Raw genomic sequence first — 72089 nt, forward strand, 5'->3', positions numbered from 1 at the left:
TTTCATGTTTTAGAGATATAAATGGAGAACAACTGGATGCATATCTACCCATACAATTGCATGTAGGATCTAAATGTTTCACTTTATAGTTTCCCCATAAAATTGGACTCTTGGCCCACATTTACCCTTTAAAATTAGGCGAGCTTCGTTCACAAAATAATTAAACATGGCCCAGGCAAGGAAACACAACATTTCCATTTCCAGTCTTTCCACTGTTGGTTTAGAACAGCCGTGGGCAAACTACGGCCTGTGGGCCGGATCCGGCCCGTTTGAAATGAATAAAACTAAAAAAAAAAAGACCATACCCTTTTATGTAATGATGTTTACTTTGAATTTATATTAGTTCACACAAACACTCCATCCATGCTTTTGTTCCGGCCCTCCGGTCCAGTTTAAGAACCCATTGTGGCCCTCGAGTCAAAAAGTTTGCCCACCTCTGGTTTAGAACCACAGAAGCTTACTGGGTGAAATCTGCAAATGGCCCCCATATACAGGGGACCAGGAGAGATTGAATAAAGTGGTAGGCCACTCCAGATTGGTAGGTGACAGTTTTAATAAGCAAGGGGAATTTCAAGATTTGTCTTGGGCAACCACAAGATGAATAGACCTCCACACCTATGTACCAGAATCTTAAAACTTTCTATAGAGGCATTAATGGGGTTCAATCACGTGTACAGTCCAGATGGTCTCAACAACATCTTTCTTAAAGCTGAACTCTTGAGATGACTCCTAGTATGGAAATAGTGGGTAAAATGTACATTCCAAGGACAGGGGAGGGGGTGAGAAACTTTTGATTGCCCGGGTCCTACTCTTAGATCATGTTCTCTCAATGACTCTGACATCCACAAGTGAGAAAATTTACCAAAACACATACAAAAAAGAATAAAGTAAATGGTTGAGAGAACAATAAGAAAAAAAGACAGGTGAGAGAATAAGGAATAAGATTAGCATCCCATCTAATGCATTAATAGCCTATAATAGACACTAAGCTTCCTAGATGCCAAAGCAAAGCAGAAAAAGTCACAGGTTAAACCAATCAATCAAATTAGATGATCAGCCAGGCAGATCTTCCTGATTTTCAGATCTAAACTAATTTCTCCCGTAATCTTCACACACAGGATGCCATGTGCACACTATATTTCAATAGCATCCAAATAGAAAACACAATGGTAAGTTTCATAAGATTGAGAATTACCATTTAAGTCAAGGAGAGAGATCCATGTTTTTATAAAACGGAACACACAATAAATATAACATTAACTGTGCTGATCGCAGTGGTCTCTCTCTTGGATGATTCAGAAGGCATTCCAATAATTCTGGGAACTCAAGGACCCTCATTTGAGGCACTAATTTTATTTTACTATAAATGGGAAAAATCGCTACTTAATCGAGAGCTCAAGCTGATAGAGTGCCAGATTAACTAATTTTCACCTTAATAAATATGTAGTTATTTATTATAATGTTGAATCCCACTGCTGACACCCATATACATTACTTCTTTCCCTGGGCATTTTCTCTCAGAACTCAGATGATCCCATTGTTCAGACCCAAAGACGTGTGGTTCTGAATTGTGGAGTAAAGATGTCCACAGCGTGGACCCCAAAGCACTACAATCCATTCATTTCTCTCTTCTGGTCCAACAGCATCTGAGGCTCTTGCCTGCAGGAGTGCAGCCGCAGCACCATCTGTTTACTCTGGCCTCGTTTGCCTGGATCAAGTAGGAAATTGAAGGCACTAAGCTGAATTTTTCAGAAACTTTGCAGTAATTGAAGAGAGAGGGTGATAAAGAAAGAGGAAAAGCTGTGGCAACTTAATTATACTGGTCATTTCGCGGGCTGCATAATAAAGCTAAGGAGTATTTTTGAAATAGTACCAAGCTTAGAACCAACCATAATTTCAAGCACTTTGTGGAGGAGCCCGACTACTCAAGTAGTCGTCTATAATTAGGATGTGAAACTCAGCCCTGCAGTCATTTATTATTGAAATTGCCTTAAGGTGATCTCCAAAACAACTTCATCTCTTGATTTACCTCCTCCGCCCCTTTCTAAAAGTGGCAAATGGAATTCATGGGATTAGCCTCGCAGGAGCAAACAGGCAGAGATGAAATGCAGCCAGGAGCTGGTGCTTGGAAGCACCCGGGAGGGAGGTGCCAGGAGGGCCTGGGAGGATCATCAGAGAACTGACTGGAAAGAGTCTCTGTTCCCAGAAGAGAGCAGGCTTCAATGGCTTCGCTCACGTTTTATTACACATTAGCACAGCCATATGCTCCGCTCGTGTGGGCAGCACCTGCGGGGCGTGCGTCAGCCTCCGACGCCAGTGGAGAGCTGGGACGGTTCTTCTTAGGAAATGAGACCTAGTGTGGCTGCAGGAGCCGCACCTGTCCTCGGCTTCCACATAACATATTTCTTCATGCGGAGTCCATTCGGGTTGGGGTTTTTTTTCCATTCTATGTCCACCAAGAGAAGGGGGAAAAATACAATTTTCTGTTACTCTGAAACACACGGGAGGAAAGAATCTAGCTTTTTAAGCGGCTAGTAGCTAGTTGGAGGGAGGAAAAAGAGAAGAAAATGTTCTTTCCCAGACTTGAAATCAATATACCTTATCCAACCCAAATCAAATTGTGCATGCCCAAGCCATCAGACCCGAGCTTCCTCGTTAAGAATACATATTCTGCCCTCAGATTAAATCCCATTATGTCGCAGAGGCTGCGTTTCTCCAGCCAACCCGAAAAGCCTTGACAGGCAAAGCGTGATAGCATCTAGAGAGGGGGAACCGCCGGAGCCTCCGAATCTGCAAGTTTAAATGAGGAACCTGGCAGCTGGCTATGCCCCCGCTCAGAAGTATGCCAGTGAAAGCAGCCCCGGGTTATAAAACCTCCATTTGGGATGAGCCGTCTTTGCCCCTGGTCCCTGCCTGGGCTCAGCGTGTCCCCAGGCTGCCCGCAGCCCGCCTATTTTGACGTCCACCTTCTCAAACTGCTCTGCCCGGCATTAGCCCACACTCCAGTCGCTCCTGCTCCTTTCTCCCATCAAACTTGGCTGTTTCACTTGCTACTTTCTCAGGACTTGATGACAAATGAGTTTTATTAAATACTGCATTAAAATGTTAATGTGTCACACCCTCCAGAAAGCAGATTTATAGTTAATAGAGGCCTCGATTTTTTAACTCACAGAAGAGTCTATTGGTAGAATTTCAGGAAATATGATAGTATGGAAGGAAAATTCTTTAAAGTAGCGTCTCTGAGCCTACTCCAGCAAATCACACTTTGTTAGGATGGACTTGGCTGCAATGAAATCTCAGATTTGAACGGCCAAAATAATAGGGACATTTATTATTGCACATAAGGAGCCCCAAGCATGAAACAGATGCGAGGCTGTCCATGTCTCTGCTCTAGCCAAGTCGGCATGTCATGTCCCTCAGCTTGTCCCAAGATGCCCATCCTAGTTTCAGGCATCTGACAAAGATACAGCCACCTCCAGAGGAAAAGCAAATATCTTGTCCTATATATGACTACCAGAGAGAAAACATCTTATACTTGCTCACCAGCAACCTTCTCACATATCACTGGCCAGGGGAAGTTGTCACAGGCAAGGTTGTGAATCCAGCATGTCAAACTCGTGGCCTGCGGAGCAGCCCGCAACAAGTATTTTTGCAGCCCAGCCAATATAACCGTATGTAAGAAAACATTAATTTTACCATTGCTCTTGTTTTATTTTATACTATACGAAATAAACCTACGTTTCTATGAAAACTGAAGCTTGTGTTTTTTTGTGGCCCACATAAATTTAAACCTTGTTTATTTGGCCCGTGTTAGCCTTTGAGTTTGACATGCTTGTTGTAAATTATGCCTGGCTTAGACCACCCACACTACCTTCCAGTCACTTAGGAGAGGGCAGTACTTCAGAACAAAACTGAGAATGTTTACATATTGAATCCAATGGAACTTCAATGCCAATTGGGTCTTGTACTTTGGTTTAAATTCAGTAATTCTATTCTTCCGTCCACTAAAGCAATGGTCGACAAACTCATTAGTCAACAGAGCCAAATATCAACAGTACAACGATTGAGATTTCTTTTGAGAGCCAAATTTTTTAAACTTAAACTATATAGGTAGGTGCATTGATATTAACTCAATTAGGGTACTCCTAAGGCTTAGGAAGAGCCACACTCAAGGGGCCAAAAAGCCACATGTGGCTCGCTAGCCGCAGTTTGCCGACCACAGTACTAAAGGCTTTGTCACATTTTGAGCTGCAGCAATTTCAGTACAGTGGGGCCTTGACTTACGAGTTTAATTCGTTCTGAGACCAAGCTCATGCAAAAAATCGGCCGAGAGACAGCTGGTATCTCAAAAAACTCGTTAGTCAGGACACTCGTAAGTCAAGGCCCCACTGTATAATGAAAAGAAGAGAAGAAAAAGAGGAATTAAGTAGAAGGCAAGACAAATAGTAGAGTCCAAAGGGTTGTATTACATGATTGCCACTTTCCCATATCCACCACCCTTTCACCATAACTCAAAACTCAGAGCAGGTGGGTGTCTTTGACCACAAAAATCAAATGAGGAGGAGGTAAGTACAGACTTGCAGGAGGTTGCCCATGTCCTGTGCTGGTCATGCAGGAACTGGAAGTGATGCATTATAGTGCTCAAAAGTCAAAAACGCGCATCACAAGGAAGAGGATAATTTGCTGGAAGTTGAGGAAGCCAGAAACATATCCCTTAAGCCTTTGTTTCATTGATCCAGAGTAGAGAAAGTCAGCCATGTCCACTGTTCAAAATGTCAAACCCACCTTTAAGTGGATTCCAGTGATTAGAGAGTGAACTGAAACCTGAAGCTTTTTCTGAAGAGGAAGTTCCACCGGCCCAGTGACTGGAGGCAGGACCTCTGCATGTCTTCACCTGGTAACGATCCTCAAGGCACTGTGACCTCTATTACATGGCTTCTCACAGACGGACTTGAATGATGAAAAATATTCCCTAAACTTATCTTAAATAGGGACAGACCTTCTTCATCTTCTGCTTCCAAGTACTTGAAATAATGCTAATTAATAGCTAGTCATCTACATTTATTGAAAACATACTGTTTGAAAAATTATGTAGAAAAAAATGGAGTTGCTGACAGTGTGCTCTGTGTAACAATACAGGGAAGGGGTTATAGCTAGAAAGTTTCTTTGAAATATATTAAAACAGAAAGTTCAAATGCTTAATGTTTAATCTTTTACTAATAAAACAAACAAACAAACAAACCAAGACTGCCTGGATGGGTTGTGAAATATTGTAGTGAAAAATCAAGACACATTCACATATTAGAAATTCTGGGTGGAAGTGTCACTTCCAGAAATCCAGTTTCGCACACGGATATGTCTCAATGCACTAGTATTGTGGGGTAGGTATTGCCAAGGCTGGACAGTTCATCATGACAGCCAAGAGCCAAAGAGCAACCCCAAACTCCTGTGCTAGTCTCCTGCCTGCCCAGGTAACACCGAGCGCTGTAAAGACAAATCTGGGCCCAGAATGCAACATTTTACTCAAGAGATTTCTGAACAAAGACATCCTACTGGTTGGGTAAGTTATCATTCTTTCCTACTTATTTTGACAAGCAATTTGTCACCTACGAAACCAGGTATAAAACTGAATTTTAAGGATAGTGCTATGAGTGTAACCAGACCAGTCAAACCCTGACTTGCGCTTTCCTTGAGGAACTGCCTTCTTTCACCCATGTTTGCCCTTCCTGAAAGCCCTGCTTGGCAGCAGCCATCATTAACTAACACGCGAGGCAAAAAATACCTCCTTTTGCTTCAGCCTTCTAGTGCCTAACATTGCAACCAACCATTATTGTCACTCAAATTATTTAATTAAACAACCATTGAGCACTCACTATATGAGGGAAATACACTGACTAATTGTGAGAAAGTGAAAAAATCAATTCGCCACAATCTCCATTTTATAGAGTATATAACCCACCGAGAAAAAGGATGAGTAGGCAAATAACTCTGTATAATACAGTACATGCCAAAAGGAGAGGGCCAACAATATACTAGGGAGAATCAAAGCTGGAAGAGATGCAATCCAATCGGGAAAATCTTTGTGGGAAAGAAAGTATGTGCGAACAATCTTAAGCTAGATTTTTAACAGAAGAGACAGAGATAGCATACAGTTAGAACAGGGCCATGAGCAAGCGCAGAGGCCTCTTTTTTTGCTTGTATGTTTCTTTCAAATGGGCAATCCAAAATGGGAAAAACATTAACCCAAGGACACTGCAGAGAACAGTGGATATAGGATAGGATTCAGATGAAATAAGATCATCGACAGGTAGGTTTCAATGGTCAAGAGAAGCCTTTTGAAAAGTCCAGAATATTTGGCACATTAGGGGAATCTGGAAGCTTCTCGGGGCAGCATGAGATCACTGGTCAAGGAGATGGAGATGTCAAAATGAGTTTTGCCTTCTTCCCCATTTATTCTTGGGCGGCCTCTAACCTCAATGATTGTCAAGAGGCTTGTAAAGCTAATTTTTGGGGGGTCAAATGCCCAGTGAGCTCAGCTTCAGCCAATACTTGGAGCCGATGGATACAACTGTCTCATTTTCATTCCTTTACTCAAGAACTCACTTTCTTTTAGATAAACCACCAACTATTTCCAAACATTTCTCTTATCAGACATCCACTAATTTGAGATTCGTGAAGTGTTTTGCTATTTTGCTGCCTGGGTTGTTTTGTTTGGCTCTGCTTGCTTCCCTTTCTTTTCAGTCAAGAATTCTCAAGGACAAGATTACTGTAGCCCTGGAACAGGGTGTCCCACATGAATATGTACTCACAGGCCTGTAATAGGTAAAATATGATCAACCCTGTGGAAGGTAGAACATACCAGTTTAACAGCCTTTAAGCAGAGAGGAGGTTAACTCTCAATTCCGAAAACATGTACTGCGTTCTGACTTTCTGCTCAGTATTATAAGAAATGGAGATAAAATAAAAAAGTTTTTGCCCTCAAAAAACGTACAGTCTGTGAAAAGGTCATGAACAAGTGCTATGGACAAAGGAAACACGTGGAATTTGGGGAGCTCATAGGAGGGCACATCTGGACTATATTTCTAGAATTGGGGGGAGATTGTTCTGGGAAGCTCTCCCAGGTAAAGTGTCATTTAATGTGAGAAATTATAAGCAAATTGTTACAAGTCTATCAGCTCACTCAAGAAAAAGAAAAAGTTGGCTGGGTTCAAATCCTAGCTTGAAGGTTGAGCAAATTAATTAACCTTTCCACGCCTCCCTTTACATATCAGCATAATAGAAAAAAAACCCACCTTTGTATGTACAGCATAAATTAATTGTAAGAATGAAATAAAAATGTATCTCTAGCTGGTGCTTAACAGACACTGTTTTCCTTCTTTCCTTTTGCACAAACTTGTGTAAGAATAGCTATTCTTATCTATCTCTTAACTGAATTTCTATGTGAAGCAAATCATCAAAATTATGGTAGATTACTGTTACAGTCCTTGAAGGAATAATATCTCATAATATATGTATGTATACATACATGTCTATACATACATACGCACACATATATTTACATATACCTGAAATTTTTAAAAATAAAGAAGAAATGTTGAGGTTATGTAGTAAGAAAAACAGACCTCAAAGTTAGCCCATCTAATATGAAATCATAAGCTCCACCAAAACTTCCTCTTCCAGAACTCTCTATGTCAGTGTGTGACAACACTGCCAGCCACTGTCACATCAGACACAGTCATCCTTGAGATCTGCTTTTCCCTCATGCCCAGACCACACCCACCACTGTCTTGGTGACTTTTCTCCTACATATCTCAACCCTCCCCCAATCCTTTCTTCACAGTGTGCACCTGGCCACATGGTCTCAGTGCTGGACACAATGTTTGGTGTCCAGGACACTTATAACAAACCCTTTTTAAATTAATGAATACATAATTAAATGGGACATGCAAGAAGGCATAGCAAAAAAAAAAGATTGTAAAGTTTTTTGACTTTCGTCTTTTTTACTCAGAAGTATTGAACTGCAATTCACTGAATTTTTGTGTAATTATTTTTGGTGTGTTGTTAACAAAACACTTACAAAGTAGATGGTAATATCTATAATAATACAAATGTAATATGCTAATTAGACCAGACGACCTTCTGGACGAAGCTGGGGCTGTGAGGGAAGCCCGGGTCCTGGGTGCCAGAGGGGAGCCGGTGCTGGCAGCCGGGGGAAGGAAGGCCTACTATTGCACAAATTTCATGCATCGGGCCTCTAGTCTTTAATAACAAAGAAGACCGAACTATAACATCAAAACTTCATATTCTGAAGCAGAAATAAAAGAAACATAGGAAAGGCTTGAGATCAGGGGTCAGCAAACTGAGGCCAGCACGTCAAATCTGGCTTTGATTTCATGGCGCACAGCACACCATGTTTTTACTCTTGGCTGTGCCTGCCTTCGCGCTCAAGGGCAGAGGGGAATAACTGCTACAGGGCCCGTAGGGCACATGAGCCTAAAACACTTCCGTCTGGCCCTTTACAGAAAGAGGAAAAGCTTACCAAGACCTACCTTAGGGAATCAGGAAAAAGACCTATGTAATTTCTTAGAAGGCATATATTTATGTAATAACAGAAAGAGTGACAGAAAATAATATATTGTGTTTTAAAAACGTGTGAAATGAGATTAGAAGGGAAAGGAAGCTAAGGCCAGCATTTAGGTTAAGGCTTGTGGTGGCTGAGAGATGGCCCCAAAGATCATTGGGTCCGAGGCCCAGGGACCTCTAACTGCTACCTTATTTGGAAAAGGGGTCTTTGAAGAAGTGATTCAATTAGGGGTTTTCAAATGAGGAGATTATCCTAGATGATCTGGGAGGAGGAGATGACACACACACACACATATACACACACACACACACACACACACACACACACGAATGAAAGGCAGGGACAGGGGCAGGGGCTGGAGCGGTGCAGTCACAAACCAAGGAACACCCGCAGCCACCAGGGGCTGGTAAAGGCAAGTTACAGACTGTCCCCCAGGCACCCCAGAGTGAGTTCATTCATGGTGACATCTTGATTTTGGAATTCTGGCCTCCAAAGTTTGAGGGGAAAATTTATTATTATTATTATTATTATTGTTATTTTGCCACCAGATTGATAGTAATTTCTTACAGAAACCACAGGAAATTAATTGAGTCCTGAAGAAAAAAAATTGAGCCCATCTGTGCACAGTCAAAGAAGTTGGGGGTGAGATTAATTTCATCAGAGTACATGAAGTACCTAGAAGTTTGTATTTCATCCCATTCAGTTTTGCCAAATACATAAGAAACTGCTGCATTAAAAAATAGCACTTAGGAATGAGTCCATTTCCCAGGGCTACCATGCCTCTTCAAATCTCAGCAACACATCTTCAGATCTTTGTCACTCTCCCATCTTCATTTTATAAAAACCCTACTGTGCCCCACAAACAAGATTTGCAAATCATAGGCTTTGCAGAGTATCTATTCTAAACTAAAGGCACAGGGACACAGGAAGGAGTCCCTGAATTATCTCAACTGCCACTTAACTATTTGATGAATTTAGTTAAGGCTCTTAATTTCTGGGTCATCACCTGCCCTGTTCCCCCCCTCCCCCCCCAAAAAAAGGACAAGCAAGCAAGAAAGAGTTTATTTCATTCATACGTGTCATGAGATTATTAAAACAATCATTTATGCTAATACCTGGCATCAGAATTCTTTAGTGAGCAAATTATCTTTGCTTGAGAAAAACGCCTCACTGTGAAAGAAAAGACTCAAGGTTTCAGAGATAAAGTGCTCTACATAAGACAACTATATAAGCTTTGGGTTTTATTTTTGATCTGATGAGCGAGAAGGGCGGGGAGAAAGAGAGGAGAGAAATGAGATGGAAAGGGATGTAAAGATGTGAGCAGGCTGGAGGGAAGGGACCCACTGGCCAATGACTCAGTCCCTGTTTCTCTAAGAGCCGAAAACTGCCCTAGTCCAGGTCATCTGCCCACAAAGACAGGGCACCCCCGGGCTTATTTTCTGACCCTTCTGCCATCACACTAAGAAGATGGAACAGGATTGTTTCCTGGCTCATCAACACAGCAGCTACTGAGAGTTGAGGGACCCAACTTAAAAGATAAATAGTTGGAAAACCAGGGCAGTTGGACTCTAAGGCCAATCACCTCCCTTCCTACCAGTGATGGCTGAGGTTCCTTGAAAAAGAGCATACATTTTATCTGAAACAATTCAAGTAGGAAAGGCTGAAATGCAATTAATGCCAATAAGTAAGTGCAACTGTTTGATATGGGCAGGAGGTGGCAGGGGCACAGCCACAGGCACGGAGTTTCAGGAGAGGGGTCTGGGCATGGAAGGCTGACTCTAGGGCCCTCACAGTGTGCGTACACGTGCCCCTACCTACACCCAGGCAAGGCCGGAAGCAGCCACCAGACATACATTTGGAAACTATTTGTGGATCTGACCCCTTCTTACCATCTCTGCTATCACTGTCCCTGTCTAAACCTCTAGCCAGGACTGAGACCTCTAGCCAGGACTCAGCTGCAGCCTCATAGAGGCCTGATACTCCCAGCCTTCCGCCTTAGGGTCCTCGGGTTCTATGTCTGAATCTCGCCTGGTCCATGAGGCTCCCCGACCACCCAAACTGATGCTTCTGCTCCTCCCTTTCCCCAACCCATTCCCTGCAACTTCCAATCCTCTTCACCTGCTCTATTTCTCTTTATTTCATAGCATTTGCCACTTCAAAAAAATCTACTGTGTTTATTGACTATTTCCCTCCACTCAACCCCGAGAACGCAATCCTCCGTGAAGTCAGGGGCCTTTGTTTTACGCCTCGATGTATACAATGCCTGGCTTGCAGTGGCTGCTCAAAAGTATTTAATATTTAACAGTAAATGAAGGTAAATCCTGAAACTATTTTTTCTTAGTAAACTTTTAACATAGAAAAATGTAATAAGGCCACGTTTTGAAGACTCACCATGCATCATTGTGCTATGAAACCAGCTTCAATTAGAATTAGCACTGCTCACTCACATATGAAGTAAGTGTTTGATGAGGACCTTCACTGCACCAGGTACTGTTCTCAGTTTTAAGGCTGTAATAGTTGGGGGAATTGTTTCTAGTGGGCAAGACAGACAATTAAAAGAGGCTAAAACTGATGATTATATCTTTTAAGAACAATATGACATAGTATCTAATAATAAATGTGCTTGGAAAAGTCTAAGGCAATGGTTGAAAATTCTACATCATTTAAAAAACTGCATTTTCCCTATGTTTGGTTCCATGCCAAGCAAGTTTTAGATGTGTGATGTGCCTCTCACGAACCCACGGTCTAAGTGGGGGAGGACTGGCTTCCCGCTCACTAGACTCCCGTTTCAAACCCATGGAGAGCGCGTCTTCCCACGGGCAGATGGTGCGTGCCCACCTGCAGGTGCCGCAGCGGGACCTCGCGTGCTTGCAGCGATTCCCACACTCTCCCGTCATCGCTGAGGGTGGCAGGGCACGAGAGCACAGCCGAGGGGCCCCGCACGCTGTGGCATTTCACGCTCTTAGTAAGGAGGGCGGCTCCAAATAGCCCTGCCCCTGCAAGAGCATCATCTAGTTCCAGAACTCGCTCCGACTGACTTCAGCTTCCTCCGGCTCCCTTGCAAGAATGATAAATGCTACAAGCAGAAAGCCAATTGTGGCAGATCTGGGCTTTTCATGATACTTTCCAACCCACTCAAACCTCTGCCCCAGCTACTTGCTGGCTAAGCCCCCACCCCTCACTTCCAGAATTTATCAAAAGTGCCTATTCAGAGACTATGTTTGGCCAGTGACGGTGGACAGAAATGAAATGCATCGCTTCCCGGTGGAAGCATCTGAGAGCCTGTTGACCTGATGCCTCTGCACACACCCTGAACATGGATGAGACGGAGGGGCCAGAAGGTGACAAGTCGCCGTTGGTGTGATCCTCCAAGTAACTATAGTGCAACTGCCTCTGGATGTGTATGAGGAAGCAAAACACACACACACACACACACACAAGCCCCTTCTTTTGTTCTAAGCCACTGAGATTTGAGGTTGTTATGATAGCATGACCTAGTTTATCCCGAGGAAAGCCCCAACAAACCCGTCTGTGAGCACCTGCCGTCTCTCCCCCTTAGGGAGAACAGTACGGAGGAGCTTGGTGTCTACTGATGGCAGGTTAAGACCCTTTTAAAGATGAGGGAATTTACCGTACACTGATGTATGAAAGAGTTGAAGTGCCTGGTGTCTATCTTGGGACCCTGACTATGAGAGAGAGTTACTTGAGAGCAATATCGAAGGCTTCTGAAACATGCTCTGATACATCCCAAGGTAATTTATTTCAAGTTTCTCAAAGTGGGAGGCTAACAAAAAGGTTTAATTTAAAAAACAGGTGCCCCCTGGCTGGCGTGGCTCAGTGGTTGAGCACTGTCCCAAGCACCAAGAGGTTGCTGGTTCGACTCCTGGTCAGGGCATGTGTATTATGGGCTCGATCTCTAGTAGGGGGCATGCAGGAGGCAGCTGATTGATGTTTCTCTCTCACCTCGATCTCTCTCTCTCTCTCTCTCTCTCTCTCTCTCTCTCTCTCTCTCTCTTCCCCCCCTCTCCTCCCTCTCCCTTGCTCTCTCTCAAATCAATAACAACATATTTTTAAAAACAGTTGTAACAATAGAAGCCCTTGGAGTAATAGAGGAGCAAAGGAAAACAGAAAAACGTCCCGGCGCACCTGGGCCACCTGAGCAGGTCTTAAGGTGGCCATGGAAGCAGTGGCCACGACTGACCCACAAGAGCAGGAAGAGCAATGGTGCTCACGTTTGTGGCAGCCACATCCTCATGCAATGAGCTGCAGGAAGGACGTCTGCTGTCAGCACCTTCTATGGCTGAGCAGTGATTAATCCCAGAGCCTACAGCAGAATTTTATTTGCTCCAAGAACAGCTGATGAGCTATGCCAGGATACTGCATTGGGATGGAGGTAGAGGTTGTGTCCCAAAAATTCCATCATGGATGCTCAGACCCAAAATAAGATTTTATTGTCATAATGTTTGCTACCCTGATTATTGACAGTCTTACCCTAGATTGGCCTGGGAAATTAAGAAATCACTTTAAAAAAAAGATGCATGTTTATAGAACCATCAAGAAGGATCTGGAATCTGTTGTAATAACCAGGCATAAAAGTTTAAATAAAATAATGCATTCATTGGATCTTAATGAAACAATGGATGCATTGGGTCTTTAAGTCAGAGCTTTAATGGAATTACTTGGAAGCCAAACTCATTTTCCTCCAAATGGGAGAGCTGAACAGCAGTAAAATAGCATAAAAAGTAAAGCCATGGCATACCCCACCAAGAACACATTATACTTTTAAGACATCTTTATTTCTATTTTCACTGAATTTTCTTTGACGTTTCTATACTAGTACATGGAGATTATTATCCAAATACCAAGCATGTCGAGACAGCTCTAGACTTAGCCCCCTCAGCCTGCACGCTGCTTTGGGTAGAAATGGGTGCGAAGTCTAGAACAGTCATTCCAGGAATTGTGTCTGAGCTATGGCTCCCATCACAGCTCCCAGGCAGCATCTGAATCTACTTCACTTCAATCAGCACAGAGAGATGGAATGGAGCCCACTGAGTGCAGGGCTGCCAGCCCTCTTCGTCTGCCTCCCACAGACATGCATACAGGAAACCTGGCAGCTGCCTTTTCCCTTCCTGTCATTCTCCCAAGGCAAGGAGTAGGCAGATGCGGGAGCGAGGGGGAAGCACAGGCTGCCAGAGCACTAGCCATGGTCAGACTTGCCCTTGCAGCCCCCACCCCAGTGCCCAGCATTTCCCTGGGGCTCTCGCGGGGTTGAAGGTTGAGAAATAGGATTTAGCACCTGAGCAAGGTGTCCCAGAGGAAAGGCAGGCTCCGACAACCAGGGCTGTATTTGAAGCAACAAATAATGCGATGATCTTGCCCCGGTTAAACCCTCTTATCTTTGAAAGAGAGAATGAGAAGTTAGGCAACATTTTGCACTTAGCACAGAAAATCTCCCTGAACAAGTTCAGAGGTGACCAAGGAGGCAAAGAGGGAGTGAGAAAAGCAAAGGGGAAATAAATTGAACACTGGTGGACTTTTTCAGTGTCCCCGATGGGAAGAATCCTACTGTGGGGCAGTGACACATGCCCAGGCAGGCAGTTTTAATTGGCAAGACAACAGACAAACTGGGGATCATGGTCTACTTCCCTTACTAATAAATGTCCCCAATGCCCCCAGCACACGCTGTCAAAACAAATCTGGCTTTCCTCTGACTTGTGTTGATAGGTGGTAACTCTCAACTCAACCAAACAAATTCTGAAGCTGCTCCACTCTCCGAACAATCACAAATGTCAGGAAATATCTACAGCAGAATCCACACACACACACACACACACACACACACACACACACACACACACTCTAAACAGTGTAAGGGACAGGGCCCCTCGGTTAAATGACACAAGGCAAGCTAGATGAGCAGCTCAAAGGTCTCACCTAGAGCTAGAGAACTGCCTTCTTTAATTGACTCATTCACATGTTTCTCAGATGGATGTACTATGCCTTGATGTCAAAGCAAGCATGTCAAACTCTTGGCCGGCGGGCCGTGAGTTTGACATGCTTGTGAGTAACAAGATACTATGATTTGTACACTTACAGAGTTTACAGACTCTCAGGAGAAGGAGGCAACACAATAATGATAATACAGTAAAATTACAATAATAATAATACAATATGATATATCCTACGATAATAGGTTCCTAGTGAAGCCTCTAGAAACAAAGCCAGAGCAGCATTATACAAACCAGAGGAAAAGTGGAAACAATCCAAACATCCACCATATGGATGTGGTATATCCATACAAAGGAATATTACTCAGCCATGAAAAGGAATGGAGTACTGCTACAAGCTACAACATGGATGGACACTGAAAACATTCTGCTAAATAAAAGAAGCCAGATACAAAAGGCCACATGCTGTATTGTTCAATTTCTATAAAAGGTGGTTATGGGAAAATCCATAGACACAGGAAGCAAAGTAGTGCAGCCGAAGGCTAGAGGATGGGAGGAATTGAGAATTGAGAATGACTAATGGGCACAAAGTTTATTTTAGGATGATAAAAATGTTCTCAAGTTAGGTAATGGTAATAATTACACAACCTTGCAAGTATACTAACATGATCTCTTCCATGCTCTCCACCACACACTAGCCTACAATCACATTAAACAGTTTTCCTACCAGACATTAGTCTATATTCACGCTAATATTCAGAGTTTTCCAAATATTTCATGTCTGTCTTGCTTCTATGCCCCTGATGATGCTATCCCCTTGTCTGTATCTCCCCTTTTCCCATCCCCCTACCTGATTTAATCTTACATGCTTCCTAGGATTCAGCTCCAGCGTCATCTACCTCAGAATGCCTCCCGGAGGTCCCCCAGTCATGCCTCTTAGTGTGGGCGAGGGCCCCCATCCTTATCTAGTAAGCTGCCACCCTGTGTTATCATTGATTGCTTGCTAATATGCCTCCCATCCTAGACTGTTAGTTCCTAGAAGGGAGAACCACAGCATTTATGCCCCTAATACTCCTAATACAGTATTGAGCATTGAATACATGCTGAGTGCAAGAATAAATGAATAAAGGAATTCATAATTTAGTCATAATTTTATTCAGCACTTCATTACAACTATTTTAATTACCAACTTCTGAAATTTCCTCAAAATTTAAGAACATAAAGTCAAATGATTACATTTGATGAGAAACACCATTAACTTCATTTAAATAAAGCTCAGCACTATTATCGCATGTAATTTATCACAAAGTTAATCCAACTCATACTTAATGATATGAATAATCATTATAGTGCTGTAATTCATTGGGCATAAAGGTCAGACAGTTAACATAAATGGATTGAAGTAATGTTGCTTGTGTGTAAGCCAAGCATTTCGTTCCTAGAACCCACTGAGGGAGAAAAGAAAAGGGAGTGAGCAGAGGAGGAGGCTCCTCTGATTCCCGAAACAGGAGCTGACGTGGTTCCTGGGGCAGCAGCAGCCAGTATCGTGCATTTTTAGGAGCTACGAGCCACAAAAGTCATTCTTGTCCATTTGCCGATTCACTCAGCCCTGACACTGACCTAAAAGACGAATGGGAAGAAGTTGGCCATTGCTTTAAGTCTTCCTCCCCAACCAGAGAGTGCTTGAGTGGCATTCAATAGTTCAAAAAGGGACAGAAGAGTCCATTGCAGCATCAAGAATTAGACAGATACCTGGCTGATTTGATCTACTCAGAAGTAGGTTAACCTCTCAACTAGAGCGTTCTAGAGCAATTACGCCATAGAAAGCCTGTACGCAAACAAGGGCTAACATCTGTCTGCCTTGGCAAGAAACCCCCAAATATGAGAGAAACCAAAGCATCATTTTGATCTGTCCTGATTCTCCCTCTTTTCATCTCAGATAAAGATCCTAATTATATACTGGCTACGAGTCCATGAGTCATTAATTTACTACAACCTTCAAAGTTAGTACTGTGGAGAATTGCCGTGCAGGATGCATAGCAATGTGCTCAAGGTTATAGACCTCGTACCAGCTGCCTCCCACGGAAGGAATAACAAGTCACATTGGATCACAGAGACCCAACTGGATCAAAAGAGAAAGGAGGCTGGAAGTTAGGGCTTTATAGAGTCAAGCTAAAGAGTGGCTTGCTGAGCTCCTGGAAGGCACTAGAGAGAACCTTAAAAGTTGGGAGAGAGGCAGAGAAAGGGAGGAAGGAAGCAGAAAGAAAACTGGACATATTCCTTCTGCATTTAGGTTTAATAAACAGAAAGTGCCAACCTACAGTTTTGTAGTTAAAATTCTGTAGGGACCATTTTATGTGTGTACACTCGTTTCTTGGAAACAACTAGTGTCATCTTCAGAAATATGTTGGTTATTAAAATAAACCAAACCTAACATTTACTCTCTGCCCAGTAATACCTATAGTATATTTCAAATGAGGTATAGGTAACTGTCATTTTTTTCTTACTTCAGGTTGATTTCAACTTCAGCAAGATTTCTGGTTGAAACACAAGTTTAATAATTATGATTTGTTAGGAATAACATTCTTTTCAGCATATTCATTGCAATTTTTTGCACTTTCTATTAGCATGAGAAAGTCATTTTATTTAGTTCATTTAAATTATTTTAAAATTGGCAGACTAGATATTTGGGGTATAATTTGGACTCCCACACATCTTAATTCATTTGGGATCCAATTAAATTATTTTGATATTCTAAAATGCTTAGCTCCCACTCGTCACTTTCCCCATTCCAAAGTGAATCTCCTATTTCTATCTACTATGTAGGAGAGAAAGTTAAGTCAATTAAATAAAAGTGCTGCGAGTGTAGTCAAATGAATCTGTTTTGTTCCCAACTGCATGAACTTGGACTTATCACCAATCTGTGTGTCTGTGCCCTCATCTGATAAAAAGAAAGACTGGTATTAGAGGTCCTATTATTCCCTTGAATCAAAAGGAAGATACTTAATACAAGTTTTATTAGACTGGAAACTCCTTGAAGGTCACACTCATTCTTCAATACCATGAACACTACTAGTTTGTTATCCTTCCCATTCATACCACCTGACCCAACTCTCCCAAGGGTAGAACAGAGGTGATGAATTTTTTTGGCTTACTTGGTTTGCTTTCTAAGGCCCTGAGAGAGCTATTGCTACCACTCACTCTTACATAGTGCTTCTGAAGTAAACTGTGCTCAGTTAGGCACACATAACCTGGCTACTGTTTGGTTTTGCCGACAACAGCATGAGAAGTCCACTGAGCACTAGAGAAGACTGACACACCGTTCAGAGCTGCTCAGGAAATGTGCCGGGTTTTGGATGTCCTTCTGGTCTTTACATTTGTTTATGAAAGTTCCTGAGAAATCTTGCTTTTAAAAAGTCATGCTTTGTTATTCCCTGCATTTTCCAAATTTATTGGACCACAAGAGCTTTTTTTTTACAAAAAATAAATAACATCCTAAAGAACAGACTTTGGGAAACCTTATTATAAAACAGATAGTTAACGATTGAACACTGAGAATTTGGGCCTTTTCTGGTAGCTTCGAATGAGGAATTCATATTTTATATGTTACTTTTACTTTCCACAAAAGAGAATTTTATTTTATTTTGCAAAAATAATTTTAAAAACTTTTTAAATTGCAAATAAGTAAAAAAACAAACTAACTAAAAATCACCAAAAGGCCACTCCTTAGAAAAAAATCATATTTAGTGCTTGGTCGATATCCTGTTAGTATATCCATAGATGTGTGTATATAAATTTTTTTTATTCTGACAAACAATAGATTAACCAGCATAAATTTATTAGCAAATACTACATATAAGGCTAAACTATTGAAGCATTCTCTTTAAAATCAGGCATAAAACATTCCCTGCTATCATAGATACTATTAGAAACTGTACTGTAAGAAAAGAAACAGATATAAATGTTTAGAAGACAAGAGACAAAACTATCATTACTTATAAATGATGATTATCTAGTTATAAATAGCAATAAACCAACTGGTGAATTATTTTTAAAAAGTAAATAATTAAACAAAGATATTAAGATCAAACACAAAAATCAAAGACCTAGTTATTGATAACTAGAAAATGTAATTACAAAGGAACCTATTCACAGCAGAAACAAAAATTGTGAAATATTTAGAAATAAGCAACCAAAAATGTTCAAATCACCATGGAGAAAATAAAACTATTAAATTACATTAAAAACATTAAATACTGGAGTGTTTTACATTCCTGGGTAAGAAGACTCAATACTGTACAGTTGTCTAGTTTTCACAAGTTAATCTTTAAATTTATGCCAAATTTTCACAAATTAACCTTCAAATTCATGTACAGTAAAATCAATATCTCGATGGGATTTTTCAGGTATAGTTTCATGTGTCTATTTTACAATTCATGTGGAAGATTACATTTGTGAGAATAGGTGAGAAATTTAAAAAGAATAAAAAAGATGATGCTTTCTTGCCAAATATGAAGACATAGTACTTAACTATTGTAATTAGAATATTGCCATTTTGGTTATAAATAATAAGATCCCAAATTCAACCTATGAATATATGGGAAAATATATTTAAAGTATATTTTAAAACCTTTAATATTATAAGATTTTACATTTTAAACCCAGATGGAGGAGAGAGAAATGATCAATATAATTATGAAAACAATTGGCTATCTATGAGGGTCAAGTAACATTTCACTTTAAGTAATTCACAAAAGCTAGTTTCAGATAAATTGCCAGCATAATTTCTGCATAAGGGGAGAAAACTGTAATATAGTTAAAGTAAGTACAGAGGAATATTTTAATCTCTTAGGATGTGATGGGCTTTCTTAAGTCCAACTAAAAGAGAAAAACAAAGGAAAAAGCTAACAAATTTGGCAACATCAAAATTAAATCTTTTGCAAGAATGATAACACCACAAATAGACTGAAAATGAGTGATTTACCAGAAGAAATATTTACAATTTGTATAACAGAAAAAGGACAAGTAATCATAAATCATCAATAACTTATATGAAATAAAATTAAAACAAATAAACCAATAAATTTATAGGGCAAAATAACCCAAATAAATCAGGTAATTCACAGATGACATGCAAATAGCCAATATAGAAATAAAAAGATGGTAACCATAAAATTAAAGTTGCTAGGTAAGATATAACAATATGGATCCTACTCATAATGTAGACATGTACAGTATAATATTTATATAAACAAATACACATTCAAATACATGTACAGACAATACCCCATATATTCTATGCATCTGTAAATATATGTAAATATTTTTATGAAAGGGTTAGAAAAAGCACGTGGACATAAAAATACTGGTAGGAGAGGAAGATGACTTTTCTATATTTTGTTTTTATTTCATGTAGAATGCTTTTATTATTTGAAATTATGTAATTTAAAGTTAATGTCAAAACATGAAAAGGATTCAACAAATGCACCACTAAAAGGTAAAACCTTCCAACTTAAGACACTAGAAAAAGAGAAAATTAAATATACAGCAACCAGAAGGAAAAATAATAAAAATTAGAGTGTAAATAATGAAATGAAAAAATAGAAAAACAATAGAGAAATCAACTACACTAAAAGTATATACTTTGGAACATTACTACTGATCTTATAGAAAGAAAAGGGTCTATAAAAGAATACTATAAATAACTTTGAAAAGAGTGAAAATATAAAATTGAAAAATATGTAGTTAAACTGACCAACAGCAAAAGATACTAAATTACTAAAATTGAGAGTGGAAGAGGGAACATTACTACTGACCTTACAGAAAGAAAAGGGTCTATAAAAGAATACTATAAATAACTGATGCCAAAAATTACTTAGATTAATTAAACAAAAAACTCCTAAAAAGACAGACACTATGAAAACTGACTTAAGAAAAAAAATTTGAATATGTCTATGAAAGGTAAAGCCCCGGCCCAGATGGCTTCGCTGGTGTAATCTATCAAATGTTGGAAGAAGAATTAATGCCAACTCTTCACAAATACTTCAAAAACATAGAAAATGAGAGAGTACATCCCAATTTATTCTTTGAGGTTAATATTATCCCAATTCTAAAGTCAGACAAAGACACTAGAAGATAAGGTAACTATAAATCAATATCTCTTAGAATTAGATGCAAAAATCTTCAACAAAATACTAGCAAACTGAATCTTTATATGTATCTATATACATATATATAATTTAATAAACATATCTACCTATATTCAGTTTAAATTTCTATATCTATTTAGAGAGAGAGAGAGGATTATAAATAAAGACAAATGGCACTAATCCCAGAAATGCTAGGTAACAAACTCAAAACATTCTTGAAAGAAATTAAAAGTCTATAGGATGATTAAAGACATCCCAATGTCATGAGTTAGAAGACAATATTGTTGAGAAGGCATATTCCCCAGATCTTTTGATCTAGAGTTAACACAATCCCTACCAAAAACCCCAACTCACTTCTTTGCATAAATGGGTAAGCTGATCCTAAAATTCATATGAATGAATCACCCAGAGTAATATTGAAGAAAACAAAATTGGAAAACTCATTCCTAATTTCAAAATGCACTACAAAGCTACAATATTCAAGACAGTGTGATGCTAGCATAAGAATAGACATAGATCAATGGAATAGAATTGAGAGTCCATAAATAAATCCATGTCTCTATAAGCAACTGAATTTTTAAAATTGTTAATACTATTACAAATGTCCCTAATTTTCCCCTCCTTTGCCCAATTGAATTTTACAAGGGTGCCAAGACCATACAATGGTGAAACACTCTTTAACCAATGGCACTGGGAGAACTGGATAGCTGCAGGCAAAGAATGAGGCTGGACTCCTACCTCACATCATTATGCAAAACTTAACTAAATATGGATCAAAAGTCTAAATATAAGAGCTAAAACTACAAAACTCTTAAATAAAACGTAAGTGTTGACCTTCATGACTTTGAATCAGGCACTGGTTTCTTAAATATGCCACTAAATGCACAAGCAATCAAACATAGATAAATTATACTATCAAAATGGAAAACTTTTGTGTATCAAAGAACATTATAAGAAAGTGAAAAGATAACCTATAACCCACAAAATGGAAAAATACTCACAAATCATATATATGATAAGGTACATGTATCTAGAATATATAAAGAACTCTTAAACTCATTATTGTGTGGGGATAGGGGAGGTGGAGGTAAAAGAGGTCATAGAGGGGATAAATGGTGATGGGAAAAATAAAATAAAAATAAGCAGAAAACTCATTAGTAAAGAGACAGTCAAATGAAAACAATAAGCAAAGATATAGAAATTACCAATAAGCACCTAAAAAGATGTCTAGCTTCATTAACTACGATATAACACAAATCAAAACCACAATGAGATACCACTTCACACTCACTAGGATGGCTATAATTAAAGTGACAGCTAATGTTGGTGAGGATCTGAAGAAATTGTAACCCTCATATACCCTGTCAGGCAAGATGAAGGAATAAAAATGGGGTACTTAATGACCACAGTTTTATTGTGAGTCGATAATGTAGGAATCTAAAATGGTACACTCTTTGGAAACAGTCTGGCACTTCCTCAAAAGGTAAATGTAGAGTTACCATACAACCTAGGAAGTCCACTCATATCCAAGGGAAATGGAAACGTGTTCACATAAAAACTTGTACAAGAATGTTGATAGCAGCATTATTCATAATAGACAAAAGGTGGAAACAACCCAAGTGTCCATTAACTGATGAACAGACAAACAAAACATGGTATACCCATACAGTTAAGTATCGTTCATCCATAAAAAGGAATGAAATTATGATTTATATTAAGACATAGAATAATCTCAAAAACACCATATTAAGTAAAAGAAGCCTGACCCAAAAAAGCCACATATTGAATGACTACATTTATATGAAATGTTCAGAATAGGCAAACCTACAGTAACAGAAAGTGTATTAATGATTGCCTAAGGCTTTCTGAGTTGAGAAGATATAGAGAGTGACTATAATGGATATGGGATTTCTCTTTGAGATGATAAAATATTCCAAAATTGATTAAAGTGATGGTTTTACAACTCTGTAAATATATCAGAAACCACTGGATTGGATTGTACACTCTAAATGACTGAATTGCATTACATATTAATTATTAATAAGCCTGTTGTGAAGCAGAGAAAAGGATGAGAACTGTGCAATGCACCACATCTCGCACTATTTTCATAGGTGCCACTAGCTTTAAAGCAATTCTCTATGTAGTTCCTCTAGGATTTGTTGAACATGTGTAGATGTTGTTTATATGTAAGAACCTATAGTTCTCATTTACCCATCGACTCACCAGATAATCTGAGTTTTTATGTATTTAATTAGAAAAGAAAAAAATATTAGAGTAAGTAGCAGTATATGGCGATTACTGGGAGCTTGGCTCCTCTGCTCCATGGAGATTAATTACTCGGGGAAAAAATGGGCAGGAACAGAAGAAACAAGTTGAAATGGGGATATGCCACTGTTTCCAAGGACAGAGCCGGCACCATCTGTAACACCCACCTTTACTGAGCAGTAAAGAATCTGCTTTTCAGAGGAAAACACCTCTTGAGCTAAGTCTAATAGGCCCCTCCACTAGAAGGGGGGACTCAGCCTCCCACTTGACTCTCCAAAAGTGGATTTTGCAAGTTTCCATGCAACCCAGAATCGAGCCACATTGTCTAATCACAATAAAATTGTGGCCTTTAAGTACCCCATTTTTATTTCTTCATCTTGCCTGCCAGAGTCTATTGAAGAACCAAATAATAGAGGTAAATGTGGATGGCCTACGGCTGCTTCCTTATCCAAAAAAAAAAAAAAAAGGAAAAAGAAAACAGAAAGAAAGAAAAGGTCTCCAATTACACACATTAGCCATAATTTTGGCCTTTGGATGATCAGATAATGTTTCTGCCCATTAAATAAATTCTTGTGGCAAGTCCCTGCTTTTCAATATCAAAAATAACAGCTTCCAATTAACCATTAAAAGCTTTTTCAGCATCTGGAGACAGGAGTAAATTGCCATCTTTTTATATTGGTAGCTTTTGACATTATATGAAACAATCTTCTAGGGTTGTCATAGCCCATTCTCCTTTGTATAGACATCCATTGGTTTGTGTTTACTCATTGTTTTAGCAGGCAATCTAATCTTTTAGTCCAATTTCTACATTTATTATCTGTGAGGAAAATCCAGGGGCATTTTTGCTACCATGCAGTCATCTTCATGTCCTGTTTCCAGGTGGACAAGGCTGGGGTGCTTTTCTAAAGTGCGGGAGGTTCTTTGCCTTTTCCACCTTTAAAAAGTCACTCCTGCACAGGGTTACATGCTGCTGTCTCAGCCTCAGCAACGCAAAGGGTGCTATGCAAGCAACTAATCGGATGATGCAGATGGCTCCCATCTTTTCCACAAGGGAAGGTAAATATCAGAGCTGTTGATCCATGCTTATATATTTTATTTCTTTTCAAGACTAAGATTTCTCTTTAACATAGAAAATGCTGCATGGAAAATTTCCCATTTCCCAGTATCTTCTCTACTCTCAAGGATTTGGTTTTATGTACTACTCTTTGTAATACTTTAAGCAATAAAACAAAATAAAAAAAATAAAAAGGTAATCAAGTCACATCAGTGACCCAAGGGTTTTTTATTTGCGCTGAACTCCGAAACTTGTTATGAAAAGTTGGAAGCAGAGAGGCCTCCTTTTTTCCCCCCATTTGACTTCTGTTTTCTTTGTTTCTCTTTCATAGGCATTGTCTGCATTGACCAAATTGTATTCCTGATGGAGTCATAAAAGCATATATTTTTCTTTAATCAAACACTGTGTTCCCTGGGAAGCTAAAATTTATTCTGGGCTGAGTGTATTTTGTATTAAAAATTTGTAGTGAAATCATTTATATTCATGTTCCAAAAACTTTCAACCCAGTTTACAAAGTCTTTGTTGGATTTGTTCATTTGAATTTTTAGAATCAATGGAATTTACATATGCTGATGACCAACCATATAGACTTGAAAGGAAGTGGAGCAATTGCCTCTAGAGGACAGACAGGGTGAGTCATTTGGAGTAGATGAGTCAAGACAAGCAGCGTGATAGCACAAACTTCTGATGCCCTTCCTACCAGTCTCCAAGCACTGTTGGCAGAGACAGATGAATAGTTTTATGTGTCCTGGTCCTTCTTATAGAACCAGAACAACCCTATAATAGGTGCATCAACCAGTATTTATACCAAGTTACCAGGTCCTGTGGGAACCAGGGTGGGAAAAGGCATGTGTGAACTGAGGGTGTGCCAACCTGTAGCTGACAGAATTATAGGTCCAAGGTCAAAGGAAGGTCATACATATCAGAATAATGTAGCAGAAACCTGAGATGAATGGAAGGTGTGCAGGGACTGAGTGCAAAATGGGTCAGAATGAGCAGATTAGCGAAGAGGCCATGAAAAGATTGAGGTGACACCTGTATTTGTACCTGGTGCTGGCTGCCTGTCCTCAGGGGGGATGTGAGGACTTAAAGGGGCTAAGCAGGATCAGCCACCACCCTCCCCTGAACTTCTCCTTGATCCTCTCTGGCAGGGGAACCCCTCAGGGGCAGCTTGGCTCCAAAGGGTGAAGCAGTGCCAGGGGTTGTGGCTCACTGTCTCTGCTCCCCTCTTGCTCCACAAAAGAACCCCTTCCACATACTTTGGAACCAATGCTCGAAGGTTCCAATCCACAACTCTAACTTCCACTCCTCATCAGCCAGTTGCATGCTGATGTCCATAGGTTACTGCATTTTAAATTCTTTCTCTGATTTTGTTCCCTTGCCCTGGAATTTTCCTTTCCGTTGGCATTCTAATAGACTATGTTGGTTGAACATCTATTTTGTCTTCTATAACCCTCACTCCACTCTTCCTTCCTCCTCCCAGTCCCTAACCACAGAAGATTCAACCTCCTTTCTCCTCCAAAAGTAAAACAAAAGTGCTAATGATGGGGATGAGATATTGAAATGATTTATATCTCAATAATTATAGCTCCCCCTTGAGCCTTTTGGATGGAAATATGCAGCAGTTCTTTCTAACAATTTAGGTTGTTTCAGAAGGCGAGTTAATTTCCTACCAGCCTGTGTTCCTAAATTATTCCTACCCTTAAAGTGCATGAAATTAGTTGGAAACAGAAATTCCACCTTTTAAAATATTTGTTCTATATTAGGCAGCTCTTTGGTAAAATCTTTATACTTACTAATTTTTTTCAGTTCTGCTAGAGTGCTATAGATATCTTCTACACGGGGTGAGGTTATTGAAAGTAAAGAAGATGATATAAGGGCTAACATCAATTTGGTACTTACTATATGGGTCAGACACTGTGGTAAATACTGTATTACATGGACTACCTCATTTAAGCCCCACAACAACTACTATTTTATACACGAGGACACCAAGCCTCACAGAAATAAATTATCCTGCTCAAGAGAGTAAGGGAACCAAAATTAGCAAACAAAATTGAGGAAAAAATTTAAAATACAATGCTGGAGAGTATGATGCTAAGCGAAATAAGCCAGTCTGAGAAAGACAAGCATCACATAATCACTTATGTGGAATCTAAAGAACAAAACAAACTGATGAACAAAATAGATCCAGAGACATAGAAAAATGGAATCTCAGAGGGAAGGTGGGGATGGGTGGGTGGGAAGAGATCAACCAAACAACTTGTATGCATATATGCATAACCCATGGACACAGACAATAGTGCGGTGAAGGCCTGGGGAAGGGGGTGGGGGCAGGCCAGAAGGGATCAATAGGGGGAAAAAGGGGGCATCTGTATAACTTTCAACAATAAAGATAAATTAAAAAGCAAACAACAATGCATGGGAAAAGGTATTACTGCTAACAATAAGTTACATACCGTGCTCTGGAGCCTCATGTTCGTGAACTGGTGGCCTAGAAGCCTCTGTGTGTAGACACAGGCATTCCCTTGACTTCAGGATGTCACGGCACTGGGTCAAGGCACTGGCAGTCTTCCTTCTGGATGGAGTAAATGAATGACACCTGAAGGGCTTCTGGCAGCAGGCAGAACTTCAGAGAATCGAAATGTGCTTTTCTGCAAGACCCATTTCCACCCCTGAGTGCTCCATGCCCTGGATGTGGACCGTTCACTCAGAGGAACTGCAGCCTCGGTCGGCAGCACTGACCTGGTTTAATGCTTTCATGTGCGAGTGGAGGCCTCGCTGAAGGAGCTCATGGGATGGAGCTGCCATTACTTGGTCAGCCCAGTGGAGCGTTCATGCATGGCCTTTAGCATAGGGTACAACAGAGGAGGCCCGCATTCGTTCTTAATACTATCACCATTGTTATCACTATGGAACAGTGGTTAAGAGCGTGACACTGGAGCCTGGGGTTTAAATATAGTTATTGCTTACTAGAGTGTTTTCTTGGGTAAATTATGGAATATTTCTCTGCCTCCATCTAATTATCTAAAAACATAGGTAATAACAGCACCAATTTTATCAGATTGCTCTGAAGTGCTAATATGAGTAAATTAATACTTGTGCCTAGAACATAGCAGGCGCTCCATAAATGCTAACTATTATTATTGTGATCATCATCACTATCAACCACAGAGATTGTCCCAGGATTTGGAAGTGATGGAAGTCACGGGGTGGGGATATGCTGAGCTCTATCAGCAAGGATGACCTTGAATAGCCATATAAGCAACACTGTCACCCACAAAAGCCCATGCCACAGGGACTCAACCACTTCTCTTCCTCAGTCACCATGTACAGGAGGCTCTCCCTACTTCCTGTCTAGGCCACTGCAAAATCCTCCAGACTGGTCCCCCCAGCCCAGTCTCTTCCATCTCTAACCAGTCACTGATGTTGCCACCAGATCAATCTTTCTGCTTGAGGCAGAGTTTCTATCCTCCCTGCCTTCTTAAGCCCTGATAGAGTCTGAGTAGACCTCTCAGTATGAAGATGCTAAGTGAATGTGTTCTGAGGTCACCGTGCCAGTTTCCTTCCGAGGGTGGGAAATGGTGCCAGTACTGCAAGAAAAAGAGGGACAGGAGCAATAGTACTGGTGGTGGCACATGAGCAGTGGTAAATTGCACCAACACTGTTTTACTCTTTCCAAAGCACTTTCCCATGCTCTAGGAGGGGGACAAGGCAGGTGATAGCCCCATTTTAGAGGAAAGAATCTGAAGATTAATGACTGGTAGCATGACGCAGGCAAGGTAAGACTTCATTAGGCAGTGAACACTGGGTCCCAAAGCCTCTCGGCTTGTTCCACATTGTCTCTTTTCAGTAACTATTCAGAAAGTGGGACCGCATTACATTTCCTAATGAATTGTGCCTGGTGCGATCAGAACGGTAAGGATCAACATTACTGAATAGTTTCTCAGTGTTAAGAACTAAGCTACACATTCTACATGGATTATATAACTTGATTGTCTCAACAGCTCTAGTCTCCTATTTTTCAAGTGAAGAATCATGAGATTTGCAGATATTAAATCACCAGCCAGGGTAACTCGGTTATAGCAAGTGAACAGGGAACGGCTGCCGGCTCCATGCTCTCAACCACATCCCCTCCGGCCTCCAGCTTACTGGATTCTCTGCTTCTGGCTGAGCCGCAGGCCAGTAACCTGACATCACCCCGGAGCAGTGATTTTCAACCTTTTTCATCTCAGAGCATGCATAAGCTACTCAAATTCTGCGGCACACCCAAAAATACATTTTGTGCTAATCTGACAAAAAAAATAGGTATAATTTTGATTCATTCACACCAAACAGCTATTGTTGGGTTGGCTGTTGTCATCTTTTTTATTTCACAATCTAAGGGAAAAGCGGTCAGTATCCCTGACTAAATAGTCAGGTTTGTATGTTTTCAAAATTCTTGCAGCTCACTGGTTGAAAATCCCTGCCTCAGAGGATAATTTGCACTTTCCCTACATCAGGTATATTTGACACAAAAACTATGCAATAATTTAGAAATATATATAAATTATGCTTTATAGCTTAAAATCTATGTGCTTAAACACATTCATCTTCCTCATACTCATATTTTTATTTTTATTTTTTACCTGAGAATTCTCTACATTAATTCCAGTGCTTTCAACACATTTTGCATTATACTTTTTGATACATTTTACGACTGATTGTGTCTTTGATCATTATTAAATTAAAAATAAATATAATTTCACTCCAAAAAACATTTTGTATTGATGGTTTTTGTTTTGTTTGCAAACTTTTTGTAAAGCTTTGATTACTAATTCTTTCTTATTTTGGGTTTGATATCATAGTTACAGGACATTTTTGCCTAAAAGGATAGTTATTTCTGCTTAGTTCAAACGCTGTCAAAAGGGTATTTTCATAATACTCATATCTTGTATTTCTTTTTCGATATGTCCATTTTTATTTGAATACATTTTATACATCAAGGATATTAACCCAGTTTATTATTTAATTGTGGAACCGTTAAAAAGTAGTTTGTTGCTCGATATTGAATTTTTATGCGATAGTTTTGTATGTACAAATATTTAGTGTTTATGGGGTTAAATCAGTTGATATTTTTATTTGTGCTTTACCACCACTGCTTTTATGCTTAGAAAGTACTTCCTATTGTTCAGAAAGATAATCTTCCCACATTATTTTTAGTTATTGCCACATTTTCTCTCTATATCTTTCCTTCCCTGTCCCTTCCTTCAATTACTTTTTCTCCCTCCCTCTATCCATCCATCACTCTGCTTTTGACAAAAATCATAAAATAAGGGCCAAAACTTATATTTTGCCAGTTAACCAATCGCATGCATTATTCCTTGAATAATTCCTACAAGTCCCACACTAATAAATTTTATCACTTAATGTGTACCAAATTCTTTTCTATTTTTAGATGTTTTGAGATCATAGTTTCTGTGTTATTTTTACACATTGCACTATTAGTACTATTAGTATATTCTTATACTAAACTTCACTTGGTTATAATCTATTATTTTTTAAATATATAAGTGTATATGATTTACTAGTGTTTTTTTAGGTCTTCCGTCTTCTGTTTATTTTTTAGTGAAATTACGTATAGTTGTGTGGGAAGAGAGTACCTTTTTATCAAGATGAATTATTATTGACAAAGATTAAACAAACATAAAAACTTTTCTATCTTCTAAAATAGTTCAAAAACATGGAAATTATATGGTCCTTAAAAGTTCATTTGTTCATAAAACTGGTCAAACATTTTCCCCCATTTCTTCATACTTTTTTAAACTTAAATTTTCAACCTCTTCAAACAGCCTTTTGATAATTGACACTCTCTGAATATGGTCGATAAATGTGCTTTTATGTACATACTTGGTCCTAGTTTTATGCACAGTGTTTGTGTTTTGTCTCCTTTGCTTTTACTGAAAATTCCATTTACCCATTAAGCCATTTAATAGTTGGATTTCCCCATCAAAGGCCCAGATTTTGAAATCATCAATAAGTTTTGTTTTGCATCCCCTGATTTTATTGATTTTCCTTTTATAATTATTTCATTTTCTGTGGGCTTATTTTTTTGGTTTTTCTAATTTCATTTAATACATATGCATTCACTTTACATTTTTCTTACTTCATTATGATAGTGTTAAAGACATATTTATAGGTATAGATGTGCTTATTCCCTCAATATTATTTTTAATAATTGATCATGATAGTTTTGATCTTTCTTTTAATCCAATAGTTATATAGAGAGAAGCTCTTTTTTTTTCTAATTTCAAAAGGAATTATTTTCTTTAAACTGTTGTGGTCAGTGCATTTTTATATTTGAAATTAATTTTTGTAAATTTTCTATGAAACATGTATGGCCATTATAATTAATACTTACAATAATCTTATGATACAGATTCTATTCTTCTGTTTCCTAGATGAGGAAAGTGAAACTCAGAAAACTGCCAAAGCCACAAGGTAAGAAAATACTTTGCAACTGGGTACAGTTCAAACTGAAATCTGGCATCTTCCACTACATTATTCTGTCTCCATTTAGTCTTCCCTGATTGAGGCTCTAGTACAGGCATTTGCTCTACAGATATTAACTGGGTATACACTGTGCCAGTTACAGTGCTGCATTCGGAAGACACACATTGGAGTGCAATATAGGGCTGATTTTCAGTGCATTCACCATGGGAACGACTGGCATGTAAGCCAGTGATTTTGTTGCAATATCCAAGTACTGCAACTGAACAAGGAACAGAGCAGTATAGGAGAAAAGAGAAGAAAGTGACTTACTCTTTTACAGGAGATAGGCGAGGGGAGTGAGGAGGAAGACTTCACCAGAGAGAAGGCATTTGAGCCGACTCATGGTATGTGAAGTATTCCGCATGAGGAAAAGGAGGAAAAGCCATTCTAGGCCCAGAAAAGTGTCTGCAAAAGGGAAGAGTGTAAAAGGGTGCTGATTTGAGAGACCTGTAAGGATGCGGGTGGACCGTGGGTGCTTCTGTGCAATGGCAGGTGAATCTGGAAGGAGAAGTGGAGTCAGATTTTGAAGGAAACTTGTGTGTTATGTTAAGGAGCCTGACACTCCCCCTGTAAGCGATAGGGAGCTCCTGAGGATAAGCAGCAAAATGACAGGACTCGATTTGTTGAAAGATCATTCTGTGCAATAAGCATAAAGACTGGACTTGGGTGGCCTATAACTAAAGGCAAAGAGGTCTATGAGGAGGTAGGTTATGGCACACAGATCTCCACTGAAGCAATTGTCAGGGAAATGTTGGGAGCTCTCTAAAATAAAATAAAATTGTCATCCATTGTTTGTTTTCCTTCCTGCCTTGACTGACAAGAAGTTCAAAGCCAGCCCTAACCGGTTTGGCTCAGTGCTTAGAGCGTCAGCGTGCGGAAAGGTCCCAGGTTCGATTCCGGTCAAGGGCATGTACCTTGGTTGCGGGCACATCCCCAGTAGGAGGTGTGCAGGAGGCAGCTGATGGATGTTTCTCTCTCATCAATGTTTCTTACTCTCTATCCCTCTCCCTTCCTCTCTGTAGAAAACCAATAAAATAAATTTTTAAAAAAGAAGTTCAAAGCCATATTTAATCCTCATTCACAATAACTGTATTAGCCCTTTGAGTCAGCATATTTTTGTTCACTTTCATTTCATGGTGTACTAGTTTTCGATTGCTGTTGTAATAAATTATGACCTATTTAGAACCTTAAAACAACATACATTTATTATCTCACAGTTTACATGTCTCAGACGTCCAACACAGGTCTCGTTGTGCTAAAACCAAGGGGTTTCAGGGCTATATTCCTCACTAGGGCTTGGGGAATAACCTACTTCCCAGCTCACTCAGGTTGTTGACAGATTCAGTTCTGTGCAATTGGAGAACTTAGGTCTGTTTCCTTTCTGACCGTGTACCCGGGGGTTCTCACCACCTAGAACCCACCTGCATTCCTTGACCGGGATCCCTTTCCTTTGTCTTCACAGCCACCAACAGCGGTCCGTCGGGTCCTTCCTCTGCTCTGAGCTCTGACCTCCTCCCCCGCCACATTCCTCTAACTGACTCCTCCACGCTCTTCTTCTGTTTTTAAGGCCTCATGTGATTACATTGGGCCCATCTGGGTAACCAGGTGACCAGGAACCTTAATCCTCGCCAAAGTCTCCTCAGAGCATTCTGATATTTGTGTTTAATTGAATGCCCAGGTGATGGGAATCTCGGAGGGACATCATTAGAATTTTGCCAACCAAACATGGTTTTAATTTTCTATTTTAATTTTAACAGTTTTGCTGAGAGGCCTTAAGAAAAGTCACCATAAATCCTTCTTAAGAAAATGTTTTTGTTGTTGTTATCTTTACTCTTTTGGCCATAAAAGAAAGACATACACTGCCACTGTAGAAAATATGAAAAATAAAAATATTTAGAATCAATCTTAATCCCATCATTGCATATAGCCACTGTTGGTATTTATATTTTCTTCTTGCAGTCATTTTTTTATGCACATATTTGTAAAAGCTGAAGTTTAAACTAAAAACAATAGTATAGACTACTTCTTAAATTAATGTCAGGTTGGGAGCAACTTGTGGCATTTAATATTTACAGAATTTGCCACATAATATTATGTGAATGAATGTGTTATGGTTTACCTTATTTAGAGCTATATGGGATGTTGCAAATTTTTCATTATAAATAACACTGAATTACACATTTTTAAGCATGAACTTTTTTGGGAATTTTGGATTTCTTGCTGGATATATATACCTAGATATTGAGGTAGGTATTATGCCAGTCTTTCTTTCTTTCTTTCTTTCTTTTTAAAGTATTACTTACACTCTAAAATGTACTTGCAAAGTAATGGACTTTTAAAACCTGAAATCAGAATAAGCAGCTGATTCTGACTACATGTGTCTATCATTTACAACTTCATTGCAAATATGCAAAAAAAAAAATATTTCTGCAGAGTCATCTTTTCCCATAGCATGGCACCCATTTCTGAATATATTTGTCCCCTGCTATAATAAACGTCAATTTAGACAAATCTGTAAAGGTTGTGGTAGTCGTTATTGCTGTTCGCCAACTATTCCTGTTCTCTTTACAGGCGTATCTAGGATCACACTGCTCTGCCCCCTTGGTGTCTGATGCAGCCATGTTGTTTGATTTGGCCAAGGTGTTGTAAGTGAACGTCTGTGGGAACCTTGAGCTGGTATGTGATTAGCTAGCCACGCTTTCCCTGTGCCCAGCTCAGTGTTCCGGGCTGTGGCTACTCTAATAGCTCAGGTTCTGGAGGGAGGATAAGGCAGAGCAGAGTCCCTAGGACAGACACGGTGGGTGTGAGAAATAAATCTTTCTTTTAAGATTTTAGGATCATTTGTTACATAATGTTATCTCTCCCATCTTGAGTAAATTGGATACAGCTCCTATCCATCAGTAATTAGCTCGCAGAAGCGGGCTCCTACCATCAGAAAAATGTAATATTGATTGGAAACTGGTTTGAAAGCTGTCGATGGTGCTGACGGAATGGTGATCCATGTTGTGCAGTGGCAGAACACTTGCTAAAATCTGACAGGCAATCACTTGGAAGGACTACTATACACCTAATAAACGTGGAGAGCTGGGGGAGTAAGTTGGGAAACAAGATGTTTGTGTGTTAGCTGCTGTTGGCTCTATGTGACAAGGTATTTAATAGAGATAAGAACTAGTTGGTTTACAAGCTGGAATAAAAAGATCACATATTCAGGGGCTTGTAGTTAGAAGAAATGGCCACTCTTACTGGAACTGTAAATTATATAATTGAGAAATGGTTTTTGAGCAACAAACACTGATGAAAACTGTCTTGCAACTAACACTAAATTAGGGATATGACAGCAGTGTTAAAAGCTCTGAGAAAATGTAAATGTGTATTAGTTTCCTGTTGCTTCTGTAACAAATTATTAAAAACGTGGTGGCTTAAAATAATGAAAATGTACTCTAATAACTCTGATAGTGTTAAATGGGTCTTTCTGGGCTAACAGCGGATGTTAACAAGACTGTGTTCCATTCCGGAGGCTGTGATGGATAATCCATTTTCTTGCCTTTTCCAGCTTCTAAAGGCTGCCCACATTCCTTGGCCGATGGCTTCCTTCCACGTTCAAAGCCAGGCATATTGTATGTCTCTGCCTCAGACACTGACTCTCCTTCTGCTGCCCACTCTGCGTTTAAAGACCCCGAGATTACATTGGACTCACCTGGATCATTTAAGACACTTGAGGTCACCTGATTAACAAACTTAATTCCCCTTTACCACACAGCACGGCATATTCACAAGTCTGGGGGTGGGGATGTGAACATCTTTGGGGGGCCATTATTATGCCGACCACACAGTGGGACTTAGAAAACCCTTTAAAATGGGCAAAATTGTTTAGGAAAAATGTGTGGTTCTGAACAACTCATAGGCACACGATATCCACACTGAATTGGAGACAGGCGTGGGAATGAGGAAGCAGACAGTCAGGAATATGAGTATTATATGTAGAAAGGAATATATATATACTATATATATATATATATATTCAGTCCATGAAGCTGACTGATATCAAAGAGATAGAAATTCAGTGAAGTTTTTGAGAGAATTATACAGATAAAAGAATCAGCCTGAACTGAAAGATAATGTGACAGTTCATGACTTAAAATAATACTGAGGCTTCTACATCACTGGACAGGATAGAATCTAAGCTAAGAAGTCAGCCTACATCTCTCAGGAGGTGTAATCTCTGACACCCACTTCAAATGTGGCAAGAAAGACCAGGGAAAGGGAGGCTGTCACAGAGGATCCAGCCAAGGACCAAGGATACAATGACGTAGGAGGCCTCCTACTCCAGCCGGGGAGCCCTTGATGCGTCAGCCCCGTGGGACTTCTGAGTTGCTACAACCCAGTGACCGTGGTGTGCCTCCCACTTGTACATTTTCCAGACAAGAGTGTTTATTGAAGTGATGGAGGCCCTGCTTTATCACTGTCAATGGATGTAAGTGTGGGTCAAGCAGGTCAATGACTTCATTTTCAGCTATTGGGCTCTGGATCCTCAGGAGCCATATCTGGACCTGATGCAAATATCTTGCATTGTTCCTGATAGAAGACTACCCAGAGATTCTGGACTTTGTGCTTGATTGCATGGACTTGAGGTTTTGTCCTTTAAGGGGTCAGAAAAAAGACTGAAAGGAGAAATAGAAGATTGTTACAAGGAAGAATGGGAAACAGAGGAGGAAGTAGAGGAGGAACAGGAGAGGGAGAACGAAAGGGAGATGGGAAAGGAAAAGAACTGAGTGTTAAAGCAGATAAATTAGACAAGAAAAGCCTCATTAGTTCTGGGAAGTGTAAGGACCAAAATAGGGATGCTGCTGAGAGAGCCAAGGGAAAGGACCCAGATAGGGGCTGAGGCAGCTGGAAACCTAAGAGAGAGCAGGTTTTTGGTGACGCAGGCAGTAAGATCTGGCCTGGGAATAGGATGACTGTAGGTAGTCGCATCAGGGTATCCAGAGCAGAGAAAGCTCAGGAAGAAATATCTCCCAGCTGAGCCAGTGCCCGATTTATCTTTGCTCCCACTTTTTTCACAGCCAAGAGAATCTCTGGGTGCCCCTGAGCAGTCAGTCCCACAGACTAGGAGAGAGAGGTTTATTCTATTAGATACAAAATGTCAACCAAGTGTTCTGAAGAAAACCCCAGAAAGAATGTTTAGTCCTTTCCAAAGGTACTGAATCAATCTCTCCTTGAGTAAATGCAAAAGAGGGTACAAATTTAAAAATGAAAACAAGTCAACTATGCTTATTCCAGGTAGGAACTTAGAATGCCTTGCTTTCCGATGGACCGTTTGCCTCAGCAGTAAAGAGAAGCAATCTTAGGCCCACAGCGGAGGATTCATTCTACAACTGGCACAAAAGATTTCTTTCCAACCGGATACCATTGAACTAAAGTTGATTTGGGTTTTCAAGTTGAAGAGATGTAAAATTTTCAAAGGTAATGGAAGTAGATAGTGACTGTTTTAACCCAAGCAAGCCTGTTAAAATGCAGACAATATTGCTTTCAGCTGTTTTCTAGCACAATATCTCATTTGAAATATTTTTTTTTCAGCTAAATTTTTTTTTCTGTTTAATAAAAGACTTTAGTATCAAAAGGCTTCAAGACACGAGGACATTTTCTTGGGGCCACAGAGCTCATATTAAACCTCTCCCAAGGACTTAATGAATTTCAAAACAGCAGCTATGTTTTGTCGTAACTGCATTCTCACCTGCCCCGTGTTTTTAATTTAGTTCGTGTAGTGCAGTGGTTCTCAACCTTGGCTGCACATTATAATCACCTGGGAATCTTTTTAAAATCCTGATTTCTGGGCCTCATCCTCCAGAAATTCTGTTTCTTTGTTATGGGGTGGGGCCACAACATTAGTAACAAAGAAACAGAATTTCCGGAGATGAGGACCAGAAATCAGGATTTTAAAAAGATTCCCAGGTGATTATAATGTGCAGCCAAGGTTGAGAACCACTGGTGTAGTGAAAGGAGAACTGAAGTCAGACGTGCCTGAGATTCTTCCTCGGCAAAAGCAGCGTTACAGCACTACCAGTTCCATCCCCTTCACTGAGTTGTGGAGAGAACACAATGCACAGAGCAAATTCAAATGCTTTGAAAAGAGAAGAGCATCGTGACAGTGTAGGCGTGTATTCTTCTTATTGGTGTTACTATGATTTCTCTTAGGTATAATTTAAGCGACTGATGCTCCAAGCAAGGGCCCATAAAAGCTCTACCGCACATTCAGGCGAGTGTTTGTGTACCTGGGAAGCCTAGGAGGCAGGCGCAATTTGGAACCTACCGCTGACCAGAGGACTAAAACCTTTAAGACACTAAGAAACTCAGTTATCCCATAACCACCGAGGCAAGACAGAGTGGTTGGTAATGAAAAGGTTAATTTGGTGGCAATGACCAGGAAGAAAAGTAGGAAAAGTTGATCCCACCACCTAGCAGTGCTTCTCGACCTCAGTACTACGCACGGCCTGAGAATCATATGAAAGTACAGGCCTGACTTGGAAGGGCCCAGGCAAGGCCCAAGAGTCTGCATTTCTAATAAAGACTCAGATTATGCTTATATGATTGGCCCACGAACTGCACTTTGAGTGACACAGATTAATTCTAGATCAGCCAGCCCTAAATGAAATTTGTGCCAGGGTCCTTAGGTGTGAAGTTTGAGGACTAAAACACTAGAGTCATTTTGAGAATGTGAGAGCACAATCTAGGGCAGTGGTTCTCAACCTTCTGGCCCTTTAAATACAGTTCCTCGTGTTGTGACCCAACCATAAAATTATTTTCGTTGCTACTTCATAACTGTAATGTTGCTACTGTTATGAATCGTAATGTAAATACCTGACATGCAGGATGGTCTTAGGCGACCCCTGTAAAGGGTCGTTCGACGGCCAAAGGGGTCGCGACCCACAGGTTGAGAACCGCTGATCTGGGGCTACATTTCTGTAACATAGTTGAGCTGTTGGGGCATTCTCCACCCTCGCATAGGCACAGGGGATTCTGGAGAAGAAATGACTGACGTGGTTAAATCCAGGATAGGCGACGTCAAGCAGGTAGAACTGCCTGAATTGGCAGGGGAAACGATGACCATCACTGTGAGTCGAAGCAGGGGACTGTCAGGAAATCAAGAGCAGATGAGACTTTCCAGTGACACCCTGATGACCATCATGAAGAGGCTTAGGCGGAAGTTCCCACGACGTTGATGAAAAGCATTAAGTCAGGACATTTCTTGCTATTATTGTGAGCCTGGTGGTCCCAGGCGAATGTCATTTAGGGGGAAAATGGGCTTTGTAATCGTTTACATTTTACTCTTATTACAATCATCATTAGTATCAACATCCTCATTGTAAGAGGATGATATCCCTGATGTGGTTATTGGAAATAAAGCATCCCCAAGCCACTACACTTCTGTGGGCAGGTGCACTCACTTGGCACTTCCTTAGTACATGGGGAACTGGAGAGGCAAGCAGGGCACAATTTTTAATATGTAACAAACTTGCAAAGATAGGAAAACAATGTATGGCAAGTTCAATATTCAGAGAGATAAGCCTGATATACAATTTCAGTATTATCATAGCAAAAAAAAAAAGTTATGAGAGCAGGAGAGGCAGAGGGAGATGAAGAGGAAGAGGGAAAGGATGTGTGAAGTTCAGATGATAAAGAAAACCAAGACAGTAAGCCATGAGAACTTATCAGCATAGGTGCTTTGCAGAGCCCATCAAATACTTCTCTGTCCCAGATGGGATATTCTGTCCTATAGAACAATGATTCTCTCCTTCCCCTCTGTTCCTTTATAATCCATATACTACATCCAAGTAGTTTTCTACTATAGTTTTTCAATACACCAAATTGCTAGATCAATGAAAAGAAAGATGTGGAGTTCTATCTCATTCATTTTGCAAAAGTCACAAATGAATATACATAATACTGCAGCCTGAGGGTAAATGTTACTAATGAGAGTATCCTGTACATGGACATCATTCATTCCGTTAGCCAATATTTTTTGACTTCTATGTATCCAGCCCTGTGCTAGGCACTGGAGTTGCAGGAGTAGACAATCAGACATATACCTGCCATCATCCTATCTAATAAAGAGGGAATATGCTAATTGACCCTCATGTTGTTGCAAAGGTGGCGGCGCCCACAGCCAATAAGGAGGGAATATGCTAATTGACTGCTCCACCCTCAAAGATGGCAACACCCACAGCCAATAAGGAGGGAATATGCTAATTGACTACCCCGCCCTCAAAGATGGCGGCACCCATAGCCAATAAGGAGGAAATATGCTAATTGACTGCCCCACCCTCAAAGATGGTGGCACCCACAGCCAATAAGGGAATATGCTAATTGACTGCCACGCCCTCAAAGATGGTGGCACCCACAGTCACAAGATGGCCAGCAGGGGAGGGCAGTTGTGGGTGATCAGGCCAGCAGGGGAGGGCAGTTGGGGGTGATCAGGCTTGCAGGAGAGGGCAGTTGGGGGGACCATGCCAGCAGGGGAGGGCAATTGGGGGTAATCAGGCTGGCAGGGGAGCAGTTAGGCATCAATCAGGCTGGCAGGGGAGTGGTTAGGGGGTGATCAGGCTGGCAGGCAGAAGCGGTTAGGGGTGATCAGGCTGGCAGGCAGAAGCAGTTAGGGGTAATCAGGCAGGCAGGCAGGCAGGCAGGCGAGCAGTTGGGAGCCAGCAGTCCTGGTTTGTGAGAGGGATGTCTGACTGCCTGTGGGATCAGGCCTAAACCAGCAGTTGGACATCCCTGAGGGATCCCAGATTGGAAAGGGTGCAGGCTGGGCTGAGGGACAACCCTCTCCAGTGCAAGAATTTTGTGCACCGGGCCTCTAGTTCAGATTAAAATACAGGTGGGAGGGAAGAAGAAAATAAATAATAAGAAAATAAATAATAAGAATATATATAGGACATTATTGGGGGGGAGGGGAACCAAGCAGCTTAGCTAGTAGCAGAAGGCACCCACTTTAGACACAGTGGTCAGAAAAGTTCTCTCTGAGGAGGTAATGGTACCTAAGGGCATGGCTGGAGAATGAGAACAAGGAGAATGTTTTCATAAGAGAAAAGGTATTTGTAAAAGCCCAAGGCAGGAAAGAGATGACATGTTAAAAAAAATAATACCCCCAAAACAAAGAGCAACCAATGTGGTTATTCATACACAACAGTATAAGCCAAGTATATCACAGCAGAGGATCAAAGGGTTTATTCTTTTGGTCCTTGATTCAGTGAAAACTCATTTACCACCTACTCCATCAAATACTCTATTAGACAACACAAACAAGCCAGCAGCTTATGTTCAATGAGGGAGATAAGCATTCATGATGTGCCATCATAAGTTGATATGTGAAAAGTACCAGAAGCCTTTGGAACAGTTGGTGGAGGTGCTTATCAGAATATTTCTTTTAACATCATTTTATTCTCATAATATACAATTTATTGCGGAAAAAAGCAGCTATATGACCTTAAATAAATATCTACTTTGAAACATTAGATGTTTCCAAGCATCCAAAAGGTTGAAATATACGCTCCTCACTTCCAATATTTGTACTCCAAGTGGGAATATGTGTAAAAAAGTTAAATGAAAGGCTCAGCATGAAACCTAGAAATGCCAGCCATTCCTTTTTAAAATATATTTTTAAATTTTTGTAATGGCAGTTGACAAACAATATTGTATGAGTTTCAGGTGGCAGCTATTCTTTTTAAATTCCTTTATCATTTCATGATTGGCCCATTCCTTGGGGAGTTTACATTTTAAGTGCAAATTATGTTGTCTGCATCAACAGATCATAAGCTTATTGAGAACAAGGAGGTATTCTTATCTTCTAAATGACTCAAAACATTATTTTGAATAAATCAAGGTTCAGATTTATAGAATATTTTTAACTATCTCCAAGGTTATCAATCAAAATGTGTGATTCACTTGAAAGAATTTTCACCACCTTCTTTTCAGGTGCAGATTTCAGATCCTGGCTGTGTTTTAGACAGAAAGTGTCCTCACCACCCACTCTCCCCCTGGGCCTTTGGATAAATGAAAGGTAAAAAGTGAAGCTTCCTCTACCAGGAAGAATGACACTAATTCACCTTTCTCTCCATCGCCAGAGCACTTGTCGTTTCATGCCAGTACAATTAAATTCTTCTACAATGCTTGGTATAGATTATATAATTCCTCTTAAAAATCAAATCCATACTCAGAAAATCTTTTTGGGTAAAACTATTTTGAGGAGATATTTTTATTGTTAATAATTTTATTAACTAATTTTACCCCCATAGCTTAAGATTTTGGAAAGAATCTGAGCCCAAGGATGATTTTTGTTTTCCTATAAACTTTGGTCAGAGTAATTCATACATACAATGAAGATGAAAATCTTCCAAGATTATTACTAAGCAGCATAAAAACTCACTCTGGACACTGGCTGGTTTGAGTAAGATAAAAATATCTACCATGCCCGGCTGGCATGGCTCAGTGGTTGAGCGTCGACCTATGAACCAGGAGGTCACTATTCTATTCCAGGTCAGGGCACATGCCCGGATTGCAGGCTCAATCCCCATGCAGGAGGCAGCCAATTAATGATTCTCTCTTATCACTGATGTTTCTATCTCCCTCTCCCTCTCCCTTCCTCTCTGAAATCAAGAAAAATACTTAAAAAATATCTTTCATCTTTCAAATATATACTCTTACTAAGTATTGGAACTTTTTGCTCAAGCATTTGCTCCTTAAAATTCCTATGTAGCCACACACACTCCTCAGCAAGGTGGGAATGTATTACATACAGATGAAAGGCACATGCAGATTGGGGATGCTAACTAAGTGAACAACTTTTGGCAATTATTCTGGCATTTGATAGCACACATTTGAACTTTAACATAGGTCCTAACTTCTAAATGTGTGAGCACAATTTCTCAAGATAATGGACATAAAATCTTCAAAGCTTGACTTTTGGAATCTCCCACAGGTATATATTTTTAAAATAAATCCCATAATCACGGCAGAAACCATGAGCTTGGGGAATAAGAGGACTGTGTGTGGCTGTCCTCTCATCCCCTGGCCATTCTTTGCAAAACCTATTCTTGTGCTTGGGGCTAGCAAGCTTAATTTGTCAGCTAAGGCAACACGGTTGCAGTCTCAGGTCAGTAGTCATGCACCAATTGGAGCAGCAATCACTCTGAAACCATCCTAACTCAGCAGCTAGTTCATGTTCCCAAAAGAACTTCAGTATTAACATTTCAGCTTCAGTCCTGGAGTCATCTGCTAAAACTCTGTCAGCCCCCATTTATTCATTCAATAAATATTTATTGAGAATTTACTCTGTGTCAGAGAGTGTACCAAGTAAGTAGAATACACAGATGAAGACTAGGTGATCCCTTCTCCCAAGGGCACACACTCATAGAAAACTTTGGACTATTAGTTAGTTACTCAATCCTTCTCCAAAGAGGCATGCGCTCTAATGGAAAAATGTTCTATTAATTATTTTATCAATTCAACAAATATTTCTTAAGCTCCTATTACTTACCAGGCTTGATTCTAGACTAGTGATGGCGAACCTTTTGAGCTAGCCATGCCAGCATTTTGAAAAACCCTAACTTAACCCTGGTGCCGTGTCACATATAGAAATTTTTTGATATTTGCAACCATAGTAAAACAAAGACTTATATTTTTGATATTTATTTTATATATTTAAATGCCATTTAACAAAGAAAAATCAACCAAAAAAATGAGTTCGCGTGTCACCTCTGACACGCGTGTCATAGGTTCGCCATCACTGTCTAGACTCTGAAGATAGAGCAATGAAAGACTGTCAAAGCTCCTCTCCCATGGAATTTACAGACAATAAACAAATAAATGAACTAGAAATTTATATATAAAAAGTGCCATGAGGAAAATAAGAAAGAGTGAAGCAATGGTGAATGTGGATGAAATTGCCACTTTATACTGGCAAAGAAGGGAAGATATCTCTGAATAGTGATAATTGAGCTGACACCCAATGAAGAATTCGTCAACCTAAAATTGTAGGGTAACTTGTTCCATATAGCAGGTGACAAAAGAGGGCAGAATAAAAGGAGGAGGATACCAAGTGAGGGAAACAGCATATACAATGAAATGAACATAAAAAATAAGATGGTTCTGGAAATCACCAATGGGAGCTGATCCAACAATGGAACGGTAACATTCCATATCAGGCAAAGGTGTTACCTGGGAGAGGATGGGGAGTCCCTGACTCAATGGCTTATTTGATGGCCCTCTTCCTTGTCTTGTCAGATTGTTCCCTAGTTTTAAGAGTTGGCTACAGGTAGGTCGATCATATATGTATTTCAATCCTTATGTTAATCCCCTATATCCTTTCTTTTCTACCTTCATGTTACATATATATCTTTAAATTAGCACTTTTGCACTGAATTGTAACTATCTGCTTCAGTATTTATTTTCTCTATTAGATTATGTGAGTTCCTTGAGGTTAGAGACATGGACTATTTAATTCTGAATCCCCAATATCTGGCACAGCATTAGGCACATATGAGCTCAGCAAATATCCAATGGGAGGTGGATACATGACTGAATGGGTGGCTGAAAATTTATAAAATCCTTGAATTAGTTTCCAGGGCTAAAATGACCATATTAGTATTATAGCATGAGTAAACAGCATTAAGGTGAGGTCCATCACAGTTGTTTCTTTAATATTATACTGAGAGCTTCTGATGTTTTATAAGTCCACATGTTTAGAATTAATTGCTCAGCCCACCCAGCCTTGCAATACTGCCTACATTTTAAAATATTTTTATTTTATTTTTTTAAGTTTTAATGTTATTTTTTATTAATTTCAAGTGTACAGATAGTTTTTAATCATTATACTTTACAAAGTGATCCCCCAATTATTCAAGTACCCACCTGGCACCAAACATAGTTATTACAATATTATTGACTTTATTCTCTATGCTATATTTCACATCTATATGACTATTTTGTAACTACCAATTTGTACTTCTTAATCACTTACCTTTTCTACCCAGCCCCCCAAGCCCCCTCCCTTTGGCAACCATCAGTCTTTTCTCTGCATCTATGACTCTGTTTCTATTTTGTTTGTTCATTTATTTTGTTCATTAGATTCCACATATAAGTGAGATCATATGATATTTGTCTTTTTCTGACTTATTTCACTTAGCATAATACCCTCCAGGTCCATCCATGCTGTCACAAATGGTAATATTTTACTCTTTCTGTGGCTGAGTTATCTACACTAATAAAAGACAAACATGCAAATTGACCATACCTTCGATGCACCTTAGGCCATGCCCACCAGCCAATCAGAGCAACTATATGCAAATTAACCCAACCAAGACGGCGGCCAGCAGTCACGGAGCTGAAGCAAGCAGGAGACTTGATTGCCCCAATGATGGAGGAAACCAAGTTTCCTGCTTGCCGCGGCCAGCTCTGAGCTCCACTCAAAGCAACAAAGTTTCAATTATACAAGGTAAAGAAACCCCAGATACCTGCTTTCAGCCGGCTGTGGCCACGGAGCTGGAGCGAGCAGGAGGCTTCCCTCCTGCCCGCCCTGGCCAGCTCTGAGCTCCTCTCAAGGCTACAAAGTTTCAATTTTAGAAGGTAAATAAATCCCAGAATTAAAAAAAAAAGAAAACAAGGAGAGGCTGGGGGCTTCTGTCACCAGGGGGCTTGGCAAGCCTGAAAACGGCCCTCAGCCCCTCACCCAGACTGGCCAGGCACCCCAGTGGGGACCCCAACCTTCAAGGGGGTGTGACCAACCTGCAAACATCCATCAGTACCTCACCCTGGCTGGCCAGGCACCCCAGTGGGACCCCCACCCTGATCCAGGACACCCTTCAGGGCAAACCAGCCAGCCCCCACCCATGCACCAGGCCTCTATCCTATATAACAAAAGGGTAATATGCAAACTGACCCTAACAGCAGAACGACTGGGAATGACTGGTCACTATGACACACACTGACCACCAGGGGGCAGTGCACTCCCACATGGGGGAGCTCTGCTCAGCCACAAGCCAGGCTGATGGCTGCCAGTACAGCAGTGGTGGTGGGAGCCTCTCCTGCCTCCTCAGCAGCGCTAAGGATGTCCGACTGCAGTTTAGGCCTGCTCCCCACTGGCAAGTGGACATCCCCCGAGGGCTGCCAGGCTGCCAGAGGGATGTTTGATTGCCATCTTAGGCCCAATCCCCCAGGGAGCAGGCCTAAGCCAGCATGTGGTCATCCCCTGAGGAGTCCCAGACTGCGAGAGGGCACAGGCCGGGCTGAGGGACACCCCCCCCCCCAAGTGCACAAATTTTTGTGCACCGGGCCTCTAGTATTCCATTATATATATATATATGTAACACAAATATTTTTATCCACTCATCTATTGATGGGCACTCTGGAGAAATGCAAATTAAAGCCATAATGAGATATCATCTCACACCTGTCAGAATGGCTATCATCAATAAATCAACAAACAACAAATGTTGGTGAGAACGTGAAGAAAAGGGAACCCTCATGCACTGTTGGTGGGAATGCAAATTGGTACAACTACTATGGAAAACAGTATGGAAGTTTCTAAAAAAAAATTAAAAATGAAACTGCCTTCCGACTCAGCAATTGCACTTCTGGACATATATCCAAAGAAACCCAAAACACTAATCCAAAAGGATATATGCACCTCTATGTTCATTACAAAGTTATTTACAATAGCCTAGATACTGCCTGCATTTAAACGTTCCCACTGGTTTTTGACGAATATCACTGTTGGTTATCTCTAAGGTGACCATAAGATCCCTCTAGAGAGGGAAAGTCTGGAATTAGTATTTAGCCTTCATCATCTTTATCATGCCTAGTTTCATCTATTTACAGAGGCTGATCATGCAATTCCGGCAACCATTCAATGACTGGTTTGATTCCATGTGCCATCCTTCAAGAGTGCTCAGTTCTCACTTTGTAGCATGTCAGTGTGTTACACACAGATTACTAGTCATCTCTCAGAGTGCCCCCCTCCAACTTCTGCAGATTGGTCAGATAGGCGAGGGAAAGAGAAAAGGAGAGAGGGAGAGAAACAGAGACAAACAAGGATGGAGGGAGGGAAGGAAAGATAGATGGGCAGAGGGAGAAACAAAGAATAAAAAGAGGTTGTTTCCTTGTTCAGTAGGAATATTTATGTTCTTATGTTCATGTGTTCATATTTAGAAATTATTGCCCATGACACAGTGTTAATCTCTGTCAAGGTTTCCAGATCACGGGCCTATGAAAAAACCCAAGGCAAATGAGGGTATACTACAGTGGCCATTTCTGGCCAGTAGGAAGCACAATGAACTTCAGAGGAGACCACACTTGAAGAAGTGGACAGTAGTTCTAAATTTCAGATTCCAACTAAGTATTGAGTGATGGCTATCCTTTATCTCTGGATGGAACTGAATGGAGGACTTCTAGATAGGAAAGAAATATTCTTTCAGGAGAGAAATAATTGGGTCCCAATCTATTTGTGGAATACTAGTTAGAGGTTGAAAGACAGGAAAGGTTTTGTGTGTGACCTTGAGCAGTAGTTCACAAAACAATCTTTCTGCCTAGCCCCCAGGGACTTGTGATGGGTTCCCAGGGAAATAAAAAGGTGAGTGAGATAGAAAACTGTATAATATATGCAACTTAGAAATATGAGAGATCAAATCCATTCTGGTTTTGGTTTAATAGTCTAGTTAATAAAAAGAAAATAAATGTCTGCTTCATCAGGTAAAGAAAATGATATGAAGATAATAGAAGCATGCAGGAGGTGGTCAATGAAAGCGAATTTCCTTTCTCTCTCCAGTGGTGACCTCTTCTCAACTGCTTCTCCTAAATAAAGTTTATATTGGCCAACTGAATACATGAACAAAAGAAAATGAATACATGAACAATTTAGCGAATTTCTATATATTCAAATCTGTACTTGATATGATGCTCTAAGACATCTTACTCATTTAATCCTCATCACACCTATCAAAAGAAATTCTTATCTCCATTTAGAGATGAGGAAATGGAAGCTTATAAAGGCAAGTGGCTTGCTTAGAATCATACCATTGGAACTACAAAGTTGAGATTTAAACCAGATGATTTGAGTTTAAGTCAATTTCCTTTTTCTTTATAATAAAGCTTCAACATATAGCTAATTTCACTCAGTTACAGCATCAACCCTAGTCATTAAAATTCAAATTTGGTTGCAGGAGGTGTCAGGCACTGTTGAATAGCTAACCTAAGACCTATTCCCAAACACCTAAATATGCACTGTCTCAGAGTCCTTGAAGCCTGCAATGCTCAGATACCTGAGTTCTGTCCAATGGTTTGTAAACGGAAGTTTGTTGACGGATCTGGAAAACTTTGCTTAATGATTAAAAAAAATCATACATCTCTAGTATGACACCTGCCCCTCTATATCCTGCATGAATATAGGCACGATGGCTACTGAAGCAGCAACCATCTTGTGACTATCAGGAAAAGTGAAGAAAATTGCAGGTATGCTGCCCATGACATGGAGTTGCTCAAACAATAAGAGTAGACACCTACATCCTGAGTACTTGCTATGTGAGTAAAACAAACGATTTATTTAAGGCACTGCTAGTCAGTGGTCTTGTAATTACAGGTGGAAAAAAAACCTGAAAAAGAGAATGTCTAAAACACTGTCAGTTAAGTATCCAGATTAGTAAGATAACAGAGAAAAACAACTAATTTTTTATAATAAACATTTATCCTGACATAAAAAGCATATTTCCAAAATAATAACTTCCTGCTCTAAAAATAAATTATCCATGTTTACTTGATTCCAAACTCTGATAAATATGAATGGCAAAAGAAATTTTTTATGAACATTGAATTATTAAATAAAGACAGTTACTCTGATTTTTCTAAACAGCATCTAACACACAGTTGATGCTCAAAAGGCTGAGTGCTAAAAAACATGGATCTTATCAGTAACACATCTCAGCATTATCACTTGGAAAAAAGTCCTTTCTTTCACAAATCAATATTATGAAGAATCAGGCAGCAGGTGGAGGATATAAAAATGAATCATTTTTCAATAACTTCTTTCAGTGTGGAAGGTTTCACATGTCTAGACATATTTTGCTATTGAATCCCACACTGATATTTAGAGGCTGTTTTTCTCTTTTGCATACAAAATTACCCTAATTAGAGCAAAGCGTTTTGCTCACATGCTGTCACTCCCGGGCAAAGAGCGAAGTCCATGTGTGTCCCTCTCTGTAGCTCCAGCCGGTGCACCCAGCACCCCACCTCAGTCATCAGGGACAAGTTAAGCCAGGAGATGTTTTCTCTCCAGTTTGATGGTGAAACAGGAAGTTCTTTTATTTTTATACATGAGTGGAAACACTACAATTTTTCCACAGGGCATTTCACTAACAGTATAACCTATTACTGAGAATAACTAGTAACAAAATTTTGACTGAAAAATTAATATTTAGCAATATAAGAATTTAAAAGGATCCTCATGTTCTCATGGTTTTTAATCATTCTCAGTGATTTACAGATTTATAGCCAAGTCTTGTTGGAGAAATTTTCTGGGAGGTGAGCCCAGCAGGATGAGAAAAGCCAGGTGCATGATAGGATCAGGGACGCACCCAGATCTGAGAGAAGGAAAGGGAACAAGAGAACAAAGGGGACTAGACGATGTACTTGGCCTGCATGAGAGTCACCTGGGTAGGACCAATAATAATTGCTCAGATCAAAAGATTTCTGAAAAGGATTCCAAGAATGTCTGATATAGCTCATGAGGTGTTCCCCAACACACAAGCTCACCATTCTGATATGTGCGAAAAGACGACCTTCATTAACAAAGAGGAAAAGGAATTTGATTTTAAAGTTTGTAACAGGTCACAACATTGCTATTCCTGGTCCATACTTGAAATTATTTCAAATAAGGATAGAACTCTATTCCGGGGTGTTTGTAGGTGAAAAGGCAGCCATATCTTTTCCATGAAGTGCAGTGGGATTAAGCAATGAGATGCTGTGACTTGTCTAAGCAGTGTTTGCTGATGGCCTCTGCTCCCTCCCTAAATGCATCACTGCTGACTCTCTTTTGAGATAGCGTGTTTTCAATGGCGCTGGTGGCTAGCTAACAGGGTACTCATTTCATGGGTGGAGCCTGCTTACATCCAGGCCAGTCTGCACCGGCTTTCCTAAGAAGAGATTTTTCCGGAATAATGGAAAGAAGGTGTTTGGGGCTTGATATCATATGCCATGAGTTTAAATCCTAGCTCTTCAGTTTACCAGATGCATCGATACAGGCACATAGTTAGCCTCCTTGAACCCCAGTCTCCCATTTACAAAACTGGGATCTAACTCAGGGGACCATTAATCAGATGGTTTATTTGAAAGTGCCTAACTTATAGTGGGTCCAAAATAGACCTTCACGGAATCTGAACTGTTCAGCTTTCAAGTGATACGAAAACAAATCTCAGGAACCCAGTAACTTCCTAGCATCCAGAGACTTGAGCGTATCACACCTGGGCATCCAGATTATCTTATGAGCACATTGTTACAAACAAACACCGCCTCGCCCAAAATCCCAAATGTCACATATCCACCTAACAGGACGGGAATGACTGACAGATACCATTGACCTTCTCCCAGGAAATGACAGATTTTCAAAGCAAGCACTTTTTAAAATTACATAAGTATGCAGCCTGAATCAGAAAAGCAGGAGGCTGTGTCTGCCTGTTTGATCCACATTTCATTTTCTGTAGCTTCCGCCTTCCTTTCAGTGCTGGGCCGGCTACCTCCCTCAATAGGCTACTGGGGTGTTTGTTATAATCGTCTGCTTAAGCTTCTTCCGCAGATCACATGTTTTACTTAATTAAATAATGCCCCAATTAATTGATTTGTTTGTAGACATTCCTAATTTAGTAAACGCTGAGCAGAATGCTAAAAATACCATTATATTTCTGACGGAGGCACCACTAAAGTCTGATAATTGATAGCTTTGCTGTTTTCTCTCATGGCCTGAAAAGCTTTTAAAGCTAAATTCTGTAATCATGTTCATCTTTGGAAATTAGTTTTGTGAAACCACACATTTAGTTCTTGCTGAGAAATCTCATTTTAGTCATTCTAACATAATTTATAATGCATAAACTAAATTAGCTTTTGTAGCAAAGCCAGCATATTTTTCTTTAATTTTTATCTCATCCTAATATATTTTTGACCTTGGAAACTGTAATGTCTGTTGGATATTGAAGGCTCTGAACAAAGAAAATCATTTCCATTCCATCACTATGGTTACACTCCCTTCCCTCTCCAGCACGGGGCTGCGCGGCGCGTGTTGAGTCTGGATTCCTCAGGAGGGCGAGGGGAACTTCATGTAACAGCATTTAGGTCTGATTAAATAAACACATATACATAATGGAACCCAGGAAAGTAGCAAGTGACTTCGCTCTGTTTACATTGCATCTGATCTGACTGATGGTGAGGGGCAATCTATCACCCGATGTTATTCACGTGGGGTTCTGTTGTGTGCGGTTTTCTCCCCCCAGGCAGTCACACATACATATTTGTCTCAAAAAACAGTCAAAATGCCAGGCAGCTCTTAACACCTCCAGTACTCCGGAAGCCAAAGCGGTTTCATCCCTTTCTAACAACAGAGAACTTGAAGTGTGAATCATACGGCACCCTGTCCACCAGAGACGCATTTCGGATGAGCTTGCCACGGGTCTCTCAGCATCCTCACGTGGCTTTGGCGGGCCTACAGGCGCAAGACAAGGAAGCGGCCATTCCGACCAATGCTGCCTCTGGTAGTAAAAAGCATTTATTTTACAGATGGCACCATTTGGTAAAACATGGCTTGATTATTACTTTTTTATTATTACACAGCTGGTTTACGATGTTAACTCTAATAGGTTTTCTGTTTTTTTCTTCTCCCTCGTAGTTCATGTACCAAAGGCATCTTGAAGAAAACTGTTGGCAATAGCCAGTGTCTTCAAGTGGCCATAACTGTTTAAAAGAGTATATCTGAGCAGTATGGTGGCAAACTAAACCCAAATAAACTCAAATGAAATGTCTCGTTCCTAACATTCATATGCACACAGATGTCCAGCTACCTTGATTGGGTGGTGCAAAAGCGATGCAGAGCTATTAATTTTAGCAGCAAAGGAAACAACAGCAATAGTAACAGTGGGGTGAGGGAGGAAATACCAGACAATATGCTAGACCCCAGGTGGGAAAGAAATCTGCATCTTTAATGGCTTTCAGGTACAGGGACCACAGAGATCACCTGTGTGGCCCAGCCCGGGCTTTCCCACACCAAGCAGGCACGAAATGCTTGTGGTGTAAAGGAATAGGTGGATGGATGAAAGGGCTCACAATTTTATAAGATTTAAAGATTCTTTGATGGTGAGTCAGAACACACTGACACTCAGACAGATGAAAGAAGAGCTGCTTTAACTTACATTTGAAGTGAGAAAAGGCTGTCAGTCTGGATCACACATGGGGTTGCACCCAGGCACAGGGTTAGGGTTAGGGCTGGAGCTGGGGGGGGGGCAGCATGGCAAAATGGAGCAGGGTTAGCTGCCTCTGATTCTCAGACTCCCAGCGGATCGGCTAATTTGAATAACCCTGTGACTCCAGGGCATAGGAGCTAGTTGTCCAGTACCTGGCCCCGGGTAATTAAGGCAGGTTCATAGTGGCCTCGTGGCTCCAGAGTGTGAGAACTTCTTAAGGAAAGTAATTGGGGTCTGGCTTAATCAGCTGCCTGAGAAAGGGGACTGCCTTGCCTCTAGCCAGAGCCTCAAAAGTGGATCAAGACAGCATTTAAAACAGACAAACAAGCAAACAAACAGCAAACACCTCTGACATACCCACCTGCCCAGAGAAGGGGAGAATCCAGCCAAAATCCAGGGAAGCATCACACGTGATTTAAAAGCAACCAAAACGTCAGTCAAGTGTGACAGGGAATGCTTAATAAAAGCTAACTTGGCCCTTACTTGCACTAACTCTAAACATAATTGCAAAATCATTTATTAGAAGCATTTTGGTCTGGTAATCAAGTTTTCATAAGTTTTTTTTGGCGGGTAAAAGATCCAAAAAAAGGCAACTCCCAAACCCTTTCCATATCTTTAATAGCCTCAAATGTGTTCCCATTATGTGCCAGGTTCAATTCTGCACATGGATGGAACATCTGTGTTTTTAAAGCAAATGTGGCTGGGACTGTCCAAGTTCAAGAGGGGCTGCCATCATATTGCATGCTGTATCCCAGGCAGAAATCAAAAGCCAGCCGTGGCAGGCAGAATGCTAGAGCCCCAAAGATGTTCCACCCTCTCCTCAGAACCTGTGAATACTACGGTACATGGCAAAGGAGAAACTACATTTGCAGCTGGAATCAAGGTTGCTAATCTACTGACTTTAAAATAGAAAGGTCACCCAGGTGGGCCCAATATAATCGAAAGGGTTCTTAAAATTAGACAAACGAATCAGAAGGCGAAGTCAAAGCAAAGAGATGTGAGAAGGACTCAACTGACCATCATTGCTGACTTTGAAGAAGGAGGGAGGGGCCATGACCAAAGAAGTGTGGAAAGCATCTAGTTGAAAAGGCAAGGGTTTGGGTTCTCTCCTCTGGTACCCTTGATTTCACTGAGCCTTTTTCACTGAGCCTTTTTTTAAAAAAATATATTTTATTGATTTTTTACAGAGAGGAAGGGAGAGGGATAGAGAGTTAGAAACATCGATGAGAGAGAAACATCGATCAGCTGCCTCCCGCACACTCCCCACTGGGGATGTGCCCGCAACCAAGGTACATGCCCTTGACCGGAATCGAACCCGGTACCCTTGAGTCCGAAGGCCGACGCTCTATCCACTGAGCCAAACCGGTTAGGGCCAGACACCTTGATTTCAGATGTGATAAGTGGTTATAGCAGCAAATAGGAAACAAATGACCATCCAAATTCCCAAGGCATGAAACCACTGCTTCTTATTTTCCAGATTGTCTTCACCCCAAATGTTGTTTACTGAGGAGGCAAACCCTCAATTATTTGTCCAGGGATAGCTGATTTTTACTTTTCTTGAAATATTTTCTGTTTCATATACAATGCGTGACAATATCATTCTGAAAGCATTTTCTGTGACTGTAACATCCTTCATTCTCAAATATCAACTCGCTTTGAATATTGACATTTAAAAATAAAATCTAACCTGTTCTGATTTTGTAGAAGGTGGCACTGGAACAGAGGATATTTCCTTCTCAGACCACAGTATCAACTTGGAAGACTTCAACTCCAACACAAAATAATATTTGAGAAAGATAGCCATGCATTCTCTTTGTTAAAAGAATAATTATTTTACTTTTCTTCTTTGTAGTCATTCTTGTATACACCTCAGATTAGTCCCTTAGACTTGGAGGATACCAGAACGTATGCTGTGTTTTGAATGGAACACATTAAACAGTGAAGCAGAAGTGGTTTCAAGGTCAGGGTTAAAGAGTTTAACAGGACATTGAAGTGGTGAGAAGAATGCAAGGTGGCTGAGTTGTCAGTGCATGGATCCTCCATGGGCAGGCGTTATTCTAAGCTGGCTATCAAGTTAATGGGTTAAAAACCAGGGGTGCATGATCTAGAGAGGTGTCACTGAGTGGAGAGTGAGGTCAGACTAATCCCAGCTTTCCTCCTGAGGAACAGTGGGCACCGCCCCATGTTTCCATGTGACCTTCCTTTGTTTCTATAGTTAAAGCAAATGCTTCTAGATCTTGCAGGCACACCTTAGCCCAGTGATGGCGAACCTATGACACGCGTGCCAGAGGTGACACGCGAACTCATTTTTTTGGTTGATTTTTCTTTGTTAAATGGCATTTAAGTATATAAAATAAATATCAAAAATATAAATCTTTGTTTTACTATGATTGCAAATATCAAAAAATTTCTATATGTGACACGGCACCAGATATAAGTTAGGGTTTTTCAAAGTGCTGACACGCCGAGCTCAAAAGGTTCGCCATCCCTGCCCTAGCCCCTTTATTTTCCATTTGTTCCCCTTAATGGCATTTTGATTCTTTGATCCACCTCTTCTGCTTTTTTGGTTTCTGAGTTCAGACAGTTTGAGAATCTCATTTTCCTCCCCTTTTCTCTCTTATCCTACCCATGTGGTCTTTAATGTCAGTTTCAGTCAAGGGTCTTCCCATTTGTATATCGGGCTTGCCTTATTTTCCTTTTTTATTGAAAAGCTCTCTAAAAATCCACTTTGGTGCTGTTATTTACTTTTGTTGTTGTTGCTTTTAACAACAAAACTATATCTCAGAGGAAGTAATGATAATAAAACTTCTAGAGGCAAATTCACTCCTTCCTTCAGCATCCAGTCATTGAATACCTACTCTACTTCATGGTAGGGGAGGATCGGTAAAAAGATAAATAAGGCAGTCCTTACCCTTAAGAAACTGATACATAGCAAAAACAGCTCTCTCATAGAAAATAAAGAAGTGAATGTGCTCACTGAATCCTGAAGGACCTGCTGTGCAGCACTACATGATGCTTTCCCTCTCCTTTCTTACCACCATTCTGAAACATTAAAAATAATGTACCTCAGCCCCAATTGCTTCAGCTGAAATACCACCTAAGAGAAGGGTAAACAAGGAGTCATCTGTCCCATCAGCAGCCCACACATACCTGGACTTCAAACACTTGGTGAGAAATGAAAACAAGAAATACTAAAGCATGGTAAGTAATCTCCTCTCCAGACCCTTGTCAGTACTCTCACAAAGCCAAAGGACCCTTTGAAGTGAATGGAAATTCTGTCCAGGAAAGAGACACAAAAACTTTGAAATATTGAAACAAGCGAATTTTGACCACCTGGAACCTTCAATTAGTAGAGAAACTTTCTCTACTTCACATTGAAAAAAAAATCATTTTGAAGTAGTTTTCAGACAATCATCATCTATACGCTGACTCACATCCCTAAGTCTTCTCCCTCCGTGCATTTTTTTTCTTCATTTTTCTCTTGGGCAAGTAGGTAATCACCTTAAGGCCATCTGTAGTTTCTCTCTTTATCTTGTCCTATTTCAGTCGCTAACTAATGCTGATCCTTCCTTAATAATGTCCAAATCTATCCCCTCCTTTTAATTGCTGAATACAGTTCATTATAGGGCTATAACACAATTTATCCATTGTTTTGCTGGTGGCCATTTGAATTGTTTTAGTTTTGGGCTATTATTAATAAAGCTGCTAGGAATATGCATAAAAATACTTTTTGTAGACATAAGATTTCACTTATCTTATGCAAATGCCTAGGAATGAAATTATTTGGTCATAAGATATTAGTATATTTTACTTTATAAGAAACTGCCAGTTTCAAATAGGTTGTACCATTTGCAATCCTACCAGCAATGTATGAAAATTCTAGTTGCTTCACATTGGCCAGAAGTTGGTGTTGTCAGGTTTTAAATTTAGGGCACTCTAGATGTATAGTCATATTTCAATATTAATTTGCATTTTCCTGTTGACCAATAATGTGCAACTTTCAAGTGCTTATTGGCCATTTATATATAACTTCCTTTGCCAAATGAGTAATTTGCATATTTGTTATTGAGAAGTTTTCTTATTATTGAATAGAAGGGTTTTTTAATACACACTGCATACAAGTTCTTTGTCATTTATTTATATTGTATTTATTCCCATATTTATATATTAATTATGTTACCAATGAGCTGAATTTTCCAATTTTGAGTAACGATGTATCATTGTTTTTCTTTTATGGTCAGTGATTTCAGAGAACACTTTACCTATCACAGGGTGATAAACATATTTTCCCAAACATTATTCTAGAAACTTTATACATTTAACTTTTATTTCAGGTCCATGGCCCATCTTGAAATAATATATTTTTTCAAAGAACCAACTCTTGCTTTCATTGATCATTTCTATTGATTTTTAGACTCTATATTTTAAATTTCTGTTCTGATTTTTATTATTTCCTTTTTTATACTCAGTTTGGGCTTTGTTGTTCCTTTTCTAGCTCCTTTGAGTGTAAAGTTAGATTATTTAATTGAGCTTTGTTTCTTGAGGTAGGCCTGTAATGCTATTAATTTCCCTCTTAGGACAGCTTATGCTGTGTCCCATAGATTTAGGGTGTTGTGTTCACATTTATATTTGTTTTAAAGTATCTTTTGATTTCTTCCTTGATCTCAGTGGTAACCTGTTCATTGTTTAGTAAGATGTTGTTGAAAGTGTGTGTGTCCCCATCAGGGAGGTAATGCATTTCTGACATGTACTGGCGTGTGCACTGCCTCTCGTTGGAGGTGCATGAGTTTGCCCTCTGTCCCCTTAGAAAACACCGACTTTGGAGAGTTTTCTGCACCACAGGGATGTGACACCTCTCTCTGGCCTTGGGTTGTGAGGAATGCCATCACTCGTGCAGGAGGCAGTGCTGGTTCCTGCTTTAACACCTATCAAGGAGCCCGATGCAGATGTTTTGCCATCTCCAGCAGCCAATCCGCTGCAGTGCTGGAACTGGGGCCGCCTGTGCAGCATCTCAAGATGTAACTGAGGCTGCACCACTGCTGCCTGAAGACCCCTCCCCAGAGCCTGCCCCAGAGGAGGAGCTGCCTCTGGGAAATGCCTCAGTGCCAGCCCTAGATCTGCGTGTTGAAGTGTTCACCCTCTCCCATCAGAAGATTTGCTTTAACCCTCTCTTTGACATTTTTCTTTTTAAAAAAAATATATTTTATTGATTTTTTACAGAGAGGAAAGGAGAGGGATAGGCAGTTAGAAACATCGATGAGAGAGAAACATTGATCAGCGCCTCCTGCACACTCCCTACTGGGGATGTGTCCACAACCAAGGTACATGCCCTTGACCGGAATCGAACCTGGGACCCTTGAGTCTGCAGGCTGACGCTCTATCCACTGAGCCAAATCGGTTAGGGCTGCAACTTTTTCTTTTATTTTCTTTCATTGTTTTTCTTTTTTCCCCTGGAATGATTTTTATTTTTTATTTTTATGATTTGGTGTTTTGGGGTTTTTTTTGCAGGGGTGTGTGGGGGGGTGCTTCTATCATTTTCTTTTTCCTGTTTTTAGTCTTCATTTTTTCCATGGTGTAATGCTTTTTAAGTAATAAAGAAAAGTTATCATTTGTATTTTAAGTGGTGGCATTCCTGAGCATGAAGTACATTCCTGGTGCTGTGCAAGCATCACCATTATCTAGCTGCAGAAAGTCCCATCACCCCAAAAGGAAACTGTGCACTCCCCAATTCTCCTGCCCCTGGCAACCCCAGGTCTGCTTTCTGTCTCTGTTCCTTTACCTATTCTGGAAGTTTCCTATAAAGGGAATGTTACAATAGATGCTTTTCTGTGTCTGCTCACATACTTTTTTTTTTAAATCTGAAATAGCATGTATTATTGGAAAGGAAATCCCAGATGGATTAGAGATCAGATGTAAAAAAGAAGCTCTTTAGTAAGTGTGTGCATCGTCTCAGGGTAGAGATCACTGTGCTAAGTGTGACCCCAGGGCCAGAAGCCAGTCAGGCAATGGCTGGCTCTTCCTGTGCCCAAAACAAAACTGAGAGAAATGCTAAAAGCTGGAGAGACAAACCAGAAGCTGGAGAGCATTCCTCACAACCCAAGGCCAGAGAGAGGTGTGACATCCCTGTGGTGCAGAAAACTCTCCAAAGTCAGTGTTTACTAAAGGGACAGAGGGCAAACACATGCACCTCCGAGAGGCAGTGCACACGCCAGTACATATTAGAGATGCCCCACCTCCCCGATGGGGACAAACACACTTTCAACAACATCTGACTAAACAATGAACAGGTTACCACTGAGATCAAGGAAGAAATCAAAAGATACTTTAAAACAAATATAAATGTGAACACCTCAACCCCAAATCTATGGGACACAGCAAAAGCCATCCTAAGAAGGTAATGAATAGCATTACAGGCTGCCCAGCTGGCATGGCTTAGTGCTTGAGTGTTGACCTATGAACCATGAAGTCATGGTTTGATTCTTGGTCAGGGCACATGCCCTGTTTGCGGGCTCGATCCCCAGGGTGGGGCATGCAGGAGGCAACCAATCAATGATACTCTTTTATCATTGATGTTTCTTAACTCTCCCTCTCACTTCCTCTCTGAAATCAATAAAAATATATTAAAAATAAATAAACAAAGCAATGCTTTAAAAAAATAGCATTACAGGCCTACCTCAAGAAACAAGTAAAAGCTCAACCAATCTAACTTCACATTCAAAGGAACTAGAAAAAGAACAACAAACAAAGCCCAATGAATTTTCTATATACACATATTTATCATTTTACCATTATATTGTTTGTTTTTGCCGTATTGCCCTAGCCATGACCTTCAGCACAATGCTGAACAGCAGCGGCAGAAGTGGTATGAGCAATCTTCCTTGCCTTGTTCCCAGTATCATAGGGAAAACAATCAGTCCCTTCACCATCCAATAGGTTATATCATAATGAGAAAGCCCCCTATCATTCCTACTTTGCTGAAATATTTTACCATAAGTGTGTGTTGAATTTTATCTTTTTCCTGTATTTATTTTAGCTAATCATCAATTTTCTCCTGTAATCTGCTAATGTGATATATTACATTAATTGATTTTCAAGTATTAAAACAACCGTGCATTCATTTCTGAGATAAATCCCACTTTGTCATATATACTATTCAATTATAAATTTCCAGATTCCATTCCTAATACTTTATCAAGATATCTGCATATATGTTCATGAATGATATTTGACTGTGACATCAAGGTTAAGTTTTTAAATTTCATGGCATATAAATTATTTATAGTATTTTCTAAATTTTAATGCCCATAAAATCTATGGTGATAACCTCTTCTAAATTTCTGATATTAGTAATTTCTAATTCTTTTTAATTTTTTTTTCAGCTTGGCTGGGTCAAATCTTTTCAACTGGGGTTCCATGACAGAATTAAGCTCTAATGCTTTATAGGCATGTATTATAAGAAATGACATGATTTTTTTCTTAAGGATTTTAAATAATATTCTCTATGTAACTTCCTTCGAAGAGTAGAGAAAACAGACAATCCAGAAATATTCTTTAAGTCTAAGTCTCTTGCAGAACCCAATAAAGAAAGACCAATTCTCAACTTTATTTATCTTCTCTGATAATAATTCCTTTTGATTCACCATTTGTTTCTATTTTTTCTTTTTCACTTTCTGGTTCATCAATTTCCACTTTATTCTTTCTGTTCTTCTACTTATATGGTGTAATTTGCTCTTTCTTTTCTATCCTCCTAAGATACAGGCACAGATGGTTGATTTCAAACCATTCTTCTTTTTAATGTAAGCAATTAACACAATAAATTTCCATTTAAACAATGTTTTATCTGAACCTCACAAACTTTGATACTTTATGCTTTTGTTATAATTTAGTAAAATAATTTCTAATTGTACATTTTTATTTGGTGCAAGGATTATTTGAAGTGTGTTGCTTAATTTGCAAGTATTTGAGAATTATATGGCTATTTTATTATTGATTTTGAATTTAATGTTTATGGACAGAGACTATACTGTATAAGTTTTCAATAATTTTGAATTCGTAAACACTTTTTAATGCTTCAGCATATAGTCTCTCTTAATAAATATCCCATGCAATCTTGATAAGAAAGATTATTCTGCAATTATTAACTACAGTATTCCATAACTATTCATAGGTAAATTTGACTGATAGTGTTTAAATCTATATATTTCATATTTTAGTTTATTTGTCATATTAGTTACTGAGAGAGAAGTGTTAAAATGTTAACTCTGATTGTGGATGTGTCTATTTTTACTTTTAGTCCTATCAGGATTTGATTCACGTTTTGAGGCTTTGTTATCGATAAATTCAAATTTAGTATTACGATGTTGTTTTAATGAATACTTAATTAATAATTCAGAGTTCATATCGTTATAAAATGTCCCTCTTTATCTCTGGTAATACTCCTTTCCTTGAACTCTGAACTCTACTTTGTGTGTCATTGATGTACTTACTACATCTTTATTATGATCAGTGATTATTTTTCTTTTAAACTATGTCAATTTAAAATGGAACCTATTAGAATGGCTAAACCTAACAAAAAATAGTGACAGGACTAAATCTTAGCAAGGGTCCAGAAAAACTGGGTCACTCATACATTGCTGTTGGGACTGGAAAATGAGAAAGCCACGATGAAAAACAGTTTGGCAGTTTTTTAGAAAATGAAACATGCCACGGCCATAGAACCCAACGGTTGTGCTGTTGGGAATTTATGCTAGAAAATGAAAACTTATGTCCACACACAGAAACCTGTAAACACATGTTCATAGCTGGCTTATTTGTAACAGTCAGAAAGTGGAGACAACCTAGAGGTCCTTCAATGGATGACTGGTTAAACAAACTGATACGTCCATATCACAGAAGACTACTCAGTAATAAAAAAGAACACATTACCTATACATTCAACAATTTGGATGCATCTGTGGGGAATTATGTTGAGTAAAAAAAAGCCAATACCAAAAGGCTGACTACCATATGACTCCATTTACTACATTCTTACACTGACAAAATTATAGAAATAAAGAACATATTAGTGGTTCCCAGAGGTCAGGGATGGGGGTTGAAGGGGGGATGGGTGTGAAAAGAGTGATATGTCTGCTAATTCTAAGATCTGTGCTATTTCTGGTTCTGTTGCTCCTGACTCATCTTTCTCCTCATTAAGTGCTACATTGTCCTATCTCCTCATTGTCTTCATATACATTAGTATATACTTGACTGAGGATATTATATTGTTTTTTAGGTCTAAATTTTGTTGCCTTTCTTTAAAGACTATTGTGTTTTGTTCTGACAAGCAACTTATTGACAGGTCAGCTTTATTGTCCCAAGGCTTAATTTTAAGCTTTTAAATAATAGGTCTAGAGTAGCCCTACCTGTATGTTGTATCTTTTCTGGGGTCTCAAATTCCCAGGGTGTTTATAAGGTCCCTCCACTTTAGATGATTATAGCTCCTTTTCCCTGCACTATGCAACCTCCATGATTCTGCTTGGGTCAAGTTAGCCAATAGCTATTCTCGCCTGATCTCACTGAATCCTGATCTGTGTATGCACAGCTTCCTATTCACCCCAACACTCACGTGGACCGTGATGCAGCTTTCTGAAGCTGTCTTATCTGGGCATCTGCCTTCTCTTACTGCATCGTGCAGCCCCAACTCTAATCGCTCTTGCTTCTACCCAGTGAAACCACTTCTTAAACAAATAAACAAACACTTAAAAAGCAAACAAACCCGGGCTCCTTGTTTTGAATTAGGCTCACTTTCCTGTGCTGAAATTTGGACAGTGGCCCCAGGAGAAGGGCTGTAATGAAACAGTTTCCTTAGCTCAGGAATCATAGCCCTATGCTATCTATTGTCCAATGTCCGAAGACAGTTTCTTCATACATTGTGTCCAGTTTTATAGTTCTTCAGAGCAAAAAGGGTAAAGCCTAAAGCCATTTCTCCATAACAGCTTATACTGCAGCTACACTTAAATATGATGCTTTATTTTTTCTGCACAATAACTTCATGAAATAAATACTCTTAAACCATTATCTGGCTAAGAAGACCAAGCTTAGGTAAGTTAAACACTTTCTGTTACCCTGTAAACTCCTCAAGGGTGGAAACAAATTCTATTCATTCTGTTGTTCAGTGCATTTATTCGTTGTTCAGTACTTTGTATATAGCAGATACTCAATAAGTTTCTGTTTTAGTAGGTGCTATTTTCAATATTATACACATAAAAAACTAAATCTCAGAGAAGACAATGGGGGAAGGGGACAACACTTATATTGGTTAAGTATTGAGATTTGCAAATTAAAGATCACAGACCAAAACTGACCCACTTGTCTTGTCTTTTTTTTATTTTATTGAATTACTAGAGGCCCGGTGCACAAAATTCATGCACGGGGGGGGGGGGGCCCTCAGTCCAGCCTGCACCCTCTCCAATCCGGGACCACTGGCTCCTAACTGCTCACCTGCCTGCTTGCCTGATCACCCCTAACTGCCTCCCCTGCTGGCCTGGTCACCCTCAACTTCCCCACCGCCGGCCTAGTCGCCCCCAATTGCCCCCCCCTGCCGGCCTGGTCGCCCTCACCTGCCCCCCCAGCGGGCCTGGTCGCCCCATGCAGCCTGCTGCTCAGTCATTTGGTTGTGATGGTCACTTAGGCTTTTATATATATGGATAGTTGACATACACTATTATATTAGTTTCAGGTGTACAAAACAGTGATTCAAAACCTATATACCTTACAAAGTGATCACCACGACAAGTCTAGTAACTGTCACCATGCAAAGTTATTATATTATTTGAGTATATTTCCTATGCTGTACATCACATCCCTGTGACTTATTTACTTTAAAGACTTGAAATTCGTACCTCTTAAGCCTCTTCACCTTTTGTCCTATCCCCTCACCTCCACTTACTCTGACAACCACCAGTTTGTTTTCTGTGTCCATGAGCCTGCTTGTTTGTTCTGTCCTTTGGATTCCATATATAAGTGAAATCATATGGCAGTTGTCTTTCTCTGTCTGACCTCTTTTAGCAGAATACCCTGTTGGTCCATCCATGTTGTTGTACTCACTTGCTTTTAAAAATAAAGTTTTATTGGAACACAGCCATACTCATTCCTTTATATATCGTCTCCGGCTGCTTCAAGCTATTAAGTTAGGCCTGCAAAGCCCAAGATATTTACTATCTGGCCCTTGACAGAAGTTTGCCAACCCCCTGATTTAGTATATGCTATATACCAGGCAATATATTCAGTGCTGTTACATACTTTTCCCCTCATAAAGTTTCACAGCCGTGATGTGAGGCAATAAATAATGCCATTATCCAGATGTGAACTCTGAGACCCAGAGCGGTAGCTTTTCTCAGGTTCTATGGCTCCTAAGTGGCAGAGCACAGATTTGAATTCTGATTTGTCACTGTGGCACCTATGCTATTCTTACTCTTAGCAGTCAGACAAGATCGAGAAGACATGGAAGGCCCTGTTGAGTGACTTGAACATCATCACATACAGACAAGTGGAACTAAAGCAAAACTTAGCTGAAGAGGGTCTTCATACCCTACAATAAGAAAAGTTTATACCGTTACTATTAAAAGGAACTTTTTATGTGTTGACCCCTGTCCTGATTAAGATCTATATATGTGTGGTGTGCAATATATATGGCTATATACAGGGTGTGCCCCAAAACTGTATACACACTTCCAGCTGATAGCTCAATTTTAAAAATGAAATGTATTTTAATAAACAATGCCTTTATAATTATTCAGTGTGTGTATACATTTTGGGGGACACCCTATGCATATACACATACCTATATACACACATGTGGATATATACACACCTATATGTGTGCATTGTGTGTGTGTGTGTGTGTGTGTATCTACTTATATAAAAACCATGGGTGGTGTTCATCACGTCCAGAACCGCCGTGACCAAGCGGAAGGAAGTCAGTCCTGCAGGGGTTGTCTTGGCAACGGCTGCGTCCTCCCCCAAGCTGTTTCCCAGAGCTGTTTCCTGTAAGGGCGGGTTTGAGGCAGAACTGCCTTGAGCATGGAGGCATATCTTTTCTAAAGTGAGCGCGCCAGCATGGCCAGGGGTGAACCTGAGTGGGGGCAGCTGAAAGGTTTAGAAAAGACAAACAAGAGAATGAAAGCCAGGTCTCAGTGGGATGCTGCTTCTCTGAGAGACAGCAACCACACCCACAGCCATGCCTTTATTTAGCAGATGCTACGAAGCAAAGTAAGGGCGTGACCAAGATGTTTACAACATTCTCCTGGGTTTCAATCCTATGCAACTACATCCACCTGAACTCTATCAAGCCTACATCACTCAGGCACGTGGGGCCACATGTTCGGACCATAGGTTCAAGCTTACAACTACAGCTGTTGGCTATAATTGTGCTGGGAGGGCCCTGCCCTCCAAGTTGGGACTTGCACGTGGCAATGAGAGGACTGTGCCCTCTCATCAGTACAAGGCTTGAACCTGTCCAAAACACTGTAGTGGCTCCCCACAATAAAGTTTTAATTCTGTTTCTTTGTTACTAATGATGAGGCCCCACCCCATAACAAAGAAACAATTTCTGGAGGATGAGGCCCAGGAATCAGAATTTTAAAAAGATTCCCAGGTGATTCTAATGTGCAGCCAAGGTTGAGAACCACTGCTATAGATAATATTAAAAATATATCTAAAGGTGCGATTCTTTGTCCAAAAAATGAGCATGTTCAAAAATTAAATGAAGAAAATTTGGATATACTCGATGGAGATTTTCACACATATTTGAGTGATGATTCCATTGATTCCACAGATGATACTGAAAAGGAAAATCTTCCCATCGAATTTCTTAATAGTATTACTCCTTCGGGAATGCCGTGTCATAAATTAAAATTGAAAGTGGGTGCAATCATCATGCTATTGAGAAATCTCAACAGTAAAGGGGTCTTTGTAATGGTACCAGATTTATTATCAAAAGATTACGACCTAACATTATCGATGCTGAAGTATTAACAGGATCTGCAGAGGGAGAGGCTGTTCTGATTTCAAGAATTAATTTGTCCCCATCTGACACTGGCCTCCCATTTAAATTGATTCGACGACAGTTTCCTATGATGCCAGCATTTGTGATGACTGTTAATAAATCACAAGGACAAACTCTAGACAAAGTAGGCATATTCCTACCTGAACCCGTTTTTGCACATGGTCAGTTATATGTTGCTTTCTCTCGAGTTTGAAGAGCATGTGATGTTACAGTTAAAGTTCTAAGTACTTCATCACAAGGGAAATTAGTCAAGCACTCTGAAAGTGTTTTCACTCTTAATGTGGTGTACAGGGAGATATTAGAATAAGTTTAATCACTTTATCAGTCATTGTTTGCATCACTGTTGTTTTTATATCATGTTTTTGTTGTTTTCATATCATGTTTTTGTTGTTTTCATATCATGTTTTTATCGTTTTTATATCATGCCTCTTTTGTTATATCCTTTTGTTACTGTTTATTTATTAATAAATTTATTTATTATTTTCATTTACATTTTACTAATTTCCTTTCATCTCTCACACTTCTATTATAGAGAAAGGGCAAATAGCAATATTAAAATATCTCTGCTAATTAATTCCCTTTTTAAAAAATATATTTTATTGATTTTTTTACAGAGAGGAAGGGAAAGGGAGAGAGAGTTAGAAACATCAATGAGAGAGAAACATCGATCAGCTGCCTCCTGCACACTCCCCACTGGGGATGTGCCTGCAACCAAGGTACATGTCCTTGACCAGAATCGAACCTGGGACCCTTGAGTCCACAGGCCGATGCTCTATCCACTGAGCCAAACCTGTTAGGGCAATTAATTCCCTTTTAATGTGCACGAATTTTGTGCACCGGGCTACTAATTATATATATATATAAAATTTGATTTATTTCTTATAGAAATTCTAAATATATTTTTATTGATTTCAGAGAGGAAGGGTGAGAGAGAGAGATCAAAACATCAATGATGAAGGAGAATCACTGATTGGCTGCCTCCTGCATGACTGCCCCAGTGGGTCAAGGCTGCAACCCAGGCATGTGCTCTGACGGGGGTGGGGGAAATTGAATCATGATCTTCTGGTTCATAGGTTGATGCTCAACCACTGAGCCATGCTGGCTGGGTGCTCACAGACATCCTATGAAGATATTTTGATTTATTTCTCATAGATATTCTATGAAGATATTTTTATAGGTATACTAGCAGAAAGAAATGCTTAGAAGGATGTATTACAAAATAGTTATTATAAATCAAGGACTCAATCTGGTTTTCCTAACTCACTAACTTTCTGTTTGTACCTTCTTCCCATCCTTTCTAAACTCTGTTCGGTTTCCACAACCTCAGTCACTGTCTAAGGAGGAAGGATGCATGTCCTGGGTCCTCACGGTCACACTAAGTCCTAAGAGCCCACGTGCCAACAGCTCTTCTGGGCCTCCTTGGAACCTTCCCAACCTCACTCCCAGCCCCAAGATGTGATGCTTTTCTTCTCTCTCTTTTTTCTTTAAGTTCTTTCAGCTCAGAACCACTATCATTTAATTTTAAATAACCTTCTGATTTTCCACATGGGCTGAGAATGAGAGTAGTCTGGGGGAAAATGGTAGCAACAATAAATGAGAGGGAAGCATTTGTGAAATCGTTTTTCTCTTTTAAAGAAGAGCTGTAATAGGGTTTGTATCAACAGGACTCCTTCCCTCAGCCACAACAAAGTTCGAGAAAGTGTTGGTGTTATAAATTGAGAGGACAGGACGTGACTCTGTTGACCCAGGCTTTTAAACGAATTTGTATTACAGGTTTCCTGCATAGAAACCAGTGCAGGGATGTTTCTAAAGCAATTATATCTTTGCCAGTAGCCCTTTCCTCCCTCCTTATGCCTGCAGGTGTTCCAAAGTTCTTGGATCTCCTGGTGTCTTCTGTGCATGCTGTCCTTCCGCAGCTCAGCAACTCTCCCTGGTGCCCAAGATCAAATCATCCAGGGGGCAGAGTTAGGGACATAACTTGCCATTTATGAAATTGGGTTTTCTGATAACTGGAAAGAGCTCTCATCATAGACAGACCAAGAGATGATAGACAGGCACAGAGAACGATAACTAAGAGTATGATGTCAAACCTGAATACAAATGTGACATGTACATCCAGCCAGGAAACTCCCAGTGCTTTAGGACTGGCTGTGCAGTTATTTCTTCAGTAACAGGCACAAACATACCATCCCAAAGGGAGCAGGGGTGAGCTTGACAGCCTAGGGGAGAGCTGAGAGTGAGGAGTTGAAAAAATCACAGCAAAGGAGCCGTGAACCACCAAGTGGGACAACAGTCCTACATGGTCTAGGAAGCTGGCCGCCATTTCAACCACATGTTCACCAAAAGGCTCTAATTGAGTCTTTTGAGGATTTTCTTTTTATCCCCGTGGGAATGCATCCTTGATTTCATAATAGCAGCTGAGAAGGGAAAATTCAGTTCAAACACACCATTTCCATAGAGCGAATGATGTCTTTCTATTTCGCCATCATAGGAACCTTCTATGGTGCCCATCCAGCTCTCCTCCTTCCAGTTTGCCCATTTCCATGACTGTCATCTTTCCTGGCACCTACACCTCAACGTTGCCTCCCCTTTGACTTTTGTTTTCCCAAATCGAGCCCAGGGGTGGATGCCAGCCTAACAGGCAGCATCAGCAGCTGATCTGAGTAACCCAGAGAAGCAGCAAGAGTCAGAAAGGATTACAGCAGCATCAGTTAAGCCTCCCTTGACCTTCACTATTCCCCTGCTCTCTGCCTCAAATGCCTGTGGGAAGAAAGGTAGCGAAAAAGATGAGTAGCACATGCACTTCTTCACTGCAGGTCACTCTGGCTAAGGTTGTAGGGCATACGCCACAGAGAGGGAAATGAAAGTGGACTTTCAGATCCCTTGGGCTTTGTCTTAACTAAAAAGGCCTAAATGGCAATGGAATCGTCTCCAGTGTTAATAGAGGACAAAATGGGAGTATGTTGGCAGAGCATGTGTAAGATGGGGACTATCCTCCACCGAATTCAGACTGATATCCAGGTAACACTGTTTTTGTAACTTAACTTATGTAAAAGGTGCAAGCCTAGGCTAGTACTGAAACATATCTTTTGGTGTCATGAAGGTGTGCTTTCAAATCTCTTCATGAATACTTAGGTGAACTGGACGATTTCACATCTCTTGAGTCTGATTTCACATCTATAACATGAGAACATCATCCATCTATTGCACAATCACCAAATAACTTCTCGTGATAATGGAAAGTGCATGCACAATACTGGACACAATGAGCATTTAACAAATCATTCTGTTATTTTCACATTTGATTACTAATACTGTCTGTTTCTCTCATTTCCACCAATCCACATCCTATGATTCTTCCCCAGATTCCACCTCTTTATGAATCCACCCCTAACTATGATGTCTGAGACTTTTATTTACTAGTAAGTACTAGAGGCCTGGTGCATGACATTCGTGCACTCAGAGCAGGGAGGGGGGGGGCAGATCCCTCAGCCTGGCCTGCGCCCTCTCGCAGTCTGGGAGCAGTCTGGGAGCCTTCGGGGGATGTCTGACTGCTCCCATTGGGAGCAGGCCTAAGCCTGCAGTCGGACATCCTTAGTGCTGCCATGGAGGTGGGAGAGGCTCCCGCCACTGCCACTGTGCTCTCCAGCTATGAGACCAGCTTCTGGCTGAGTGGTGCTCCCCCTGTGGGAGTGCACTCACCACCAAGGGGTAGTTCCTGCTTTGAGCGTCTGCCCCCTAATGGTCCGTCATAATGATCAGTTGTTCCGCCATTTGGTCTATTTGCATATTAGCCTCCTTTATATAGAATTTGAACATGATTGTCACAAAAGAGAAAAGATGGACATTCTGTATAGCTCCCACAGAGCAACTGTATATAAAAATAAAAGAAGTACATTTGGGTTGAATATCTGAAATTGCTTTCCAACAATTTAAGCTAATCCATAATAGATTAGAAATAGTGAAGTCTTCATCTCTGCAAGTAGGGATGCTGCTGCATGCTGCCACGTAGCAGTATGAATAACTTTGGTATCTGATAGATAAAGGTTCAATTCCTGGTTCTGCCCGCTTACTAGTGGTAAGACCTGGGCTAAGTTGTGTAACCTCTCTGAATCTGTTCCCTTAATGTGAAAATCAGTCATAAAAACACCTACCAGCTCAGGGTTATTCTGAAGAATAATGTTATAAGAAACTACTCCCGAATACCACCAACAAAACAAAACAAACATTTCCTTGGCCTCCCTGGGCACCAAAGTAACATATAATGACAGAGAACTGTTATTTTAGTTAAGACAAAGCCCAAGGGATCTAAAAGTCCATTTATGTTGGGCTCATAAAACTTGAGGAAAATATAGGGACATCACAATGCCTGCCAGGGTCACAGAAACTGGTAAGGCAATAGCCAAATCCCAACTCGGAGGAGGGTATTTTGATGCAGGCTTTTGAAGAAAAGCAACCCCACCCTTCTCATACTTGCAACACTTTCATGATATCCTCTTATGTGTAGTTCTCACTACCATCATATCCAACATCCAATGCCTGGAGAGCAGAGGCACTTTGCAGATGAGATTAGAAGTCAGCATGCAGGTGGCATTTTGCTTTCTTTCCAAAAGGGTTTGCCTTTTATTCTTCTGGGCTTCAGCATCTTTTTATGTAGCCTAATCCTTTAGATCAGTGGTTCTCAACTTTCCTAATGCTGCAACCCTTTAATACAGTTCCTCATGTTGTGGTGACCCCCAATTTCATTGTTACAAATTCAACATAATTAAAGCATAGTGATTAATCATGAAAACAATATGTAATTATATATATGTTTTCTGATGGTCTTAGGCGACCCCTGTGAAAGGGTCATTTGACTCCCAAAGGGTCGCGACCCACAGGTTGAGAACCGCTGCTTTAGATGTTATAAGAATGTCCAGGTAGACTCAGGTGCTGTGTACCAATTACTTGGAACAATAGTATTCTCTGCAACTTCTGTTATCAATATGTCAAAATGACTACCGATATTACCAACATCTTACATAGTTTTCCAGCTTTATTGAAATACTAGAGGCCTGGTGCACAAAATTCATGCACGGGTAGGGTCCCTAGGCCTGGCCAGCAATCAGGGCTGATCAGCGCCTTCCAGCTGCCGGCTGAGGCCTTCCTTCCCTGTGCCTCCCCCTGGTGGTCAGCACATGTCATAGCAAGTGATCAAACTTCTGGTCTTCCAGTCAAACTCCCAAGAGGACACTTTGCATATTAGCCTTTTATATATATCAACTAGGAGCCCAGCACGCAAAATCGCGCGGCCCACCTACCCACCCGCCACCCTGCCTTGACACCCGAACCTCTCCACGCAGAGTTCCAGCGCACCTGGCCCAGCCTCCGACCCCTCTGGCCTTCTCTGGCCACTTCAAGCCCTGCCCTCAGTCCCTCGAGTCGCCTTGGGTTGGTCCTGTCTTCTCTGGGCGCCTCCCCCCTTCCGTCCCGTCTCCGGAGTAACATGGCGGCTCCGCCCTGTCATGGAGCCAGAGGAGAGCATGGAAACCTTCTGCCTGCTGCGCTATGCTCCTTCCCCAGGCAGGTGAAAGGCGGGGCGCTCTGAGGGCGAGTAGTGGGTGGCGAAGGACTGGTGAGGGGGGTGCTATGGGCTCTCACCCCCGCCTTCCTGGGCATGGGATCGTCCCGCCTCCTCCAGGCGCCTCCCCGCTTCCACCCGTCTCTGGGAGCAACGCCCCACCACACACACGCAGGCAGCCTCCTCCTTAGCAGTCATGACGGCATCCTGGCTAATTAGCATATTACCTTTTTATATATATAGATAATTGGCATATAATATTGTGTGACTTTAAGACATTCAACTTAAACTGTATTGATTTGATACACTTCGAACTTGTAAAATATGTAATTACCACCATAGTGTTAGCTCATTCCTGAATCATGTCACCTAATTAGCATTTTTTATGGTGAGAACATTTAATACAGTATTATCATATAATACAGTACTATTCACTGTAATCACTGTTCTGGTACACTAGATCCCAGAACTTACTCATTTATAATTAGAGTTTGTGCTATTTGACCAATATTTCTACTTTTATCTCAACCTTAACTCCTGGTAACCATCATTCTAGTCTCGGTATAAGTTTTGGATTCCACATATAAATGATATCAATCTTTGTCTTTCTCCGTCTGATTTACTTCGCTTAGCATAATGCCCTATAATCCATCCATGCTGTCCCAAATGGCCTTATTTCTTATGGCTGAATAATATTCCATTGTGTGTGTATATGTGTATGAGTGTGTGTGCATCTCATATATTCTTTTTTTAAAAAATATATTTTATTGATTTTTTTACAGAGAGGAAGGGAGAGGGAGAGAGAGCCAGAAACATCGATGAGAGAGAAACATCGATCAGCTGCCTCCTGCACGCCCCCCACTGGGGATGTGCCCACAACCAAGGTACATGCCCCTGACCGGAATCGAACCCGGGACCCTTGAGTCCGCAGGCCGACGCTCTATCCACTGAGCCAAACCGGTTCTGGCTATCTCATATATTCTTTATCCATTCATTCATTATTGGCCATTTAGGTTGTTTCTATATTTTGGCTATCGTGAATAATGCTGCAGTGAACATAGGAGTGTACATATCTCTCTGAATTCCTTTGGATATATACCCAGAAGTGGGATTGCTGGATTATATTGTAATTCTACTTATAATTTTGGAGGAACATCCATAGCATTTTCCATAGAGACTGCACCAATTTAACAGTGCAAAAGGGTTCCCTTTTCTCCATAGCCTCAGCAATTTGTTTATCTATTTTTGATTATAGCCATTCTAACACATATGAGGTGATATTTTACTGTGGTTTTGATTTTCATTTCCCTGATTATTAGTAATTTTGAGCACCTTTTCATCTACCTGTTGGCCATCTGTATGTCTTAAATATCTATTTATTTCCTTTTAATCATTAATTTTTGTTATTGAATTATATAAGTTCTTTATACATTTTAGATATTTACCCTTTACCAGAAATATGATTTGCAAATATTGTCTTCCATTCCATATGTAGCCTTTTGATTTAGTTGATAGTTTCCTTTGTTGTGCAGAAATGTTTAATTCAACCCACTTGTTTATTTTGCTTGTGTTGCCTTTGTTTTTTATGTCAAATCTAAAAATCACTGCCTAAACCATTGATGGTGAACCTATGACACACGTGTCAGAGGTGACACGCGAACTCATTTTTTTGGTTGATTTTTCTTTGTTAAATGGCATTTAAATATATAAACTAAATATCAAAAATATAAGTTTTTGTTTTACTATGGTTGCAAATATCAAAAAATTTCTATACGTGACACGGCACCAGAGTTAAGTTAGGTTTTTCAAAATGCTGACACGCCGAGCTCAAAAGCTTCGCCATCACTGGCCTAAACCAATGTCAAGCAGCTTACTCACTGTGTTTTATTCTAGGAGTTTTAGTTTCTGAACTTAAGTTCAAGTCTTTAATCCATTTTGAGTTTATTTTTGTGTACAATGTAAGATAGTGGTCCAGTTTCATCCTTTTGCATGTGGATATCCAATTTTCCCAGCACCATTTGTTAGACTATCCTTTACCCATTGTATATTCTAGGCTCCTTTGTTGTAAATTAATTGATCAAATAAGCATGATTTTATTTCTGGCCTTTCTATTCTGTCCCATTGATCTAAGAATCTGTTTTTTTATGTCAATATCACACTGCTTTGATTATACTATGGCTTTGTACTCTAGCGTGAAATCAAGAAGGGTGATGTCTCCAGCTTTGTTCTTCTTTCTCAAGATTATTTTACATATTCATGGTCTTTCGTGGCTTTCTACAAATTTTAGGATTGTTTTACCTATTTCAGTGAAAAATGCCATGGGAATTGCATTGAATTTGTAGATCACTGTAACTAGCATGGACATTTTAATGATACTAATTCTTCCACCCATTTGTCCAAGCATGACATATCTTTCCAAATTGATTTTTCTTCAATTTCTTTTATCAATAATTTATAGTTTTCA

Source organism: Myotis lucifugus, unplaced genomic scaffold (assembly GCF_000147115.1).
Source record: "Myotis lucifugus unplaced genomic scaffold, Myoluc2.0 scaffold_271, whole genome shotgun sequence".
NCBI lineage: Eukaryota > Metazoa > Chordata > Mammalia > Chiroptera > Vespertilionidae > Myotis > Myotis lucifugus.